Source organism: Zea mays, chromosome 1 (genome assembly GCF_902167145.1).
Source record: "Zea mays cultivar B73 chromosome 1, Zm-B73-REFERENCE-NAM-5.0, whole genome shotgun sequence".
In the NCBI taxonomy this organism is placed as follows: Eukaryota; Viridiplantae; Streptophyta; class Magnoliopsida; order Poales; family Poaceae; genus Zea; species Zea mays.
Genome location: NC_050096.1, coordinates 197,350,257 through 197,421,489, shown reverse-complemented (window position 1 = coordinate 197,421,489; position 71,233 = coordinate 197,350,257). Strand labels below are relative to the sequence as shown.

Genomic DNA, 71,233 nt, shown 5'->3' with positions numbered 1-71,233 from the left:
GCAAAGCGGGGCCACGCCTGATCGAAACTGGCAGACCCCGTACCTGCAATATCTCCAACAAGGAGAGCTACCCCTCGATCGGGCCGAGGCTCGCCGGGTGGCACGGCGTGCCAAGTCGTTCGTCTTGCTGGGCGATGAGAAGGAGCTCTACCACCGCAGCCCCTCAGGCATCCTCCAGCGATGCATCTCCGTCGCCGAAGGTCAGGAACTCCTACGGGAGATACACTCGGGGGCTTGCGGCCATCACGCAGCACCTCGAGCCCTTGTCGGGAATGCTTTCCGACAAGGATTCTACTGGCCGACGGCGGTGGCCGACGCCACTAGAATCATCCGCACCTGCGAAGGGTGTCAATTCTATGAGAAGCAGACCCACCTGCCCGCTTAGGCTCTACAAACGATACCCATCACCTGGCCCTTTGCTGTGTGGGGTCTGGACCTCGTCGGCCCCTTGCAGAAGGCGCCCGGGGGCTACACGCACCTGCTGGTCGCCATCGACAAATTCTCCAAGTGGATCGAGGTCCGACCTTTGAACAGCATCAGGTCCGAGCAGGCGGTGGCGTTCTTCACCAACATCATCCATCGCTTCGGGGTCCCGAACTCCATCATCACCGACAACGACACCCAGTTCACCGGCAGAAAGTTCTTGGACTTCTGCGAGGATCACCACATCCGGGTGGACTGGGCCGCCGTGGCTCATCCCATGTCAAATGGGCAAGTAGAGCGTGCCAACAGCATGATTCTACAAGGGCTCAAGCCTCAGATTTACAAAGACCTCAACAAGTTCGGCAAGCGATGGATGAAGGAACTCCCCTCGGTGGTCTGGAGCCTGAGGACCACGCCGAGCCGAGCCACGGGTTTCACACCGTTCTTCCTAGTCTACGGGGCCGAGGCCGTCTTGCCCACAGACCTGGAATACGGCTCCCCGAGGACGAGGGCCTGCAGCGATCAAAGCAACCAAGCCAGCCGAGAAGACTCGCTGGACCAGCTGGAAGAGGCTCGGGACAAGGCCTTACTACACTCGGCGCGGTACCAGCAGTCCCTGTGACGCTACCACGCCCGAGGGGTCCGGTCCCGAGACCTCCAGGTAGGCGACCTGGTGCTTCGGCTGCGACAAGACCCCCGAGGGAGGCACAAGCTCACGCCCCCCTGGGAGGGACCGTTCGTCATCACCAAGGTTCTGAAGCCCGGAACGTACAAGCTGGCCAACAGCCAAGGTGAGGTCTACGGCAACGCTTGGAACATCCAACAACTACGTCGCTTCTACCCTTAAAATATTTTCAAGTCGTTCATATACCTCGCACCCACGCAAAGTTTAGTCATCAAGGAAGGGTCGGCCTCGCCTCGGCAAAGCCCGACCCTCCCTCGGGGGCTAAAAGGGGGGCAACCCCCTCTGCGTCGAAATTTTCCTCGAAAAAATATCTCTTCTGCCAGAATATCTTTCGTGCTTTTTGACTACTTCGAAAAGTGGATCCTGAAAACGACAGAGTACACGTAAGCAGCCAAGGCTGACCGAGCCGAGGGACTCCTACGCCTCCGGGATACGGATACCTCACTCATCACCTTCTGTGATAAGTAACTCGCGTTCGGATAAGTGATTCCGCGGACCGAACAAGTCTTCACGTTTGGAAGCTCTTCTGCCGAAGCGATCCTTCGAGCCTTCTCGACTGAGTCGGTGACAGAGCCTCATGGACGGGTGAAAGTGCGCGTAAGCGGTAAGGCCGACCGAGCCGAGGGACTCCCACGCCTCCGGGATACGGATACCTCACTCATCACCTTCAGTGAGAAGCAACTCTCGCTCGCACAAACATCCCTGTTGCCGACAAAAAAGTCCAGATACTTGAAACAAGAGGAAAAGAGACGCAGCTTTACAACGCAGCGAGGGTGTGTGTTCTGGCCTCGGCGGCCGCAGAAGGCACACGCTACAAGACAATCTGATCCTGCAGGCTCGGGTCTTGACACTGGAAGGGGGCAGCAACACCCTCGGCATCGACGACACCTTCGGCGAGGTCCGACCTAGCCTCGGACGGCGACGCGGTCCAAGGATCTCCACTCTAAGGGACGACGTCATCGCCACGCCCGGGCAATTGCCGCCTGGGTCTTCTCCGGAAACCTGGCCCGAGCAGGCGGCTCGGCCGGTCACTCCGGGGCCTCGGCCAACCATCTTCCAAGGGCGCCGGCCCGACCCGAGGCCTCGGCTGGTCAACTCCGGCGTCGGTCCCGCCAGCGGACAACCCGGCTAGGCTCCGGCCAACCAGGTTTCATTTTTGAGCCAACTCTGCCCCTGTCCGTGCTGATATCGCTACCCCTGGCCTCGGCTCGTCGAGGAGTGGCCAAGGGGTCCATTTAACTAAGCTAGAGAAGCCTCAGACAACAAGGCCGACCGAGCCGAGGGACTCCTACGCCTCCGGGATACGGATACCTCACTCGTCACCTTGACACGAGGCGACTCACGCTTGGTGAAGCGGTTCAGACAACCAACAGGCAAGTCTTAGTGCTCGAAAATGAGGAAAAAACACGGCTCCGTGCCAAAATTACATACATGTTCAGGCCTCGACAGCCACAATGAACAAAAACACTGGCATTCGAAGTGCCACTACAAACGGGACTCTGGTTCCGTCCCCGCGGGTATGAGCAACCTCGAGCCTGCGGGGCGACGAACATCGGGAGGCCCGCCAGTGACCTCTGCAGCAGCAGCCATGGTCCCGGGTGGACGCGGCCGCCGGAGGGCGCTCGTTCGCGTTCCCGCTCAAGGGACGCGAACCAGCTATTAAAGCCAAAGAGCGAGCCGCTCCCAAGCGCGCTGGCAGATCCTCGCTGTCGTCCCCGCCGCGAATGCGAGGAAGAGGGCGGAATGTTGCATCCTAGCTGGGTAGCAACAGTTCGCCTTCCCCGGCATGGCTGGAGGACGTCTCCGCCGCAGGGCTGGAGGGCGATTGCCACCACCAGAAGCTGGAAGAAGAGGTGGCCCGCTGACCCGCGCAGGAGGTAGAGCCCCGGCTCACCTCGCTCCCCGCCCCAGCAAGGATGACGAACACCCTCGACGCTGAGGGCGGGATCGAGATCACAGCCCGGCTTGCCTCTCCCCATCCAGGAGCTGGAGGTCACCGTCTTGGGTGACCACCAGCGGAGGGGTGCAACCGGGCTGTGTGATGAAAATCCTTGAAGTCGAACGATGGCTGAAAGGTACCAACTCCCACGGAGTTGCGTTCCTCCAACGATGAGGCGAAAAGACGGCGGGTATCCCCCATCCGGGGGCTTGGAAGGTGGAAAGACACGATGCATAAGGGAGCGCGAAGACATGGTCGCCTTCCAAGGGGGTCACCCTCCTTTTAAAGACGACTATCCCTACTCGCGTCCTCAGCCGTCACGGGCTGAGTCTTCTCCAACACGCTCCAAGGCCCTCCCCTGCGGCGCGGGGGCCGGGTCCCACATGTCATGCAAGCCGGCTCAAAGCAGAAGAAGCCAAACCGCCGCGCGCGGTACACACGACCGCCCAGCGGTTATAAGTGACCCTCCACTTTTGCCCAGACCAACGGGCGAAAGGAGCGGGCAGCCATGCGGGCGGCATGCAACCGCGCTACGTGGGCACGCTTCTCCGACTCCCGACACGCCTAGCATGGAGGCCCAGGCCCACGCGTCACGCAACCGGCGCGCCGGATGCTTCATGCAAGAAACTGCACCGCCACTTGCGCCACCGCCACGCCTCTTCGATTGCGGAACCAATACCGCGACTCGAGGCGACCCAGCGCACGACCCAGCAGCGCCAGCCTGGCGCGGCGGTCAATGCGGTCAAAAATGGGCCGGTAGTAATGACGCTGGCAGGCGGGCGGGAGCAGCGGTCACGTTGTCAGCCAAGCTCACGTCCCATCCGGGGGCAGCAAGAGAACCCCCTCTCACGGCGTGAAGACAACGCGCCCGTGACCCGTTCCTCGAACGGCTCGCGCACGCGCAACGGCCGCCCCGCCAACCACTCGCCCCGTCGCATTAACTCCGCGGCGGGACAGGCGGCGCCTCTGGCAGGAGAAGCGGGCGACGCTTCGCCGTAATAACCGCGCCAAAAAAGGTACGCCGCGTCGTTCGGTTTCGTATCCTTTTCCTTTTTTCCTCTTTCTCTCTCTCTCTTGCAACAGGGACCGGGAAAGGGGGATATCCCGAAAAGGATCCTTCCCCGTGAAGGAACCGGGCTCCGAGCCTCCCTACTGATCAGAGGTTCGAAGGCTAGCCCCCCGAAGGGTTCGACAGCTGCCTCAGATCGTGTGGGCCCTACACCCACTACTGGTCAGAGGTTCGAAGGCTGGCCCCCCGAAGGGTTCCACGGCCGCCTCAGGCTACTCGGGCTCCGCGCCCATTACTGATCAGGGGTTCGAAGGCTGGCCCCCGAAGGGTTCACAGCCGCCTCAGACGTCGAGCGAGGGATGACCAGGGGTACGTTCGATACATAACCAAGGCTCGGGCTGCGCTCCCGAGGTACCCTAGGACATTTCCGAGACCAGCGGGAGCGATCTTGTAACGGAATCCCATCGGAGGGAGGCATCGAGCCCTCGGACCCCGTCACCAGGGGACCGGGTCCGGCAGATCACCCGCAGGTACTTTTGGGCGTGCCTCTGGGCCCCTAGCCGACCCCTAATGAACGGGGCACGGACGTCCACTCGGATTACCCGCTTGCAGCTCACCGGAGACACCATGTTCGGCGCCCATCGAGGGCAACATGGCGCTTTCCCCCCCTCCTCCTTGCGAAAAGGCGACGCAGGGGCGTATGTAAAATAGCCGAGTCTGTCCCTGATCGCCCTCTCGCCCTGTGCAGAGGCTCGGGGGCTGCTCTCGCAAACCCGGCTCTGGCCGAACCGTTGACAGCGTCAACATACCAGCCCGAGAACTTGGGACCCGACCGTACACCCGGGCTACGGCCAGCTCGCATGAGGGAACAACCAGACTAGCCGAAGCATTACGTGAGGCATTAAGACCTCGAAGGAGTGAAACCACTCCTCTGAGGCCTCGGGGGCTACACCCGGTGGGTGCGCTCGCGCGCACCCACCGGAACAAAATGCAACCGAGAAAGGCTGGTCCCCTTGCAAAAAAGTGCGACGGAAGCCTCCAAGCGAGTGCTAACACTCCCTTCGAGGCTCGGGGGCTACTGTCGGGGACCATAATTAGGGGTACCCTCAAGGCTCCTAATTCTCAGCTGGTAACCCCCATCAGCATAAAGCTGCTAAGGCCTGATGGGTGCGATTAAGTCAGGGATCAGTCCGTTCGAGCGACTCGATCACGTCTCGCCCGAGCCTAGCCTCGGACAAGGGCAGCCGACCCCGGAGGATTTCCGTCTCGCCCGAGGCCCCCCTCCGACGGCAAACATATTTCCGGCTTGCCCGAGGCCCTGCCTTCGCTAAGAAGCAACCCTGACTAAATCGCCGCACCGACCGGCCAAATCGCAGGAGCATTTAATGCAAAGGTGGCCTGACACCCTTATCCTGGCATGCGCCCCCCGGCAGAGCCGAAGTGACCGCCGTCACTTCGCCGCTCCACTGACCGGCCTGACAGAAGGACAGCGCCGCTGCGCCGCGCCGACTGCAGTGCCACTTGACAGAGTGAGGCTGACAGGCAGTTAGGTCCTGCAGAAGGCACCATAGGAAACTCCGCTCCGCCCGACCCAGGGCTCGGACTCGGGCTAAGTCCCGGAAGACGGCGAACTCCGCTCCGCCCGACCCAGGGCTCGGACTCGGGCTAAGTCCCGGAAGACGGCGAACTCCGCTCCGCCCGACCCAGGGCTCGGACTCGGGCTAAGTCCTGGAAGACGGTGAACTCCGCTCCGCCCGACCCAGGGCTCGGACTCGGGCTAAGTCCCGGAAGACGGCGAACTCCGCTCCGCCCGACCCAGGGCTCGGACTCGGGCTAAGTCCCGGAAGACGGCGAACTCCGCTCCGCCCGACCCCAGGGCTCGGACTCCGCCCTGGCCTCAGACGACGACCTCCGCCTCGCCCGACCAGGGGCTCGGACTCGGCCACGGCCACGGAAGACAGACTCGACCTCAGCTTCGGAGGAGCTTCCACCTCGCCCAACCTAGGGCGCAGACCAGCCACGTCAACGGGAGGCGCCATCATCACCCTACCCTGAGCTGACTCGGGCCGCAGGAAACAAGACCGGCGTCCCATCTGGCTAGCTCCGCCGGATAGGCAATGATGGCGTCCCGCATGCTCTGTGACGACGGCGGCTCTCAGCCACCTTACGAAAGCAAGAGGACGTCAACAAGGACCCAACCGCTCCGACAGCTGTCCCTCCGCCAGGCTCCATCGCTCCTCCGACGGCCATGACATCACACCAGCTGGGTGCCAAAATCTCTCTGGCTGCCACGACGACATGTACTTAGGGCGCTAGCTCTCCCCCGCTAGACACGTAGCACTCTGCTACACTGCCATTGTACGCCTGGATCCTCTCCTTACGCCTATAAAAGGAAGGACCAGGGCCCTCTTAGAGAGGGTTGGCCACGCGGGGACGAGGACGAGACAGGCGCTCTCTTGGGGCCGCTCGCTTCCCTCTCCTGCGTGGACGCTTGTAACCCCCTACTGCAAGCGCACCCGACCTGGGCGCGGGACGAACACGAAGGCCGCGGGATTCCCACCTCTCTCACGCCGGTCTCCGGCCGCCTCGCTCCTCCCCCTTCGCGCTCGCCCTCGCGCTCGACCCATCTGGGCTGGGGCACGCGGCGACACTCACTCGTCGGCCCAAGGGACCCCAGGTCTCGGAACGCCGACACTTAGCTCCCAATTAATCAACACACCATATTTCCTTTGACGCAATAGGTAGAGCACGACTACTTGTTTCTAACAATCTTTGGGTATCAACAATTAATTGCCTATGGTATTTATCCGACTCGAAAACATAAAGAAGGCGACGACTACTACGGCATGTCGTCACCTCATCTTAATCGCATAATCAACTTTAGCTTTACTGATCGAGTCTGCCGACTAACCGTTTAAAAATACTAAACTTCTCGCTTGCCATTACATCACTCCTCAATCACACGATCATCATGAGCATCCTTCACACGATTATATACTAGCGACCTAAGCGTCGTGTTACACAATACATACACCTTTCCTCGTTGCGAGTATAACCATATCATGGCATATACCCGCACACCTCAATCAAATATCTTACGCCACCATCACTATAATACACCACAGCACACACGCACATACGTGTACTAATTAAATCCTCGCATCCCATGTATTTCCAATTTACTCATCACATTAAGCAACACAACACGTTTGTTTACCTAAACGTTAAGACAACCTTGCTACGGCATATAACCAAAACATTTTTATACCCACACACATTCCAACACCAATGTACACCACATCGACCCAAAATATAATTGTACAAACTACCAATCACACACATCAAACAACCTCTTGTTCTCCAACCGCAAACACGATCCTACCAATGCGTATAACCGAAACGCTTTACACACATCCACACATATACATGCAATGCCTGACATCAACCAAATCATACATAATGTAAACTATAAATCATTCAACCTGAACGGGATCGGCTTTGAGTTGTGCAAGCATGTGGTTCACCCGACTGGTCTTGTATCGAACACGCGTGCGCCACGGTTGGCATTGACGGCTAGCTGCGATTAGACACACACAATAGTTCAACATTCCACCGAGCACAAAAATAAAAAATGAAAATATAATGGCAGCAAGGGCAGCGGGGGTTTCTCACCACGGGTTTCGATGGCGTCGCGGATGGGGCTGCAACGAGCACGAGAGCGACGGCACGCGACGAGGGGAGTGGAGAACGAACGGGAGGGCTGCTGCAGCGCGTGGCTTGCTGCACATTTGCCGAACAGCCGGCGGGCACCACGGAGAACAGCGAGGAGGGGGGCTCGCTGTTTTGTGGGGGAAGAGAGGAGGATGGGCTGTTGCATCCCAGGGAGAAGAGGGCAGGGCTGCTGCTCGGCCACACCATTGGAGCCAAGGAGGAAAGGCGCCATGGGGGCTCTACGCGTCCTGCTGCAAGGGCGCCGGACAGAGGGAGCTGGAAATTAGGATGCCATCCATGGGAGCTGCTGTGGGGAGGGGCGCCGAGCACAAGGGGTAGGGGTCCGGCCATGGGAGGAAGAAGGTGTGGGCTGCAGATAGGGGCGCCGAGCTCCCTGCTGCTGCCCTGGGGAGAACAGAGAGGAGGACAGCTGGGGAAATGGCGGCCAGGGGGGAGCTCGCAGCCATTGGAGGGCCGAGGTTCCCTGCGCTTGAGGGGCTTCCTGCGCACGAGCAGAGAGGGAGGGAGGTGCCATGGCTGCCACAGAGGGCGTCGACCAAGGGAACTGCTCCCTACTGCTGTCGTGGGGAAGAGGGGGCGCTGGGCAGAGGAAGAAGAAGGGGGAGGGGATGAGGAGCCGGACTGCTCTCCTGCAGGGAGCGAGCGCCAGGGAGGAGGGCGCCATAGTGGCCGAGGGGAGGAGCTGAGCTCCCTGCACTTGCTGCTCGCTAGAGGAAGAAGAACCGCTGGCTGTCGATGCCGTGAAGGAGAAGACAGGGAAGGAGAAGGTGGCGGCTAGGAGAATTAGAGGGGTGGGAATGGAAAATTTCCAAATTTGCAGGGGAGAGGGCTCCTATTTATAGGCATGTGCTAGGGTTAGGGTTTGTTAGTGGGCCAATTGGGCTGGAATGGGCTTGGCCCAATACACTAAATTGGGTCGCGCTAATTTATTTCCATTTTATTTTATGTTGTTTTGATTAAACACGGATTATTGGAACGCTAATTATTTCCCGGAATAAAAATGCTTCCACGGATTTCGTCTCTACGAAGAACAGAGCGAAATAGATTTCGGAAGATCGGGCGATTAACTCAGCCAAGTGTTCGATTTGACTTCGCTCGACAATAAGTCCCTACGCATGATTCGAAAATAAATTGCCTCGGGATATGACCGGCTTTCGGATTTATAGAGACAAATCGCGACGTTTAAAAATCATCGCCGATGTTGATCTTTAAAATTGGATTGGATACAGAGGTATCTAGCCGAATCGGATAAGAATTTATTTGAGGACGACATATTGAGTATTCCGTTTGAGAGTACGGACTCGGATTAAGATAGTTGGGCATCGATCGAGGTTCGAGGAATTAGACTCGGGCTCAGATCAAATAACAGTCGTCGAGAGTTTGATTGAACGAGCTTTAGATGAGATTTATAAGTAGAGAATGATTTTCGAGTTTGCATTTGTTCTGAGAAATAAAAGTTTTAATAGACTCCAAATTCGGCCTTCTGTGAGACTGAATAACTCCGAATTCGGTGAATTGTGAATGGATAGTCTGGATAATCAGAGACATACGCGAGCGAGAAATAGAAATTTTCACTGAGCATTCAAGTTAGGGACAAATCTCTCGACATAATCCGAAACTGACACCTGGGGTGTCACAGTTTGTGCATCCGCTGTTGATAATCCTGCTTGAGCCCCCGGATGCATAAACCTGCAAGACAATTTACACTTGGGTTTTAGGTACCCAACTCTTGTTGGGTCCTATAAGGTTAGTCACAATAGCCTTTGGAACCCATGTACAAGTCTTGTCTCCCTTGCATTTGGATCCCAATTTCCTAGCAACTACTTTTGCATTCTTACATAAGAGAACAAATGAAGTATTGCAAGCATGGTAAATGGTAGAAGGTTCATTGCACATTTTTCTAGGAGCATGAGACACAACATTATTTTTCCTAGGCCTACCATTCACAAAAATAGAACTTGATGCAAACATAGCATGTGAATCATTATAAGTAGTATGAGCATAATTTCTATTATAATGTGAACGACTGGCAACTTTTTCATTATAGATAAAGGCATGATTCCTTTGAGGACTACTAGCCATAGGAGCCTTTTCTTTCTCCTTGTTGAGAATGGAAGCCCTATGGCTTGTTAAGTTTTTGGCTTCCTTTTGAAAACCAAGCCCATCCTTAATTGAGGGGTGTCTACCAACAGTGTAGGCATCCCTAGCAAATTTTAATTTATCAAAATCAATTTTGCAAGTCTTAAGTTGAGCATTAAGACTTGCCACCTCATTATTTAGTTTAGCAATAGAAATAAGGTGTTCATCACAAGAATTAACATCAAAGTCCTTGCATCTAGTGCAAATAACAACATGCTCTACACACGAACTAGATTTATTAGCTTCCTCTAGCTTAGCATTTAAATCATCATTCAAAATCTTTAAACTAGAGACAGATTCATGGCAAGCAGATAACTCAGAAGATAACATTTCATTTCTTTTAGTTTCTAAAGCAAGAGATTTTTGTACACTAACAAATTTGTCATGTTCTTCATATAAAATGTCCTCTTGCTTCTCTAGCAATCTATCTTTTTCATTTAGAGCATCAATTAACTCATTGATTTTATCTACTTTAGCTCTATCTAAACCCTTAAATAAATCAGTATAATCTACTTCATCATCACTAGAATCATCATCGCTAGAAGTAGTGTACTTGGGGGTATCTCGAACACTTACCTTCTTCTCCTTGGCCATGAGGCAAGTGTGGCATTCGTTGGGGAAGAGAGAAGACTTGTTGAAGGTCGAGGCAGCGAGTCCTTCGTCGTCGAAGTCGGAAGAAGAGCAGTCTGAGTCCCATTCCTTTTCGAGGTGTGCCTCGCCCTTTGCCTTCCTGTAGCTCTTTTTCTTCTCCTTCTTCCCGCTCTTTTCTTGTCCCTGGTCACTATCATTATCGGGACAATTTGCTATAAAGTGACCAGTCTTACTGCATTTGAAGCAGGAACGCTTTCCCCTTGTTTTATTCTTGTTGGGGTACTCCTTGCGTCCTTTCAGTGCGGTCTTGAAACGCTTGATGATTAGGGCCATCTCATCTTCGTTAAGCCCAGTAGCCTCAACTTGTGCTACCTTGATTGGTAGCGCCTCCTTGCTACTTGTTGCTTTGAGAGCAATAGGCTGAGGCTCGTAGATGGGTAGTGGACCGTTCAAGGCGTCGTCCACATATCGTGCCTCCTTTACCATCATACGCCCGCTCACGAATTTTCCGAGGATCTCCTCGGGCGTCATCTTGGTGTACCTGGGGTTTTCACGAATGAGGTTGACATGATGAGGGTCAATTACAGTAAATGACCTTAGCATGAGTCGGACGACATCATGATCCGTCCATCTTGTGCTTCCATAGCTTCGTATTTTTGAAAGGGAAATAGGCTTACACCTTTTCCTAATTGATTTTGGTGGTTGAATTGCCCAACACAAATAATTAGACTAACTAGTTTGCTCTAGATTATAAGTGTTACAGGTGCCAAAGGTTCACAATAAACCAATACAAGTCAAAAGAAAGGGTTCAAACAAAGGGAGCATAAGATAACCGAAGGCAGCCCTGGTCTAGCGCACTGGACTGTCCGGTGTGCCACCGGACAGTGTCCGGTGCACCAGGGAACACCAACTCCGAACTCGCCAGTCTTGGGAATTCTGGGAGCCACTCCGCTAAAATTCACCGGACTGTCCGGTGTAGCACCGGACTGTCTGGTGTGCCAGTGGAGCAACGGCTACTTTAGTGCCAACGGTCGACTGCAACCGCATTCAATGCGCTACAGTGCGCGACAGAGTCAGAGCAGCGCCAGAAGGCGCACCGGACAGTGCACAGTGACTGTCAGGTACACCACCAGACTGTCCAGTGACCCAGAAGACAGAAGCTCCAACGGTCGAACCCTAACGGTCGGGTGACGTGGCTGGCGCACCAGACAGTATCCGGTGGTGCACCGGACTGTCCGGTGGCGCACCGGAGAGATAGCCTCCCAACGGCCACTTTTGGTGGTTGGGGCTATAAATACCCCAACCACCCCACCGTTCATTGCATCCAAGTTTTCCACCTTCCAACACATTACAAGAGCTATAGCATTCAATTCTAGACAAAACCAAAGAGATCAAATCCTCTCCCAAGTCCGAAATCACTCCAAATCAAATAGTGACTAGAGAAAGTGACATTTGTGTTCATTTGAGCTCTTGCGCTTGGATTGCTTCTTTTCTTTCTCATTCTTTCTTGTGATCAACTCAATTGTAACCAAGGCAAGAGACACCAATTGTGTGGTGGTCCTTGCGGGGACTTAGTGTCCCGTGTGATTGAGAAGAGAAGCTCACTCGGTCTAAGTGACCGTTTGAGAGAGGGAAAGGGTTGAAAGAGACCCGGTCTTTGTGACCACCTCAACGGGGAGTAGGTTTGCAAGAACCGAACCTCGGTAAAACAAATCACCGTGTCACATTCTTTATTTGCTTGTGATTTATTTTCGCCCTCTCTCTTGGACTCGATCGGGAGAGTCCCACAACAAGGGGAAGGATAAGGAATCCTCCTCACAAAAGTTGCATCGGAGTGGCGACAAGAAAAAGAAGATGAGGAAAGTGGTCTACTATGAGACCGATTCTTAATCGCCATCCACCTCCAGCTCCAACGCGCCGTCCATAACTTCTAAGCGTCATGAGCGCAAGAAGTTTAGTAAGATTCCCCTATGCTACCCTCGTATTTCAAAGCGTACTCCTTTACTTTCCGTTCCATTAGGCAAACCACCGGTTTTTGACGGTGAAGATTATAATATGTGGAGTGACAAAATGAGGCATCATCTAACCTCACTCCACACTAGCATTTGGAACGTTGTTGAGTTTGGTGTACAGGTACCATCCGTAGGGGATGAAGACTATGATTCGGACGAAGTGGCCCAAATCTAACACATCAACTCCCAAGCCACTACTATACTCCTCGCCTCTCTAAGTCGAGAGGAGCATAATAAGGTGCAAGGGTTGAAGAGCACAAAGGAAATTTAGGACGTGCTCAAGACCGCGCACGAAGGAGACGAGGTGACCAAGATCACCAAGCGGGAGACGATCGAGGGGGAGCTCGGTCGCTTCATGCTTCACCAAGGAGAGGATTCGCAAACCATGTACAACCGCTTGAAGACCTTGGTGAACCAAGTGCGCAACCTCGGGAGCACCAAGTGGGATGACCACGAGATGGTCAAGGTTATTCTAAGATTCCTCGTTTTTCTTAACCCCACACAAGTTCAATTAATTCGAGGTGATCCTAGATACACGCTAATGTCTCCCGAGGAAGTGATAGGCAAATTTGTGAGCTTTGAACTAATGATCAATGGCTCCAAAAAGATCATCGAGCAAGGCGCATCCTCCTCCGTGCCCGAAGCACAACTCGTTGCATTCAAAGCAACGGAGGAGAAGAAAGAAGATTCTACTCCAAGTAGAATCCCCATCGACGCCTCCAAGCTCGACAACGAGGAAATGACGCTCATCATCAAGAGCTTTCGCCAAATCCTCAAGCAAAGGAGGGGGAAGGATTACAAGCCCCGCTCCAAGAAGGTTTGCTACAAATGTGGTAAGCCCGGTCACTTTATTGCAAAATGTCCTATTTCTAGTGACAGTGACAGGGGCGACGACAAGAAGGGGAGAAGAAAGGAAAAGAAGAAGTACTACAAGAAGAAGGGCGGCGATGCCCATGTTTGCCAGGAGTGGGACTCCAACGAGAGCTCCACCGACTCCTCCGATGAGGACGCCGCCAACATCGCCGTCAACAAGGGACTCCTCTTCCCCAACGTCGGCCACAAGTGCCTCATGGCAAAGGACGGCAAAAAGAAGAAGGTTAAATCTAAATCCTCCACTAAATATGCAACCTCTAGTGATGAGAATAATTCTAGTGATGAGGAGGAAAACTTGCTTACCCTTTTTGCCGATCTTAACATGCAACAAAAGAAAAAATTGAATGAATTAATTAGTGTTATTCATGAGAAGGATGAACTCTTGGACACCCAAGAGGACTTCCTAATTAAGGAAAACAAGAAGCATGTTAAGGTTAAAAATGCTTATGCTCTAGAAGTAGAAAAATGTGAAAAATTGTCTAGTGAGCTAAGCACTTGCTATGATTTGATTGCCAACCTTAGGAATGAGAATGCTAGATTAATTGCTAAGGTTGATTCAAATATATGTGATGATTCATATGCCAATCTTAGAAATGATCATGCTATTTCTATTGCTAAGATTGAAAAATTAAATGACTCTCTTGCTAGCCTTAGAAATGAAAATGAAAAACTAATTGCTAAGGCCAATGAATTAAATGTTTGCAATGCTTCCATTTCCGATCTTAGAAGTGAAAATGACATTTTACATGCTAAGATTGTTGAACTAAAAACATGCAAACCCTCTACATCTACCATTGAGCAGGTTTCTATTTGCACTAGATGTAGAGATGTTAACATTGATGCTATTCATGATCACATGGCTTTAATTAAACAACAAAATGATCATATAGCAAAATTAGATGCTAAAATTGCCGAGCATGAGCTAGATAATGAAAATTTTAAATTTGCTCGTAGTATGCTTTATAGTGGGAGACGCCCTGGCATCAAGGATGGCATTGGCTTCCAAAGGGGAGACAATGTCAAACTTAATGCCCCTCCTAAAAGATTATCTAACTTTGTTAAGGGCAAGGCTCCCATGCCTCAGGATAACGAGGGTTACATTTTGTACCCTGCCGGTTATCCCGAACATAAGATTAGGAGAATTCACTCTAGGAAGTCTCACTCTGGCCCTAATCATGCTTTTATGTATAAGGGTGAGGCATCTAGCTCTAGGCAATCAACTCGTACTAAATTGCCTAAGAAGAAAACTCCTAGTGCATCAAATGAACCTAGCATTTCATTTAAAACTCTTGATGCATCTTATGTTTTGACTAACAAATCCGGCAAAGTAGTTGCCAAGTATGTTAGGGACAAACACAAGGGATCAAAGACTTGTGTTTGGGTACCCAAAGTTCTTGTATCTAATGTCAAAGGACCCAAAACTGTTTGGGTACCTAAAATCAAGAACTAAATTTGATTTGTAGGTTTATGCATCCGGGGGCTCAAGTTGGATCATTGACAGCGGATGCACAAACCACATGACTGGGAAGAAAAGGATGTTCTCCTCCTACGATAAGAATCAAGATCCCCAACGAGCTATCACATTCGGGGATGGAAATCAAGGTTTGGTCAAAGGATTGGGTAAAATTGCTATATCACCTGACCATTCTATTTCCAATATTTTTCTTGTAGATTCTTTAGATTACAACTTGCTTTCTGTTTCCCAATTGTGTAAAATGGGTTACAACTGTCTTTTCACGGATACAGGTGTTACTGTCTTTAGAAGAAGTGATGATTCAGTAGCTTTTAAGGGAGTATTAGAGGGTCAGCTATACTTAGTTGATTTCAATAAAGCTGAACTCGATACTTGCTTAATCGCTAAGACTAACATGGGTTGGCTCTAGCATCGCCGACTAGCCCATGTTGGGATGAAGAATCTTCACAAGCTTCTAAAGGGAGAACACATTTTGGGACTAACAAATGTGCATTTTGAGAAAGACAGGATTTGTAGCGCATGCCAAGCAGGAAAGCAAGTTGGTGTTCATCATCCACATAAGAACATCTTAACGACTGACAGGCCACTCGAGCTCCTCCACATGGACCTATTCGGCCCGATCGCTTACATAAGCATCGACGGGAGTAAGTACTGTCTAGTTATTGTGGATGACTATTCTCGCTTCACTTGGGTATTCTTTTACAGGAAAAATCTCAAACCCAAGAGACCTTAAAGGGATTCTTGAGACGGGCTCAAAATGAGTTCGGCTTGAGGATCAAGAAAATTAGAAGCGATAATGGGACGAAGTTCAAGAATTCACAAATTGAAGGCTTCCTTGAGGAGGAGGGCATCAAGCATGAGTTCTCTTCTCCCTACACGCCACAACAAAATGGTGTAGTGGAGAGGAAGAATAGAACTCTATTGTACATAGCAAGAACCATGCTTGATGAGTACAAGACTTCGGATCGGTTTTGGAACGAGGCGGTCAACACCGCTTGCTACGCCATCAACCGGTTGTATCTACACCGAATCCTCAAGAAGACATCTTACGAACTCCTCACCGGTAAAAAGTCAAATGTTTCATATTTTAGAGTCTTTGGTAGCAAATATTTTATTCTTGTTAAAAGAGGTAGAAAGTCCAAATTTGCTCCTAAGGCTGTAGAAGGCTTTTTACTAGGATATGATTCAAACACAAGGGCATATAGAGTCTTTAACAAGTCCACTGGACTAGTTGAAGTTTCTTGTGACATTGTGTTTGATGAGACTAACGGCTCCCAAGTGGAGCAAGTTGATCTTGATGAATTAGATGATGAAGAGGCTCCATGCGTCGCGCTAAGGAACATGTCCATTGGGGATGTGTGTCCTAAGGAATCCGAAGAGCCCATTCAAGCACAAGATCAACCATCCTCCTCCATGCAAACATCTCCACCAACTCAAGATGAAGATGAGACTCAAGATGATGAAGAAGAAGATCAAGAAGATGAGCCACCTCAAGACGACGGCAATGATCAAGGGGGAGATGCAAATGATCAAGACAAGGAGGATGAGCAAGTTCCAAGGCCGCCACACCCAAGAGTCCATCAAGAAATCCAACGAGATCACCCCGTGAACACCATCCTCGACGACATTCATAAGGGGGTAACCACTAGATCTCGTGTTGCACATTTTTGTGAGCATTACTCTTTTGTTTCCTCTATTGAGCCACACAAGGTAGAGGAAGCACTTCAAGATTCGGATTGGGTGATGGCGATGCAAGAGGAGCTCAACAACTTCACGAGGAATGAGGTATGACATTTAGTTCCACGTCCTAACCAAAATGTTGTAGGAACCAAGTGGGTCTTCCGCAACAAACAAGACGAGCATGGTGTGGTGACAAGGAACAAAGCCCGACTTGTGGCCAAGGGATACTCACAAGTCGAAGGTTTGGATTTCGGTGAAACCTATGCACCCGTAGCTAGGCTTGAATCAATTCGTATATTACTTGCCTATGCTACTTACCATGGCTTTAAGCTTTACCAAATGGACGTGAAAAGTGCCTTCCTCAACGGACGTATCAAGGAAGAGGTCTATGTTGAGCAACCTCCCGGCTTTGAAGACAGTGAGTATCCTAACCATGTTTATAGACTCTCTAAGGCGCTTTATGGGCACAAGCAAGCCCCAAGAGCATGGTATGAATGCCTAAGAGATTTTCATATCGCTAATGGCTTCAAAGTCGTAAAAGCCGATCCTACACTCTTTACTAAAACACTTGCAAATGATTTGTTTGTATGCCAAATTTATGTTGATGATATCATATTTGGGTCTACTAATGAATCTACATGTGAAGAGTTTAGTAGGATCATGACTCAAAAAATCGAGATGTCTATGATGGGGGAGTTGAAGTATTTCTTAGGATTTCAAGTGAAGCAACTCCAAGAGGGCACCTTCATTAGCCAAATGAAGTACATTTAAGACATTCTAACCAAGTTTGGGATGAAGGACGCCAAGCCCATCAAGACACCCATGGGAACTAATGGGCATCTCGACCTCGACCCGGGAGGTAAATCCGTAGATCAAAAGGTATACCGGTCGATGATAGGTTCCTTACTCTATTTATGTGCTTCACGACCAGATATTATGCTTTCCGTATGCATGTGTGCAAGATTCCAAGCCGATCCTAAGGAAGTTCACCTTAGGGCCGTAAAACGAATCTAGAGATATTTGGTTTATACTCCTAAGTTTGGCCTTTGGTACCCCAGGGGATCCACATTTGATTTAATTGGTTATTCCGATGTTGATTGGGCAGGGTGCAAAATTAATAGAAAGAGCACATCAGGGACTTGCCAGTTCTTGGGAAGATCTCTGGTGTCTTGGGCTTCAAAGAAGCAAAATTTTGTGGCTCTTTCAACCGCCGAAGCCGAGTATATTGCCGCAGGCCATTGTTGCGTGCAATTGCTTTGGATTAGGCAAACCCTCAGGGACTATGTGAAAGGGAATTAGGCTTACACCTATTTCCTAAACTAATTTTGGTGGTTGAATTGCCCAACACAAATATTTGGACTAACTAGTTTGCCCAAGTTTATAAGTTCTACAGGTACCAAAGGTTCACCATAAGCCAATAAAAAGATCAAGAGAAAGGGTTCAAACAAAGGAGCAAGGGACAACCGAAGGCACCTTGGTCGGGCGCACCAGACTGTCCGGTGCACCACCGGACAGTGTCCGGTGCACCAGGGGAGATCGACTTCAAACTCTTCACCTTCGGGAATTCTCAGGGCCGGCGCGCTATAATTCACCGGACTGTCCGGTGTACACCGGACAGTGTCCGGTGCTCCAAGAGCACGCGGCTCTGAACTCGGCAGCCTCGGGAATTCGCATCGGCTGCTTCGCTATAATTCACCGGACATGTCTGGTGTACACCGGACTGTCCGGCGTAACTGTGGGGCAACGGCTACTTCAGGCGCCAACGGCTACCTACAGCGCATTAAATGCGCGCCAGCGCGCGCAGAGGCCAGGCACACCCATGCTGGCGCACCGGACACCCTACAGTTCATGTCCGGTGCGCCACCGGACATCAAGGAGGGCCCAGCGTCAGAGCTCCAACGGTCGGAACCCTAACGGCCGGGTGACGTGGCTGTCGCACCGGACATGTCTGGTGTGCACCGGACTGTCCGGTGCGCCATACGACAGACAGCTTCCACCAAACGGCTAGTTTGGTGGTTGGGGCTATAAATACCCCCAACCACCCCACATTCAAGTCATCCAAGTTTTCCACTTCTCAACCACTTACAAGAGCTAGGCATTCAATTCTAGACACACTCAAGTGATCAAATCCTCTCCAATTCCACACAAGGGTTTAGTGATTAGCGAGAGAGATTTGCCGTGTTCTTTTGAGCTCTTGCGCTTGGATTGCTTCTTTCTTTCTCACTTGTTCTTGTGATCAAAGCTCACTCGTAATCGAAGCAAGAGACACCAATTGTGTGGTGGTCCTTGCGGGGAAGCTTTGTTCCCGATTTGATTTGAGAAGAGAAGCTCACTCGGTCCGAGGGACCGTTTGAGAGAGGGTAAGGGTTGAAAGAGACCCGGCCTTTGTGGCCTCCTCAACGGGGAGTAGGTTTGCGAGAACCGAACCTCGGTAAAACAAATCCGCGTGTCACACTCTTCATTCGCTTGCGATTTGTTTTGCGCCCTCTCTCTCAGACTCATTCTTATTTCTAACGCTAACCCGTCTCGTAGTTGTGATTATATTTGTAAATTTCAGTTTCGCCCTATTCACCCCCCCCCCCTCTAGGCGACTTTCAATTGGTATCAGAGCCCGGTGCTTCATTAGAGCCTAACCGCTCGAAGTGATGTCGGGAGATCACACCAAGAGGGAGATGGAGACCGGCGACAAGCCCACTACGAGTCACGGGAGCACTTCATCGGAAGAGTCCCGCACCAAGAGGAAGGAGAAGAAGAAGAGCTCCTCCAACAAAGGGAAGGGGAAGGAGAAGAAAACCTCTTCCCACAAGTCGCATCGGAGAGGCGACAAGCACAAGAGGATGAGAAAAGTGGTCTACTACGAGACCGACTCTTCATCACCATCGACCTCCGACTCCGATGCGCCGTCTGTAACTTCTAAGCGCCAAGAGCGCAAGAAGTATAGTAAGATCCCCCTACGCTACCCCCACATTTCAAAGCGTACTCCTTTACTCTCTGTACCATTAGGCAAACCACCAGTTTTTGACAGTGAAGATTATAATATGTGGAGTGACAAAATGAGGCACCATCTAACCTCACTCCACACAAGCATATGGAATGTTGTTGAGTTTGGTGTACAGGTACCATCCGTAGGGGATGAAGACTATGACTCGGACGAGGTGGCCCAAATTCACCACTTTAACTCCCAAGCAACCACTATACTCCTCGCCTCTCTAAGTCGAGAGGAGTATAACAAGGTGCAAGGGTTAAAAAGTGCGAAGGAAATTTGGTACGTACTCAAGACCGCGCACGAAGGAGACGAGGTGACAAAGATCACCAAGCGGGAGACGATCGAGGGGGAGCTCGGTCGCTTCATGCTTCACCAAGGGGAGGATCCACAAGCTATGTACAACCGCTTGAAGACCTTGGTGAACCAAGTGCGCAACCTCGGGAGCGAAAAATGGGATGACCATGAAATGGTCAAGGTTATTCTTAGATCCCTCGTATTTCTTAACCCTACACAAGTTCAATTAATTCGAGGTGATCCTAGATATAAGCTAATGTCTCCCGAGGAAGTTATAGGAAAATTTGTAAGCTTTGAGCTAATGATTAAAGGCTCAAATAAAATCATCGAGCAAGGCACCTCCTCCACGCCCGAAGCACAACCCGTCGCATTCAAGGCAACGGAAGAAAAGAAGGAGGAGGCTACTCCAAGTCGAACACCCATCGACGCCTCCAAGCTCGACAACGAGGAAATGGCGCTCATCATCAAGAGCTTTCGCCAAATCCTCAAGTAAAGGAGGGGGAAAGACTACAAAACCCGCTCCAAGAAAGTTTGCTACAAGTGTGGTAAGCCCGGTCATTTTATTGCTAAATGTCCATTATCTAGTGATAGTGACAGGGGCGACGACAAGAAGGGGAGAAGAAAGGAGAAGAAGAGACATTACAAGAAGAAGGGCGGCGATGCCCACGTATGCCGTGAGTGGGACTCCGACGAGAGCTCCACCGACTCCTCCTCCGACGAGGACGCCACCAACATTGCCGTCACCAAGGGACTTCTCTTCCCCAACGTCGGCCACAAGTGCCTCATGGCCAAGGATGGCAAAAAAAGAAGGTTAAATCTAAATCTTCCATTAAATATGAGTCCTCTAGTGATGATAATGCTAGTGATGAGGAGGATAATTTGCGTACTCTTTTTGCCGACCTAAACATGCAACAAAAAGAAAAACTAAATGAGCTAATTAGTGTCATCCATGAAAAGGATGATCTCTTGGACTCCCAAGAGGACTTCCTAATCAAGGAAAATAAAAAGCATGTTAAGGTTAAGAATGCTTATGCTCTAGAGGTAGAAAAATGTGAGAAATTATCTAGTGAGCTAAGCACATGCCATGACACTATTGCCAACCTTAGAAATGAAAATGCCAAATTAATTGCTAAGGTTGATTCTCATGTTTGCAATGTTTCAACTTCCAATCCTAGAGATGATAATGTTGATTTACTTGCTAGGATTAATGAGTTGAATGTTTCTCTTGCTAGACTTAGGATTGAAAATGAAAAATTAATTGCTAAGGCTAAAGATTTTGATGTTTGCAATGTTACTATTTCTAACCTTAGAAATGAGAATGATATACTACATGCTAAGGTTGTAGAATTAAAATCTTGCAAACCCCGTACATCTACCGTCGAGCATATTTCTATTTGTACTAGATGTAGAGATATTGATGTTGATACTATTCATGATCACATGGCTTTAATTAAACGACAAAATGATCATATAGCATTATTAGATGCTAAAATTGCCGAGCATAACTTAGAAAATGAAAAATTTAAATTTGCTAGAAGTATGCTCTATAATGGGAGACGCCCTGGCATTAAGGATGACATTGGCTTCCAAAGGGGAGACAATGTCAAACTTAATGCCCCTCCTAAAAATTTGTCTAACTTTGTTAAGGGCAAGACTCCCATGCCTCAGGATAACGAGGGTTACATTTTGTACCCTGCCGGTTATCCCGAGAGCAAAATTAGGAGAATTCATTCTAGGAAGTCTCACTCTGGCCCTAACCATGCTTTTATGTATAAGGGTGAGACATCTAGCTCTAGGCAACCAACCCGTGCTAAGTTGCCTAGAAAGAAAACTCATAGTGCATCAAATGATCATAGCATTTCATTTAAAACTTTTGATGCACCTTATGTTTTGACTAACAAATCCGGCAAGGTAGTTGCCAAGTTTGTTGGGGGCAAACACAAGGGCTCCAAGACTTGTGTTTGGGTACCCAAAGTTCTTGTTTCTAATGCCAAAGGACCCAAAACCGTTTGGGTACCTAAAGTCAAGAACTAAACTTGTTTTGTAGGTTTATGCATCCGGGGGCTCTAGTTGGATCATCGATAGCGGGTGCACAAACCACATGACAGGGGAGAAGAAGATGTTCTCCTCCTACGAGAAAAAACAAGATCCCCAACGAGCTATCACATTCGGGAATGGAAACCAAGGTTTGGTCAAAGGTTTGGGTAAAATAGCTATATCTCCTAACCATTCCATTTCCAATGTTTTTCTTGTTGATTCATTAGATTACAATTTGCTTTCCGTATCCCAATTATGTCAAATGGGCTACAACTGTCTATTTACTGATGTAGGTGTCACCGTCTTTAGAAGAAGTGATGATTCAATAGCATTTAAGGGAGTGTTAGAGGGTCAGCTATACTTGGTAGATTTTGATAGAGCTGAACTCGACACTTGCTTAATTGCTAAGACTAACATGGGTTGGCTCTAGCACCGCCGACTAGCCCATGTTGGAATGAAGAATCTTCACAAGCTTCTAAAGGGTGAACATATTTTAGTACTAACAAATGTTCATTTTGAGAAAGATAGGGTTTGTAGCGCATGTCAAGCCGGGAAGCAAGTTGGCACTCATCATCCACACAAGAACATCATGACAAGTGACAGGCCACTGGAGCTCCTACACATGGACCTATTCGGCCCGATCGCTTACATAAGCATCGGCGGGAGTAAGTACTGTCTAGTTATTGTGGATGATTATTCTCGCTTCACTTGGGTGTTCTTTTTGCAGGAAAAATCTCATACCCAAGAGACCTTAAAGGGATTCTTGAGACGGGCTCAAAATGAGTTCGGCTTAAGGATCAAGAAAATTAGAAGCGACAACAGGACGGAGTTCAAGAACTCACAAATAGAAGGCTTCCTTGAGGAGGAGGGCATCAAGCATGAGTTCTCTTCTCCCTACACCCCACAACAAAATGGTGTAGTGGAGAGGAAGAATCGAACTCTATTGGACATGGCAAGAACCATGCTTGATGAGTACAAGACACCGGATCGGTTTTGGGTCGAGGCGGTCAACACCGCTTGCTACGCCATCAACCGGTTATATCTACACCGAATCCTCAAGAAGACATCCTATGAACTCCTAACCGGTAAAAAGCCCAATATTTCATATTTTAGAGTTTTTGGTAGCAAATGCTTTATTCTTGTTAAAAGAGGTAGAAAATCTAAATTTGCTCCTAAAACTGTAGAAGGCTTTTTACTAGGATATGACTCAAACACAAGGGCATATAGAGTCTTTAACAAGTCCTCAGGACTTGTTGAAGTTTCTTGTGACGTTGTGTTTGATGAAACTAACGGCTCTCAAGTAGAGCAAATTGATCTTGATGAGATAGGTGAAGAACAGGCTCCGTGCATCGCGCTAAGGAACATGTCCATTGGGGATGTGTGTCCTAAGGAATCCGAAGAGCCTCCAAATGCACAAGATCAACCATCCTCCTCCACACAAGCATCTCCACCAACCCAAAATGAGGACGAGGCTCAAATTGATGAAGCAGAAGATCAAAGAGATGAGCCACCTCAAGATGACAGCAATGATCAAGGGGGAGATGCAAATGATCAAGACAAGGAGGATGAAGAAACAAGGTCGCCACACCCAAGAGTCCACCAAGCAATCCAACGAGATCACCCCGTCGACACCATCCTCGGCGACATTCATAAGGGGGTAACTACTCGATCTCGTGTTGCATTTTTTGTGAGCATTACTCTTTTGTTTCCTCTATTGAGCCACACAGGTTTGAGGAAGCACTACAAGTTTCGGATTGGGTGATGGCGATGCAAGAGGAGCTCAACAATTTCACGAGGAACGAGGTATGGCATTTAGTTCCACGTCCTAACCAAAATGTTGTAGGAACCAAATGGGTCTTCCGCAACAAGCAAGATGAGCATGGTATGGTGACAAGGAACAAAGCCCGACTTGTGGCCAAGGGATACTCTCAAGTCGAAGGTTTGGATTTTGGTGAAACCTATGCACCCGTAGCTAGGCTTGAGTCAATTCGCATATTATTAGCCTATGCTACTTACCATGGCTTCAAGCTTTATCAAATGGACGTGAAGAGTGCCTTCCTCAATGGACCAATCAAGGAAGAGGTCTATGTTGAGCAACCTCCCGGCTTTGAAGACAGTGAGTACCCTAACCATGTCTATAGGCTCTCTAAGGCGCTTTATGGGCTCAAGCAAGCCCCAAGAGCATGGTATGAATGCCTAAGAGATTTCCTTATAGCTAATGGCTTCAAAGTCGGCAAGGCCGATCCTACTTTATTCACTAAAGCTCTTGACAATGATTTGTTTGTATGCCAAATTTATGTTGATGATATTATATTTGGGTCTACTAACGAATCTACATGTGAAGAATTTAATAGGATCATGACACAAAAATTCGAGATGTCTATGATGGGGGAGTTAAAGTATTTTCTAGGATTCCAAGTCAAGCAACTCCAAGAGGGCACTTTCATTAGCCAAACAAAGTATACTCAAGACATTCTAACCAAGTTTGGAATGAAGGATGCCAAGCCCATCAAGACACCCATGGGAACCAATGGGCATCTCGACCTCGACACGGGAGGTAAGTCCGTGGATCAAAAGGTATATCGGTCGATGATAGGTTCATTACTCTATTTATGTGCATCTCGACCGGACATTATGCTTTCCGTTTGCATGTGTGCAAGATTCCAATCCGACCCTAAGGAATCCCACCTTACGGCCGTAAAACAAATCTTGAGATATTTGGCTTATACTCCTAAGTTTGGGCTTTGGTACCCTCGGGGATCCACATTTGATTTGATTGGTTATTCGGATGCCGATTGGGCGGGGTGCAAAATCAATAGGAAGAGCACATCGGGGACTTGCCAGTTCTTGGGAAGATCCTTGGTGTCTTGGGCTTCAAAGAAGCAAAATTCGGTCGCTCTTTCTACCGCCGAAGCCGAGTACATTGCCGCAGGCCATTGTTGCGCGCAATTGCTTTGGATGAGGCAAACCCTACGGGACTATGGTTACAAATTAACCAAAGTTCCTCTTCTATGTGATAATGAGAGTGCAATCCGCATGGCAGATAATCCCGTTGAGCATAGCCGCACTAAACACATAGCCATTCGGTATCATTTTCTTAGGGATCATCAACAAAAGGGGGATATCGAGATTGCATATATTAATACTAAAGATCAATTAGCCGATATCTTTACCAAGCCACTAGATGAACAAACTTTTACCAAACTTAGGCATGAGCTCAATGTTCTTGATTCTAGGAATTTCTTTTGCTAATTTGCACACATAGCTCATAAGTATACCTTTGATCATATCTCTTTTATATATGCTATGACTAATGTGTTTTCAAGTGTATTTCAAACCAAGTCATAGGTATATTGAAAGGGAATTGGAGTCTTCGGCGAAGACAAAGGCTTCCACTTCACTCTACTACTCATCCTTCGTCGTCGCTCCGCATCATTCTCCGTCTTTGGTATAATCTTCGCTCATATGTTTTATTTGCCAAAGGGGAGAAAGTAGGTAGGAAAGGGCTTATATCTCACTCAAAGTATCCGTTTTTGGCGATTCATGCCAAAGGGGGAGAAAGTATGAGCCCAAAGCAAAAGGACCGCACCACCACCCTAATTTTAAAAATTAATGATTTTCAATTGGTACATTTCAAATTAGTATCTCTTTATGTTCTAAAGGGGGAGAAAGTAGTATTTTCAAAATTGATATCTTAAAACCCTCTTGAACACTAAGAGGAAAATTTATTTGAGGGAGAGTTTTGTTTTAGTCAAGGAAAAGCATTTTAAGACAAAGGGAGAAAATTTCAAATCTTGAAAATGCTTCTCAAAATCTTATTCATTTACCTTTGACTATCTTGCAAAAGGACTTTGAAAAAAATTTACAAAAAAAAATTTGCAAAAACAAAACTTGAGGTGCAAGTGTGGTCCAAAATGTTAAAAAAATAAAGAAACAATCCATGCATACCTAGTAAGTAATATTTATTGGTTCAATTCTAAGTAACATTTGCACTTACACTTTGCAAACTAGTTCAATCATGCACTTCTATACTTGCTTTGGTTTGTGTTGGCATCAATCACCAAAAAGGGGGAGATTGAAAGGGAATTAGGCTTACACCTATTTCCTAAACTAATTTTGGTGGTTGAATTGCCCAACACAAATATTTGGACTAACTAGTTTGCCCAAGTTTATAAGTTCTACAGGTACCAAAGGTTCACCATAAGCCAATAAAAAGATCAAGAGAAAGGGTTCAAACAAAGGAGCAAGGGACAACCGAAGGCACCCTAGTCGGGCGCACCGGACTGTCTGGTGCACCACCGGACAGTGTCCGGTGCACCATGGGAGATCGACTTCAAACTCTTCACCTTCGGGAATTCTCAGGGCCGGCGCGCTATAATTCACCGGACTGTCCGGTGCTCCAAGAGGACGCGGCTCTGAACTCGGCAGCCTCGGGAATTCGCATCGGCTGCTTCGCTATAATTCACCGGACATGTCCGGTGTACACCGGACTGTCCGGTGTAACTGCGGGGCAACGGCTACTTCAGGCGCCAACGGCTACCTGCAGCGCATTAAATGCGCGCCAGCGCGCGCAGAGGCCAGGCACGCCCATGCTGGCGCACCGGACACCCTACAGTTCATGTCCGGTGCGCCACCGGACATCAAGGAGGGCCCAGCATCAGAGCTCCAACGGTCGGAACCCTAACGGCCGGGTGACGTGGCTGTCGCACCAGACATGTCCGGTGTGCACCGGACTGTCCGGTGTGCACCGGACTGTCCGGTGCGCCATACGACAGACAGCTTCCACCAAACGGCTAGTTTGGTGGTTGGGGCTATAAATACCCCCAACCACCCCACATTCAAGTCATCCAAGTTTTCCACTTCTCAACCACTTACAAGAGCTAGGCATTCAATTCTAGACACACTCAAGTGATCAAATCCTCTCCAATTCCACACAAGGCTTTAGTGATTAGCGAGAGAGATTTGCCGTGTTCTTTTGAGCTCTTGCGCTTGGATTGCTTCTTTCTTTCTCACTTGTTCTTGTGATCAAAGCTCACTTGTAATCGAAGCAAGAGACACCAATTGTGTGGTGGTCCTTGCGGGGAAGCTTTGTTCCCGATTTGATTTGAGAAGAGAAGCTCACTCGGTCCGGGGGACCGTTTGAGAGAGGGTAAGGGTTGAAAGAGACCGGGCCTTTGTGGCCTCCTCAACGGGGAGTAGGTTTGCGAGAACCGAAACTCGGTAAAACAAATCCGCGTGTCACACTCTTCATTCGCTTACGATTTGTTTTGCGCCCTCTCTCTCGGACTCATTCTTATTTCTAACGCTAACCCGTCTCGTAGTTGTGATTATATTTGTAAATTTCAGTTTCGCCCTATTCACCCCCCTCTAGGCGACTTTCACTATGGTTACAAATTAACCAAAGTTCCTCTTCTATGTGATAATGAGAGTGCAATTCGCATGTCGGATAATCCCGTTGAGCATAGCCGCACTAAACACATAGTCATTCGGTATCACTTTTTAAGGGATCACCAACAAAAGAGGGATATCGAGATTGCATATGTTAGCACCAAAGAACAATTAGCCGATATCTTTACCAAGCCATTAGATGAACAAACTTTTACCAAACTTAGGCATGAGCTAAATATTCTTGATTCTAGGAATTTTGAATGATATTTTGCACACATAGCTCATATATATACCTTTGATCATCTCTTTCATGTGCTATGACTAATGTGTTCTTTCAAGTCCATTTCATGCTAAGTCATAGATTGAAAGGGAAAAGGAGTCTTCGGCGAAGACAAGGCTTCCACTCCACTCCATCGAATCATTCATCCTTCGCCGTCGCTTTGCACATCTCTCCAACTTTGGTATAATCTTCACTCATGTATTATTTACCATAGGGGGAGAAGGTAGTTCAAAGGGCTTATATTTCACTCAAGTATCCATTTTGGCGATTCATGCCAAAGGGGGAGAGAGTATTAGCCCAAAGCAAAAAGGATCGCCACCACCAATTTCAAAAATGTAGTCTTTCAAATTTGAGTTAAGAAAAGAATTTTCAGTTGGTATCTTATTTTTGATATAATTTCAAATTGGTAGACCCTCTTCAAAATTAAATCTAAAACCCTCTTGAACACTAAGAGGAGGATTTCATTAAGGGGGAGTTTTGTTTAGTCAAAGGAAAAGCATTTGAGACAGGGGGAGAAAATTTCAAATCTTGAAAATGCTTTCTTCAATTTTTACTCATGTACCTTTGACTATTTGCAAAAGGTTTTTGAAATGATTTTTACAAAGAATTTGCAAAACAAAACCCATGGTGCAAATGTTTTCCAAAATGTTAAATATGAAAAGAAAGCCATCCATGCATATCTAGTAGAAATAGTTATTGGTTTCATTTCAAGCAACCTTTGCACTTACATTATGCAAACTAGTTCAATTCTGCACTTCTATATTTGCTTTGGTTTGTGTTGGCATCAATCACCAAAAAGGGGGAGATTGAAAGGGAAATAGGCTTACAACTTTTTCTAATTGATTTTGGTGGTTGAATTGCCCAACACAAATAATTGGACTAACTAGTTTGCTCTAGATTATAAGTGTTACAGGTGCCAAAGGTTCACAATAAACCAATACAAGTCAAAAGAAAGGGTTCAAACAAAGGGAGCATAAGATAACCGAAGGCAGCCCTGGTCTGGCGCACCGGACTGTCCGGTGTGCCACCGGACAGTGTCCGGTGCACCAGGGAACACCAACTCTGAACTCGTCAATCTCGGGAATTCTGGGAGCCACTCCGCTAAAATTCACCGGACTGTCCGGTGTGCCAGCGGAGCAACGGCTACTTCAGCGCCAACGGTCGACTGCAATCGCATTGAATGCGCTACAGTGCGCGACAGAGTCAGAGCAGCGCCAGAAGGCGCACAGGACAGTGCACAGTGACTGTCCGGTGACCCAGAAGACAGAAGCTCCAACGGTCGAACCCTAACGGTCGGGTGACGTGGCTGGCGCACCGAACAGTGTCTGGTGGCGCACCGGACTGTCCGGTGCGCCATGCGACAGACAGCCTCCCAACGGCCACTTTTGGTGGTTGGGGCTATAAATACCCCAACAACCCCACCATTCATTGCATCCAAGTTTTCCACCTTCCAACACATTACAAGAGCTATAGCATTCAATTCTAGACACAACCAAAGAGATCAAATCCTCTCCCAAGTCTGGAATCACTCCAAATCAAATAGTGACTAGAGAAAGTGACATTTGTGTTCATTTGAGCTCTTGCGCTTGGATTGCTTCTTTTCTTTCTCATTCTTTCTTGTGATCAACTCAATTGTAACCAAGGCAAGAGACACCAATTGTGTGGTGGTCCTTGTGGGGACTTAGTGTCCCATGTGATTGAGAAGAGAAGCTCACTCGGTCTAAGTGACCGTTTGAGAGAGGGAAAGGGTTGAAAGAGACCCGGTCTTTGTGACCACCTCAACGGGGAGTAGGTTTGCAAGAACCGAACCTCAGTAAAACAAATCACCGTGTCACATTCTTTATTTGCTTGTGATTTGTTTTCGCCCTCTCTCTCGGACTCGATTTTAATTCTAACGCTAACCCTGGCTTGTAGTTGTGCTTAAACTTTGTAAATTTCAGATTCGCCCTATTCACCCCCCCCCCTCTAGGCGACTTTCAATTTTGTTGACCAGGGTCTTGAGCTTGTTGTAGGTTTGCGTTGGCTCCTCTCCCCTGATCATCACAAATCTCCCCAGCTCGCCTTCCACCAACTCCATTTTGGTGATCATGGTGGTGTCGTTTCCCTCATGAGATATCTTGAGGGTGTCTCAGATTTGCTTGGCATTGTCCAAGTCGCTCACCTTGTTGTATTCATCCCTGCACAAAGATGCTAGCAAAACAGTGGTAGCTTGTGCATTCTTATGAACTTGTTCATTTATCATCACAGGGTTATCCGTACTATCGAAATGCATTCCATTTTCTACTATTTTCCAAATGCTAGGATGGAGAGAAAATAGATGACTATGCATTTTATGACTCCAAAATGAGTAGTCCTCTCCATCAAGGTGTGGAGGTTTTCCTAGTGGAATAGAAAGTAAATGTGCATTCGAATTGTACGACATGCGAGAATAGTCAAAAGAGTAATTTTGATTAACAGTTTTTCTCTTTGATGAAGAATCGCCATCGTCGTCGTCTCTTGGTGAAGAAGAAGATTCATCGCCGTCGTAGTAGACGATCTTTTTGATACGCCTCTTCTTCTTCCCGTCCTTCTTCTTGTGACTCGAGCCAGAGTTAGTGGGCTTGTCATCTCTTGGCTCGTTGAAGATGGACTCCTTCTCCTTGTCGTTGACCACCATCCCCTTTCCCTTAGGATCCATCTCTTCGGGTGATTAGTCCCTTATGTGAAAAGAACGGCTCCGATACCAATCGAGAGCACCTAGAGGGGATCCTATAAAATTCAACTCTAAATAGACACAAAACTTGGTTATAGGAATGTTAGTGCGACTAAGTAGTTGAGAAGCGAATTCTTGTGGACAAGACAATCACAGAAAGATCAACACAAGACACGCGATTTTTATCCCATGGTTCGGCCAAGTAGCACTTGCCTACTTCCATGTTGTGGCGTCCCAATGGACGAGGGTTGCACTCAACCCCTTTCAAGTGATCCGATGATCAACTTGAATACCACGGTTTTTCCTTTAGATGATTATTCCTGTTTGCGAGGAATCTCCACAAGATTGGAGTCTCTCGCCCTTACAACAAAGATCACAATGAAAGCACGGAGTAAGGTTGGGATGAGCAACACACACAAGACACAAATCGCAGCACAACTACGCACACAAGTCACAACTTGAGCTCAAAACACAACACACAGAGTTCACAACTCAAATGGAGCTCAAGTCACTATCTCAAAGAATCGAATGCGTGAAGTTGGAGTCTTGGAGTCTTAGAATGTTTCTTGTAAGCTTGTGTATCTCCTCCATGTGCCTAGGGGTCCCTTTTATAGCCCCAAGGCAGCTAGGAGTCGTTGAAGGCCAACAAGGAAGGCCATCCTTGCCTTCTGTCGAGTGGCGCCACTGGACAGTCTGGTGCGCCACCGGATAGTCACTGTAGACGGTCCGGTGCCGATCTCCTTCCTTTTCTGGCGCAGACGACCGTTGCACCTCCGGGCCAGTTAGCGCACCGGACACTGTCCGGTGTACACCAGACAGTCCGATGCCCCCTGCCGACTGTTGGTGCGGGCCACGCGTCGCCCGCGGATTGCGCAGCCGACCATTGCGCTGGCGACCGTTGGCTCACCGGACTGTCCGGTGCACCATCGGACAGTCCAGTGAATTATAGCCGTACGCCACCAAACTTTTCCCGATAGCGGCCTGTTCACCGGAAACCAGCCTGACGCACCGGACACTGTCCGGTGCACCACCGGACAGTCCGGTGTGCCAGACTGAGCTGAGATTTGGCTGCACGAAGCCAAGTCTTTTTCTAATTCTTTTCTCTCTGTTTCTAGCACTTAGACAAAATTTGTTAGTACTCAAAAGAATGTACTAGTTCTAGAAACATACCTTGTTACATGATTTGTACTTCTTGCTTGTTTGGCACATAACAACTCAAAGATTATGTGTTGGGCACTTAATCACCAAAACATTATAGAAATAGCCCAAAGGCACATTTCCCTTTCAGAGCGGAGAACTCATACTTGATACCTTCCTCCTCAAGAAACTCTTCAACTTGTAGATTCTTGAACTCGGACTCATTGTCGCTCCTTATCTTCTTCACCTTTAGCTCAAATTCGTTTTGAGCTCTCCTTAAGAAGCGCTTTAGGGTCCCTTGGGTTTCTGACTTATCCTGCAGAAAGAATACCCAAGTGAAGCGGGAAAAATCATCAACAATTACCAGACCATACTTACTTCCCCCGATGCTAAGGTAGGCAACGGGTCCGAAGAGGTCCATGTGAAGAAGCTCCAGTGGTCTTGATGTTGTCATCACATTCTTGATGTGATGGGTGCTTCCCACCTGTTTCCCTGCCTGACATGCTGCACAAGGTCTGTCTTTCTCAAAACAGACATCGGTTAGTCCTAACACATGATCTCCCTTTAGAAGCTTATGAACACAAATTCTTGACAAGCAGACAACTCGGAGGATAGCATTTCATTTCTTTTAATTTCTAAAGCAAGGGATTTTTGAACACTAACAAACTTGTCATGCTCCTCATATAAATTATCCTCTTGCTTTTCTAGCAGTCTATCCTTTTCATTAAGAGCATCGATTAATTCATTAATTTTCTCTATCTTAGCTCTATCTAAACCCTTAAATAATTCAGAGTAATCTACTTCATCATTAGAAGATTCCTCATCACTAGAAGAAGAGTACTTAGGAGTATTTCGAATACGTACCTTCTTCTCCTTGGCCATAAGACATGTATGACGTTCGTTGGGGAAGAGCGAAGACTTGTCGAAGGCCGAGGCAGCCAATCCTTCATCGTCGGAGTTAGATGAAGAGCAGTCAGAATCTCATTCCTTTCCAAGATGCGCCTCGCTTTTCGCCTTCCTGTAATTCTTCTTCTTTTCCCTCTTCCCGCTCTTTTCTTGTCTCTAGTCATTATCATTATCGGGGCATTGAGCTATGAAATGACTAGTCTTACCGCATTTGAAGCAGGAGCGCTTTCCCCTTGTTTTATTCTTGTTGGGGTACCCTTTTCGTCCTTTGAGTGCGATCTTGAAACGCTTGATGATAAGCGCCATTTCTTCCTCATTGAGCCCGGCAGCCTCCACTTGTGCTACCTTGCTTGGTAGCGCCTCCTTGCTGCTTGTTGCTTTGAGAGCAATGGGTTGCGGCTCGTAGACAGGTAGTGGACCATTTAGCGCGTCGTCCACGTATCGTGCCTCCTTCACCATCATGCGCCTGCTCACAAATTTTCCAAGGATCTCCTCGAGCGTCATCTTGGTGTACCTGGGGTTTTCACGAATAAGATTGACAAGATGGGGGTCAATAACGGTAAATGACCTGAGCATGAGTTGGACGACATCATGATCCATCCATCTTATGCTTCCGTAGCTTCGGATCTTGTTAACCAGGGTCTTGAGCCTGATGTAGGTCTGAGTTGGCTCCTCTCCCCTGATCATCGCGAACCTCCCTAGCTCGCCCTCCACCAGTTCCATCTTGGTGATCATGGTGGCATCATTTCCCTCATGTGATATTTTGAGGGTATCCCAGATCTGTTTGGTGTTGTCCAAGCCACTCACTTTATTGTACTCATCCCTGCAAAGAGATGCTAGCAAAACAGTAGTAGCTTGGGCATTTTTATGAATTTGCTCATTTATAAAAACAGGATTATCAGTGCTATCAAAATGCATCCCATTTTCTACAATTTCCCATAAGCTAGGATGGAGAGAGAATAGATGATTACGCATTTTATGGCTCTAAAACGAATAGTCCTCTCCATCAAAGTGTGGAGGTTTTCCGATGGGAATTGAAAGTGGATGTGCATTTGAATTATAGGGAATACGGGAATAATCAAAGGAATAGTTTTGATTAACCGTCTTTTTCTTGGACGAGGAGTTGTGGTCGTCGTCGTCCCTTGGTGAAGAAGAAGATGCATCGCTGTCGTAGTAGATAATCTTCTTGATGCGTCTCTTCTTCTTCCCGTCCCTCTTTTTGTGACTCGAGCCTGAGTCAGTAGGCTTGTCGTCTCTTGGCTCGTTTAAGAGGGACTCCTCATTGTTGTTGATCACCATCCCCTTTCCCTTAGGATCCATCTCTTTGGGCGGTTAGTCTCTTAGATGAAGAGTACGGCTCTGATACCAATTGAGAGCTCCTAGAGGAGGGTCAATAGGTGATCCTGTAAAATCAAACACTAAATAGCCACAAACTTGATTATTAAAGAGTTAGTGTGACTAAGCAGCTTTGAAGCGAGTTCTTGTTAACAAAACAATCACAGAAAAAGCAACACAAGAGACACGCGATTTTTATCCCGTGGTTCGGCCAAGTAACACTTGTCTACTTCTATGTTGTGGTGTCCCAATGGATGACAGTTGCACTCAACCCCTTTCAAGTGATCTAATGATCAACTTGAATACCACGGTCTTTTCTCTTTTGAGTATTCTCCCGTTTGCGAGGAATCTCCACAAGTTGGAGCCTCTTGCCCTTACAATATAGATCACAAAGAAAGCACGAGAGTAAGGTTGGAAGAGTAACACACGCAAGACTCAAATACGCAGCACAATCACGCACACAAGTGAAGACGTGAGCACACAGACACAACGCAAGGAGTTTACAACTCGAACGGTGCTCAAATCTCAAAAACGATAATCCGAATTCGTGAATGCAGAGTCTAGGTGTCTTAGGATGTTTCTTGTAAGCTTGTTGTTGTGCTCCATGCGCCTAGGGGGTCCCTTTTATAGCCCCAAGGCAGCTAGGAGCCGTTGGAGGCCAACTTGGAAAGCCAATCTTGCCTTCTGTCGAGTGGTGCACCGGACAGTCCAGTGCACCACCGGACAGCCACTGTTCATGTCCGGTGCGCGATCTCCTTCCATATCGGGTGCAGCCGACCGTTGCTCCTCGGGGCTGGTTGATGCACCGGACAGTCCGGTGCACCCAGCCGACCGTTGGAGCTGGCCACGTGTCGCGCGTTGATCGCGCGGACGACCGTTGGCCGCTGGCGCAGTTGGCTCACCGGACAGTCCGGTGAATTTTAGCCGTACACCTCTGTTGTTTCCCGAGAGCAACCGGTTCACCGTCGGCCAGCCTGGCGCACCTGACACTGTCTGGTGCACCATCGGACAGTCTGGTATGCCAGGCCCGAGCTGATGTTGGCTGCTCACAGCCAATCCTTTTCCAAATTCGTTTCTCTTTTCTCTGCACTATTTCTAGCACTTGGACAAACATGTTAGTACTTAAAAACAATTCACTAGGTCTAGAAACATACCTTGTCTTTGATTTGCACTTCTTGCTCACTTAGCACATACAAGTTCAAAATATTTGTGTTGGGCATCTAATCACCAAAACAATTATAGAAATGGCCCAAGGGCACATTTCCCTTTCACATGCTCAATCTTAGCTTTACAATGTTGTTGGTGCCTAAGCAAATGTCCAGTACCAGTGGAAGATTTAGCAGACAAGGTAGTTTTGCAGTGTTTGCAAATGGCAGAGACCCTTACCTTCTTACCTTTGTCGTCTACACCAGTTACCTCATCAAAGTCAGACCATACTCTGGACATGGGTAGCCTCTTCCTCGTTCGGGTGTCACGAGCAGTGCTACCACTACCAGTGGCAGTGGGGCTCGTAGACCCGTCACCGTCCCGGCCATGGTCGGTGTTGGTTGTGGCTCCACCGCGTTGATGTTGACAACAACATCCACATTATGGCCAAACAACGCCATCTCATCCATCTGCTCATTGTAATCCTCAAGTGCATGCTCCGCCGCCTCGACGGCCGGATCAAGATCCATCTAGGGATTTTGACCGGCTCCTCACGGCGCCATCGGCTCCTCAACGGCCTTCAATACATAGAAAAAGGAAGAACAAATTAAAATAAAAACAAGCAGGAGCACCACACAAGTATGAGCACAAGTAGGTGTTCATGGTTCACCTGACCGACCGGAGCACCAGATCGCCAACGAGGGGCCACCAGAGGGGATGTGGCTTGAGCTTGAGAGAGGAAAAGAGGAGCAGAATATGGATCTTGGCCGAGACAGAGGGGAACGAAGTAGTTAGGGTTTCAGAGTGAAGGTAGAATGGTAGATCTAGGGGAACAACCGAATCAAACCTCACAAGAACAGCTGGATCAGGACTTAGGAGCACCGAGCAGCACACAAGCAAGCACCAAAAAAGTCGCCGTCGACGGACACCAATTTAGGGTTACGAGTTAAGCCAGATTCGACTTACGGTTTCGGCGATGGAGCGAGAGGGAAGATCATCGGAGTCGGAGTTGGAGCCAGAGTCGTTCGAACACCGAGCGGATCAAGAGGAGAGGGACGAGCGACGGTGCCAGAGAGAGCGACGGTGAAGAGAGGAGAGAGTTGGAGAGGGACGAGCGACGGTGTTGGTGTGTGAGAGATCGGAGGAGATATTTTTCTTCCTTCCGGATAGGCCTTGAACGGGCCGGCGGCTACCATGGGCCATGCTCGGGTCAGGCACGGCGTACCCCACATGTGGCCCAAGCACGGCACGGCTGCTGTGCCGGACCGGTATGAGCCCGTTAACCACCATGCCGGGTCGGGTTCGTGCCGGGCTCCGGGCCGCTCGCCTGGTGGACATGTTTAACCACAATCATTTGGTCACTCGGCCACTGCCCGTTGGCTCGCTGCTGGCCTGCTGTGCTCCTCCTGTCGTCCCCAGACCCCAGGAGCAGTTGCAGTGCAGACGTGCCGTCCCATCTCATTCCCATCCGTGCCTGCCTTTGTCACAGCCTAGCTAGCTACCGTTGTGCATGCTCGTGCCAGGCCGACGTCGACTATCATGACTATTGTTGATCCATCATCAAACGGCTCGCTGCTACTGCACTAGTAGACAGTAGTGGTACGTGGCGTTCATCGTCGGGTCATGCACGCGTGCAAACAAACAGAAACAGCCCGTACTGTACAAGACGCCGCGTGCAGGACAGGACGTGCTCACACACGTACGTGAGCGAGATGCGGAAGCAGATCCCTTGCCTGCCTTTAAAGGCAGCAGCCAGCAGCGGTACTCTAGAGTACTCGTACTGTATCTTTGGAGTTTGAGCGAGTCCGTCCATCCTTGTAGCAGGACAATAATGCAAGAACTAGTGGACAGATGATGAGATTACATCCCATATGAGCCAGGAGGAGCGACCAGAAGCAGAAACAGAAGCAGCTAGTGTCGGCGTTTCGAGACTTGGGGGTCCCTAAGCCGACGAGTGAGTGTGCTGCGTGCCCCAGCCCAGATGGGTCGAGCGCGTGGGCGAGCGCGAAGGGGGGAGAGGCGAGGTGGCCGGAGACGGGCGTGAGAGAGGTGGAAGTCTCGCGGCCTTCGTGTTCGTCCCGCGCCCAGGTCGGGTGCGCTTGCAGTAGGGGGGTTACAAGCGTCCACGCGGGTGAGGGAAGCGAGCGGCCCCAAGAGAGCGCCTGTCCCGTCCTCGGTCCCGCGCGACCAACCTTCTCTAATAAGGCCCTGGTCCTTCCTTTTATAGTCGTAAGGAGAGGATCCAGGTGTACAATGAGGGGTGTAGCAGAGTGCTACGTGTCTAGCGGAGGGAGAGCTAGCGCCCTAAGTACATGCCAATGTGGCAGCCAGAGAGATCTTGGCACCCTGCTGGCGTGATGTCGTGGCTGTCGGAGGAGCAACGGAGCTTGGCGGAAGACAACTGTCGGAGCGGTCGAGTCCTTGCTGACGTCCACCTGCTTCCGTAAGAGAGCTGAGAGCCGCCGCCGTCATGGAGCTTGGGAGGCGCCATCATTGCCTATCTGGCGGAGCTGGTCAGATGGGACACCGGTCTTGTTCTCTTCGGCCCGAGTCGGCTAAGGGTAGAGTGGGGATGGCGCTTCCTGTTGACGTGGCGGGCCCGCGCCCGAGGCCGGGCGACGTGGGGGCTCCTTCGAAGCTGGGGTCGAATCTGTCTTCCGTTGCCGAGGCCGAGTCCGAGCCCCTGGGTCGGGCGAGGCGGAAGTCGTTCGGCAGAGGCCAGGGCGGAGTCCGAGCCCTAGGGTCAGGCGAGGCGGAGTTCGTCGTCTTCCGGGGCCGAGCCCGAGTCCGAGCCCTGGGGTCGGGCGGAGCGGAGTTCGCCGTCTTCCGGGTCTTAGCCCGAGTCCGAGCCCTGGGGTCGGGCGGAGCGGAGTTCGCCGTCTTCCGGGTCTTAGCCCGAGTCCGAGCCCTGGGGTCGGGCGGAGCGGAGTTCGCCGTCTTCCGGGTCTTAGCCCGAGTCCGAGCCCTGGGGTCAGGCGGAGCGGAGTTCCCTATGGCGCCCCTGGCGAGGCCTGACTGCCTGTCAGACTCACTCTATCGAGCGGCACTGCAGTCGGAGTGGCGCAGGCGGCGCTGTCTTTCTGTCAGACCGGTCAGTGGAGCAGCGGAGTGACGGCGGTCACTTCGGCTCTGCCGGGGGGCGCGCGTCAGGATAGAGGTGTCAGGCCACCTTTGCGTTAAATGCCCCTGCAACTCGGTCAGTCGGTGCGGCGATTTAGTCAGGGTTGCTTCTTAGCGAAGCCAAGGCCTCGGGCGAGCCGGAGATGTGTCCGCCGTTAAAAGGGGGGCCTCGGGTGAGACGGAAGTCCCTCGAGGTCGGCTGCCCGAGTCCGAGGCTAGGCTCGGGTGAAGCGTGATCGAGTCACTCGTATGGACTGATCTCTGACTTAATCGTACCCATCAGGCCTCTGCAGCTTTATGCTGATGGGGTTACCAGCTGAAAATTAGACGTCTTGAGAGTACCCCTAATTATGGTCCCCGACAGCTAGCGTCGTCGAGCTGCCGGCAGCTAGAGTTCGATTCGATTCCGACGGCCGTGGCGTGGTCCTCACATGCTATAGACACGTAGGAGTACGTGGTGGCTGGCACCTCCTCCCAATCCCAGCCAGTCCCATCCACTCCGCCAGCACAGAATTGAAGCTCCCAAGAGCAAGCAAGTACTATGCCCCCGTACTACGTCGCACAAAGCATGTCATGTGCCGGGCAGCAGGCACAGCACGGGGTCTTCTCTTCCCCCATCCATCCCTCTCCCTGCTCTGCTCCACGAGAATAAAAGCCATTCAATGCTTTGCACCCCACGCCCCCATCGCCATCGGCAACACAGCAGTCAGTGACAGTGAGCAGTCGCTGCCTCCCTTCCCAGCTTCTACCACAATACTACTACTACACCGTCACCATGTAAACTATAAAAGATATAGGCTGCGATTTTTCATGCATCTGACTCTGGAAACATCGAGTGACGGTTTTTTTTTCGATGTAGAAATCCAAGACAATAAAAATGTCACAAAAAAAAGTTACAGTAAAAAGTACTACATGATTATTTGTGTAATTAAGCAGGATTATTACCAGCATGCCGCAACAGACCTTAGCGTCTGCTATATGCCGCCGTATTCTCTCTCTTGACCTTTTTCTCCTCTTCATCTGCTATCCCACTTTCCATCATCCTGCAAGTAAACAAAACCATCACTTCTTCAAGAAGCAATTTGGAGATGGAAATAGTGCATGTGAGACACGCATATGGAACATACCGCTTCCTTTGATTTTCCTCAAGAGTCCGCTTTGCTTCCATAAGATCTTTAGCCAGACAAACATTTTCAAATTTCAGATTGCAGCTTCAGCAGAAAAAAAAAACTCTACATGATTTGAACTTCTGTTTGGTGTAATTTGTGATGTACAGCAGAAATTTGTGCGTACAAGCTAAGGTCAGGGATCAGCGAGGAGTGAACAGCCCAGGGGAAAACAGAAAGTAAATGAACGACTAAAGCAGCAACTCTATGTCTCCGTTTGGGGCATCCAAAATGCAGACACTGTCAGGTAACACGCCCATTGGACAATGCATGCACAAGACAGAAAATAAAGCATCGGTTCAGAGCTCAGGCGACAGCAGGAGTTAACTGCACATAAAACACAGTGGTGTTAGTGCATGGCCATTTAAGAGATGAAACGTTTGACAAAAACATAACCTCCAGAATCTGGCACCGATAATCATGAAACTAGTATTTTATTGTTGGAGAGTAGTTCAACAATCCAGCCAAAGGAAACACAGGTTAGAACACATCAAAACAGAAGGTTCCTACAAATCAAAGCTCAAACAGCAAAAGGCTAATAAACAGACAGAGCCCCAGATCTGAAATCAGTGCCTCTATTGGTCCATCTTTCACATTCTTGTAATCAGGTGTCAAACTTTTCGCCTGTTGCATATCATATCATCACTGATCCAGTCACAAGGGGTATCTTCTCAAATGTGATAACTTTTGCTACATATAACGATACCCAGATTTAATGTGTAAACACGCTGAGTCTGTGATAAATATTCAATAAGTTTCAACCAAAGCAGCATAAATCAAGCAAATCGCTGATAAATTCATCATCAGTTGGCATCCAGTTTAAAAGGGAAAAGATATTCCTTATAAGTCTTCCAAATTTAAGAGAAAACTATACATGTATCACTGCGCTGCCATTATCCCAGTCTTTGCATTGAAAGAACACCTTAATATATACACTACAGTAACATTACATCAAAGACCTGCAAGACATGATGAAAAATCACCAGCGGCGCTTACTCAGGCGCCACGAGTTGGGTTCATTGTATCTATCATAGAGAGGTTCAATCCTTTCTTGGCGCTTCCGCTTACTGATCTTCGTTGGGTCCACCGACTTGTACGACCTCGGTGCCAACTCTAGTAGCCATCTTGGGTCCACCGCTGTGACATCCCTCATATACTCTTTTGTTGTCATCACAATTTCATGGTAGATCACCCACTGTGGCTGCTGGTGAAAGAGGGCACTGCTCGGGTGGATGTAAACTTGCTGATGATCAGCTAGGGTCCGGTACCCGTCACTGGGGTCCTTCCTTGCAGCATGGAAGAAGAATCCAGCAGTGAGGGCTTTCCCTATCTTGGTGGAATTGTTCCCGGCAGAGATGACATTGAGCTTGAACTTGTCCATAATCTCAAGAAGCTGTTTCCGCACGTCCTGTGCCCTCCTTAGTGAGTTTACCTGAATGAAATTCTCAACACACCATGGTCCTGAAAACCCCTTTGCCTTCCATGCCTCATACACAGTGAGTAGGGTGAGATGATCACCTTCTGGCTGGAAAAAGTTGGATCTTTTCCGATCTGCTTGTGCTTGCTTCTCCCTTGGTCGATAGAATATGTTCCCAGTTTGAATCATTGCAATGATTGTCAGTATTTCATCACTGCATCCAAGGTCTACACTAGCAAGGAGCATCTTAGAAAGAGGTGGTTCTTGTGGAAATTCAGCCATTTTTCTCCCTAGCCTAGTAAGAAGACCCTCTTCATCTAAGGCACCAAGACTGTACAGTTGTTCCATAGCCGATATGAGTGCTTGAGATGCTGGAGGGTCCATGAAGTCAAATGACAAAAGGTCATTTATTCCCATTGCCTTCATATTCAGAACCGTCCACCCCAAGTTGGCCCTCTGGATTTCTGGAATCGTTGTTGGTGGCATTTCATTGCGAAAGGCACTCTCAGTGTACAGGCGGTAACATTTACCTGGACCTGTGCGTCCAGCACGCCCTGCTCTTTGCTTAGCTGACGCCTGAGAGATCGGAGTGATAACCAGTGAATCTAACCCTAGTTTTGGGTTATAGACATTTAGCTTTGCGAAGCCAGGGTCAACAACATAGTAAATCCCATCTATGGTAATAGATGCTTCTGCTATGTTGGTGGCCACGACCACCTTCCTCTTACAAGGAGGAGCCGGTTCGAATATCTTTGACTGAACTTCAGTAGGAAGAGCACTGTACACAGGACAAATTATAAGCTCTGGTATGTCCCCACCGAATGCCTTCATCCTCTCATGGAGACGCTCGCAAGCATGATCAATCTCTTCCTGGCCAGTCAGGAACAATAGGATATCTCCTTCGGGCTCGGTCAGATGGATCTGCAATACCGTGATCAGTGCAGCATCCATGTAGTCACTCTCTGCCTGTTTTGTATGTAGTATCTCAACTGGAAACGTTCTTCCAGGAATCGTGAAGATATTGCAATCAAAAAAATAACCAGAGAACTTCTCCGCATCAAGAGTGGCTGAAGTGACTATTAACTTGAGATCATTTCTCCGCTTAATTAGCTGCTTTAGCAAGCTGAAGAGAATGTCTGTGTAGATGGTTCTCTCATGTGCCTCATCAAGCATGACCACTGAATAAGAAGACAGGTCTCCATCCACCAAAATCTCTCGGAGGAGCATGCCGTCTGTCATGTACTTGATGACGGTTTCAGGCCCTGTGCAGTCATCAAAGCGTATAGAATAACCAACTTCCTCACCCACTCGACAGCCAACCTCCTCTGCTACTCGCTTTGCAATTGACTCTGCAGCAACCCTGCGAGGTTGAGTACATGCAATCTTTCCCCTTGTAGTATACCCTGCCTCAGCAAGGTATTGTGTAACCTGGGTTGTTTTCCCAGAGCCAGTCTCACCGATAACCACCAAAACTTGGTTGTCATTAACAGCACTGATCAGCTCCTTTTTCAGCCTGAATATTGGAAGGCTTTGTCTCTGCTCCTGGATCGAAAGCCTCGACTTCTGCCCATATGTTCCGGCCTTCCCATATGTCATCTTCCATTCCGGCACACTCTGCGCTGATAGTCCTGTGCCCATCAGCTCCTGCATCAGATACCGTCCACTTGAAATGGGATCCTCCCATGACCGGTTAAGGTCCTTGGGGATCGCATCAACCATTCCTCTTTGCTCTTGTGTGCGAATATCACGCCTCTCCTTAGTAAGTGCGGATTGTAGCGCTGCCGCACGGCTCATCGACCCCTCAGGATTCATGGAAATCCTCACTGGAGACATGTCAGATGAGGATCGCCCTTTTCCCCACAAGAAAGGGGGCTCATCCTGATTGAGTTCAATCTCAAGCTCCTCCACTTCTTCCTCCTGATAAAGCATCCCCTCCTCATCCTCATCCAACACCGGGTAGTTCTTGGCATCTAACACCCCCGCCGCGATCAGCTGCTTTACCTCCCACCTCTCCGGCGAGGTCATCCGCCTAGTTGGTCTGCGCGTCGGAGGACCAGCCTTGTCGTCGTCGTCCTCATCGGAAACGAAAATCCCAGAAACCCCCTTCTTCCTCCCGGCGGGTCTGGGGCGATCAGCTGGCGGATTTGCCCTCGGCGCGTCCTCCTCCGCAGGGTGCGGACGCCGCATCGGATGGAGACCCCTCTCGGTATCCTGATCGATGTCTAGCATCGACAGCCCCAGCTTGGCGCCGTCCACCGAGACGACCTTGACGAAAACTTCCTGGCCGAGCGTGACGGTAGCGCCGGCGCGGCCGCGGCCGCGGGCGGGCATCTGGGAGACGTGCACGAGCCCCTCGCGTCCGCCGTCGAGGCGAACGAAGCATCCGGCGTTGGCCACCCGGGTGACCCTCCCCCGGCGCACCTGGTGCAGCCCCGGCTCCTGGTCCTCGTCCTCTCCCGCCGCCTTGTCCACGCGCCCCCGGGCACCAGCGCCACGTGAGGCGGGGGGAGCGGGGGCGCTGTCCGGGATGGCGGTGATGACGGCGTGGAGGGAGCGGACGAGGTAGTCCGGCAGCTCGGCGCCGTGGTCCCTGAGCGCGGCGGCGAAGGCGGCGGCGGAGGCGGAGGCGCGGCCTAGTTCGACGACGAACTCGGCGAGGACGCGGTCCGCGACGCCGAGGTGGGACTCCAGCTCCGAGCAGACCTTGGAGACAAGCGAGAGCTGCGTGAGCCGACGCATCCCCTCGCCCACCGCGCCTGCGCCGGTCGCCGCCGCCATAGCCATGCGCGGCGCACGGGGTTGGGCGCACGGCAGGGTCGGTGCTTGTGCTGCACAGGAACGGGGAAGGACGGGACGGACGGAACGGTGGAAGGAAGGCGGTGCGGTGCTCGGCCTGCAGGTGTCAAAAGGCGGCCCACAGGCCAGAGATATATGTGGTGGATCTGTCCGTGTTGCGCGTCGGCGTCCGAGACGGGCCGCTGCAAAACGATCCAAAACGAAACACCCTCGCTCGTACGCACGCACGTGACTACAACGTGAGAGAGACATAAGAAACAGGGACGAGAGAGGCACAGCCGCACAGGAAGCCGACCAGTCCGCCGGCGATGGACCAGCTGCCTTCCTCGAGTTATCCCCAAATCAAAGGAAAATTATCTCCTCTTTTGGAGACGACTCTATCCCGTTGTCATTATCACGTTTTAGTTCAACAATAAAATAGCCGACAACAAATACATTTTATAAAATAAAACAAAGAGAAGATGAAAATAATCATATACTATATTTTCATATTAAACCTGTTTGGAGACATAAATGTTGCCTGTTATTTTTCTGTGAACTTAGTTAAACTCAAGCATTTCTCTGTGAACTCAATTCTTTTTGGATGGATATGCAGACGGTGAGACGCAAGAAGCAAGAATTGGGTTTGCCGGACAAGGGGAAACAATCCCCAAGGCATCATCATGAATTAACACCCAATGATCAACAAATATTCCGGAGATCACAGAATAGGAGGGACATCAACAATCAGTTGGTTGCCTTCAACTACCAACATCACGGAGTTCTCTACTTATACACCGCATCAGCCTTGATGGATAGGAATCTTGCTCGTCAGTGGAGTTAACTCTGCAGGTCGATGATGCACTTGCACATATCCAAGATCAACAAGTTGTCTAGCTACCACACAAGCTTAAAGATGCCTCAACTGGTACTGGTAGGCAATGACTTCGAAGACTTGTTCTTTCTGTGAGCCAATGCTGATAGTATCTTTTTCCTGGGACCCTGTAAACATGAAACAAATGAAAGAATATCCACAATAATCCATCAATCCTAAGTAGATTGGAATCAAATGATCGCTGGGTAATAATGCAATCAGAGATGGAACCAGAACATAATGGACATTGCTTCCATTTTTCAGCTGTGCAAATAAGGGATGCATATCACAAAGAGAAATCAATATTTTCCATTGACGCGGCAATAGCTGGATGTACTATGAATGTGGGGCTTAGCTGAAACACTGACTGGACATATCTTTAGTGCCTACTTCCTACATTCCAAATTATAGCTCACTTTGGTTTTGTTCTAAGATAAACTTCTCTAACTTTGACCCAAGGCTTTAAAAAAGTGCACCAGTATCTACAACACCAAGGTAGTTTCATTCAATCCTTCATGAAATATGTTATCATAGTGCATTAATTTTGAAATTGTGGGTAATAATATATTTTTCAAAAAAACTTGGCCAAAGTTAAATAAGTTTGACTTAGCCCAAAGCCAAAGTGAACTAATAATTTCAACCGAAGGGAATATGTTTTCTCTTTAGAGCATCTGGTTTAAATTTATGACAACCGCAGAGAAAACGCACAGCGCCAACTAATCAGGTCATTCTAATCCCGTTTGCCAATCAAAGTTACTTCTCGTTAGCCAAACTGGGACTAAAAGTATGGATAAGTGGCGGTCTGATCAAATTCTACCACCTTAAATATATACATATTGCTTCAACCCAGAGGTCTCTTGTTTAAGCAGAGATAAGCATGCTAACCAACTTGGGGAAAGAAAAAGGCAAAGTCCTTGCAGTACCATTGGAATTCCTAAAGACTTCATATCTTCTTCATTCATGTAAACCAATGCTTTCATATCAACCTGAAAGATGAATATCCATTAACAATATTTAAGGTCACCACTCACCAGTCACACCCACAATACAAAATTGCAACATATATCGAACGTGCCTCTTCAGCCTGGAAATTTATCAAATACTTCTCTAGATCAAGAGACTTCAGTAAACTGTCAAGCGAAGCATCAATCTGCACATATCGAAGAAAGGGAACAATTTATTACAGCATTGAATTGAATGTTTATGAAGACCAAATTCCATTCAGGAATTTAGACACAACAGTGCCAGCAAGGGACTAGACAAATGAAACTTTGGAATTCAAACATGCTAAAGAGCTAGAAGATTAATCATGCACTAGATCGAAATTTCCTTAGGAATTCGAACATGCTAAAGGTCTAGAAGATTAACCATGCACTAGATCAAATTTAGAACCAAAGGTTGTACAAACATCAAAGGGACTCCAACATCAAATGGTCATGTAGTCCATTATATTCACAGGACAGCACCACAGCAAATGGAAAATAAGAAAAATGATGGTACAATGTTTCCCATTCCAGAAGAACAAATAGTGGAACCACAATAACCGATCAGGATACAATCTTGTAGGAAAACACAACATAGATCCTCAACCATCTCACCTTGTTCTGGGATTGCTTTGGTAATGCAGATGGTGCTGGTACAGGTGCAGGTGCACTGGGTTTCTTGATGTCAGGAGGGGCAGTAGTTGGAGCGGGGTCTCTCTTTTGAACAGGTTTGTTGCTCTTAATAACCTCTTTTACAGGTTTTGGGACCTGAACAGTACTGCTAAGTTGAGGGCGCTGGCTCGCGACACCAGATAACTTTCCACGAAGATCTGAAACTGGTAATTTCTTCACAACCTTTTGCTGCACTTGGGATTTTTTGTTCGATTCCAGATTTCTGGAAGTAGGTTCAGCTAAAACATACACAGTAGAAGCAACAACCTAATGGTAAATTATCAGAAGGAAAGCAGGAATAAAGGCATGTTCAGAATTATTCGAACAATGGCCCTTACATGAAGTCTGAGTTCCTCTAGAATCCTTATAAAGCTCACGTCTCCATGTCCCATCATCCTGGCAAAACCTGAAAAATCCCGGCAGAGATGATATATATAAACAATAACAATAAGATTATTCTCCTTCTTAATAACATGAGATATCTGACTTAAACGATCACATCAGCATTCGTAATTCTCGGAAAGTAAAACGCAACAGTCAGTCAAAGCATTGCATGGTTAAGGCTGCAATAAGAAGTTACAGTCGGTGTACAAGAGCCTGTTTGGACCATGCATGTACATACTGTTCCGGTACCAGCCAGAATGGCTGGAATGCTACGTAACAGTGAAGAGACTGACACGGCCAAAGCAGTATCCTGTACCGGCCAGAACTCTGGCCATTTTCCCGATTGTTCCAGCTGTTCTGGGTGGAATCTTCCGGTTCTTGGTTTAACCTGGCAGTCTGCCACAACATCTCTTGTAATGTGTAGTGACTCCTGAAAGCCATCCTCTACTCTTGCAACAAACTCACCCTAGGATAGGGTTGGGTGATGATATATTAATAGACTTGGGATAGTTGGGCCAGGCCCATTACAAGGGGGCGAGAGGGGAATTACAAAGGGGAAGCCCCAAACCCTAATAGGTATTCTAACACCCCCCCCGGCAGTCGCAACTCTAACCTGTACAGATGTTGAGACTGGACCGAAAGTCTAGGAATACACTCGTCGGTAACCTCTTGGTGAAGATGTCGGCGAACTGCAGCGTGGTGGGGACGCTGAGAACCCGAACGTCACCTACAGCGACACGCTCGCGGACAAAGTGCAGGTCGATCTCCACATGTTTCGTGCGCTGATGCTACACGGGATTGGTGGAGAGGTAGACGACGCTGGCGAGGGTGGCGCGCTGAAGGGGGCTGTGGAGCTCGTGGAGGAGCTGGCGCATCCACGAGGCCTCCGCCACGTCGTTGGCCACAGCGCGGCACTCGGCCTCTGCGCTGGAGCGGGAGATGACGAGCTGCCGCTTAGCGGCCCATGAGACGAGGTTGGCACCCAGGAATACGGCATAGCCGGAAGTGGACCGGCGCGTGTCGGGGCAGCCGGCCCAGTCAGCGTCGGTGTAGACCACGAGCTCCGACGTCGGGAATAGTCGGAGGAGCAGACCGTAGTCGAGGTAGCCGCGGAGGTAGTGCAGGATCCGCTTGAGAGTGGTGAGGTGGGGCTCCCTTGGGGTGTGCATATGAAGGCACACCTGCTGAACGACGTAGGCGATGTCGGGCCGGGAGAAAGTGGGGTACTGAAGCGCGCCGGTCAAGCTCCGGTAAGACGTCGCGTCGGCGACCGGGGGCCCGTCGTCCTCAGAGAGCTTGCCTGAGTATCGACAGGCGTGGAGCAGGGCTTGCAGTCGTACATGCCAGCCCGCTCCAGGATGTCGATGGCGTACTGGCGCTGGTGCAGAAATAGACCCTGGGGCCGACGTTCGGCGGTAATGCCGAGGAAGTGATGCAGGGGCCCCAAGTCCTTCATCGCAAACTCCCGTTGGAGGGCGATGATCGTGCGTTGTAGGAGATCGGCGGTGGATGTCGTGAGGACAATATCGTCGACATAGAGGAGGAGGTAGACGGTGTCCTCGCCCCGTCGGTAGATGAAGAGTGACGTATCCGACTTGGCCTCGACGAAGCCGATGGAGGCTAAGTAGGAGGCGAAGCGGCTGTACCAGGCTCGCAGCGCCTGCTTGAGGCCGTAGAGGGAGCGATTCAGCCGACAGACCAGATCCGGGTGAGCGGCGTCGACGAAGCCGGTGGGCGCCAGCAGTAGACAGTCTCCAACAAAGTGCCATGGAGGAAGGCGTTCTTGACGTCGAGCTGATGGATCGCCCAGTTCCAGGAGAGGGCGAGGGAGAGGGCGAGGGACGGTGGCGAACTTGACGACGGGGCTGTAGGTTTCGTCATAGTCCACTCCGGGGCGCTGGGTGAAGCCCCGAAAGACCCAACGGGCCTTGTAGCGGTCGAGGGAGCCATCCAAAATCAGCTTGTGGCGAAAGAGGCACTTGACGGTGACCACATGGGTGCCAGGAGGACACGGCACCAGGTCCCAGGTGTGGTTGGCCAGCAGGGCCGCGTACTCCTCCTCCATAGCCCAACGCCAGTGTGGGTCAGCCAGGGCGGTGCGTACCGTGGAGGGAACCGTGGAGGCGTCCGATGGAGTAGTGGTCGTATCGGTGACCAAAATAAGCCGGTCGACAGGCCGAAGGGCCCCGGCAACGCGACGAGTCACCATCGGGTGGACGTGCACGGGGTCGTGGTGAATGGCGACCGGGTGGTAAACTAACGGCTCAGAACGGGCCGCCAGGACGTTGGGGGCCGCGTGCGTGGCCGGCTCGCGACGGTGATAGACGATGGCGGGGTCGGCGAATCGGGCCGCACTCGTCGAGGGGCCCGGGTCCGTGGGCGCCGAGGGAGGGGCGCTCCTGCGGCGGTGGTAGACGAAGGCAGGATCGACAAAGCGAGTGGCGCTCATCGACAGGGGCACACAAGGCGCGGGAGGAGTCGACGTGGCCGCGTGTGGCGCAGGCGAAGTCGACGGGGCCGCGCGTGTTGCAGGCGTGGTTGACGGAGCCACCCGTGTCGCGGGAAGAGGCGCGCGCGGTAGCGTCGAGGCCACGCATGGCACATGTGGGGTCGACGAGGCCGCGCGTGGCGCAGGTGGGGTCGACAAGGTCGCGCGAGGCACAAGAAGAGGCGCGCACGGAGGTCTCGGAGCCATGCGTGGCGCGAGTGACGGCGCAAGGCGGGGCGCCTAGGGTCGAGGGGGAACCTGATCGGACTCAAGGAGGGAGTCAAGATCGGTGGGTGGGGAGGAGCCAGCAAGGGGAAACACATCTTCGTCAAAAGCGACGTAACGAGAAATGAGTATGTGGTGGGTGACGAGGTCAAGACAGCGATACCCCTTGTGGTCCGGGGAGTAGCCGAGGAAGAGGCGGCGAGTGGAGCGAGGAGATAGTTTATGGAGAGCGGTGGCAGAAGTGTTGGGATAGCAAGCACAGCCGAACACGCGAAGGTGGTCGTAGGAGGGGGTTGTGCCATACAAAGCAAAATGGGGAGTGGGGTGGCTCACCGCCTTCGAAGGGAGGCGGTTGAGGAGATGTGTGGACGTGTGAAGGGCCTCCGCCCAGTACTCCCTCCGTTTCTTTTTAGTTGTCGCTGGATAGTTCAATTTTGCACTATCCAGCGACAACTAAAACGAAACGGAGGGAGTAGCTAGCAGGGAGAGACGCTTGGAAGAGAAGGCAGCAGATCATGTTGGTGGTGGTGCTAATGATGCGTTCGGCCCGACCGTTCTGGGGAGAGGTGTAGGGGCACAAGAGACGCAACTGGACGCCATGGGTGAGGAAGAAGGCGCGAGAGGTGTTGTTGTCAAACTCGCGGCCATTATTACACTGGAGGGCACGGACTGGGCGACAGAACTGGGTGGAGACCCAAGCGAAGAAGTGGGTGAGGGTGGTGAATGTGTCGGACTTCAACCGAAGCGGAAAAGTCCATAGGAAGTGGGAGAAGTCGTATAGAATGACCAGGTAGTATTTGTAACCATAGAGGCCGAGGACAGGGGAAGTCTAGAGATCACAGTGGACAAGATCAAAGGCCTGAGCAGCTCGGGACGTGGAGGTGGAAAAAGGAAGACGAGTGTGACGGCCGAGCTGACAAGCATGACATAGGTGCTCAGAGGAGCCTCGAGTATAGGAGATGCCTGAGCGGATGGAAAGTTGGGACATCACATCAGGTCCAGGGTGCCCGAGACGACGATGCCAAACGGCAGAGGTGGTGGTAGTAGCAAGAGCATGGGATGAGGTTACGCTGGTGGGGGGGTGGAGGTCAAGTGAAGAGAGTAGAGGGGCCTGGAGCTGTCACAGCGAGCGAGCACAGCACGCGTCGGGAGGTGGCGTATGGTGAGCCCCCAGGGATCGAACTCCATAGAACAGTGGTTGTCACTAGTGATGCGACGAACCAAGAGATGGGGATGAGTCAGACCGAGGGAAACGAGGACGTCATTGAGGGAAAACGGTCCCGAAAGAACCGATGCACCTACTGAGGTGACCGGGAGGGTGGAGCCGTTGCCGACAACGATAGAGGGAGGATGGGAGGGGTGTGGAGGGTGGGAGTAAGATAACGAGCTAGCAGTAGGAGTAGTGTGGAAGGAGGCGCCAGAGTAGATCACCCAATCGGTGGTGGGAGAGGGAGGTGGTGGCGACGAAAGTACGGTGTGTGCGGAGAGGACTAGAGGAGGTGCCCCGTTAGAGGCACGAGGAGGGGAGGGAGATGACACAGGCTCGACCGCTAGGGAGACGGTCACAACGCGTGGGAAGACAAGCGGTCCAGGCACGTGACGGCCCGCCTGAGGGTGGAGCTCGACGCAGTCCTGGAGAATAGGGTTCCAGACCAGATCGAAGGAAACGAATGTGCCCCGGATGAGCTGGTCGTCGTGCAGGAGGGCACGCACAGCGAGTTCGGTGGAAATGGGCGAAGCCAGGAAGGAGTCGTGGAAGCCAGGAGTCACGAGAGCAGCAGGCGAGGCAAAGCTCATGTATGGCGGGGGTGAAGACATGGAACCGACGAGGGTGGAGACAGCACTGGTAGGAGTGGCGCAACCACGCGAGTAGCGAGGAGGGATGGCACGGCGTCCAGGCGAGGGGACAGGGTGCGTCGAGAAGGGGGGGCCCGGACGACGAGGCGATGGTAGCAGCCGCGATGGCCGCGGGGCGGCACGAGGAAGGGTCGCGGGATGGAGGGAGGCCAAGCAGGGGCAGTGCGCTGGCGGGGAGAGCAGGGACCTCGCAGGAGCTCGCACGACAGGCGCTTGAGGCCGAGCGGCGCTGCTGCTGGGAGAAGACCGGCGGTAGAGTGTGTGGCAGACGTGGTTGTGCGCCCAGGCGGCGGCGGCGCAGCCCTGGGAGCAGTCGGGCGGCCAAAGGGAGCAGCCGACCGGCCGAAGGGAGCAGCTGAGGCAGGGGCGTCCGTGGCGGTCCGGCCAAAGGGAGCAGCCGGTCGGCCAAAGGGAGCAGCCGACCGGCCGAAGGGAGCAGCAGGGACAGGGGCGTCCGCGGCGGTCCAGCCTCGGGGGCAGCGCGGAGCCCGACGACCAGGTGGCTGCTCCGGGCGTGGCCTGGTGGCGACGCCTAGGGGGAGGCGCGTCCCGGCCGTCGATGGGGGGCAAGCGGCGTCGGCGCACAGGCGAATTCGGGGCAGGGCACGACTGGCCTCACACGGAGGAGGCAGGCGGGTGGATCCCATGGACCCGCGGGTGGATCCCATGGACCCGGACGGCGGCCGGCCGGAGGGGCGAAGGTGGGGAAGGAGAGGAGAGAGAGTGAGGCGGAGGGGTGGCCGACGGCGGGACTGGGTGTCAACGGCTGGAAGGGAGGTGGGAGGGAGAGAAAGAAAAGCCTCTGGTACCAAGTTGGAGAATGGAAAACCCTAACCCTAGGATAGAGTTGGGTGATGTATTAATAGACTTGGGATAGTTGGGCCAGGCCCATTACAAGGGGCCGAGAGAGGAATTACAAAGGGGAAGCCCCAAACCCTAATAGGTATTCTAACACCTCCAATGAGCAAAGGCAGCAAGGACCTACTTTTTCTCTCCCTGTGTCCCTGCTCCAAGATCTATACTGCAGGACGTAGGGTGTGTTTCGGCAATCTACAACCGGAACCTCCTATTAGTTTCATTAGTTTTTTTTTTTGTTTTAGGCTTGTTGCATGCAATACGCAGCCACCATGCTTGTACCAGAATACATGCTTATATCAGGTACATGTTATTGTCACTTGGCTAGTTGTTAGTCAATTAGCCAAACACAACTGTATAATAGTTCATTGCTAGAATGTAAGCACCTATTAGCCAAACACAACAGCAACAGTACTACAAGCATCTATATCCGCCGATTCACACAATCAACCACAAGCATTGCATACACTAACTACCGACCGGATCCCGTATACAAACAACACAACTGGCGACGGACGACGGTAATAAGCCTTTGCAAGCAAGCCTTAAAAGCACCGGCAACACGAACCGTTCGATTCGAAGCCCCTAAACAACATTTCCGCGGCCGCCACGCTCTGGCTATCGATCCATCCCAGAACCCGCGACCATGTAGCACCAACAAGCGCGGGAGCGGCGAGAGCGGGCAACGATTTTGAACCGAAACGAGCTCGAAGGCGTACCTTTTTGCGTCGTCGGACCGCGAGCGCGAGCCGCCGCCCGACCCGAGGCGGTCCATTACAGAGCGTTTCCTGCCCGAGGACCTGTCGGCGTACATCACTACTGCGGCGTCGGAGTCGGAGTAGGCGTCGGCGGCGAGGGCTTGGCAGCGCGCGCGCGTAGGGTTTCGTCGGCCAGAAGGGGAGGAGAGATACAAGGAGGTGGTGGGGAGAGGACAGAGGAGCGGTGGAGTCGTGGAGTCTGGAGAGAGAGAGAGAGAGAGAGAGCGAGAGCGATGGCACCGTAGTATGGGCCCTGTGCTTGAGCAGAATCAGCCCAATACTTAGATTTCTAGGCCTGGGCATTGGAAGTTTCGAAGACGTCAGGCCCATGCTTTGGCGTGATCCATGAACGTGATCCATTGGTATAGATGGCCAACAGGCCGGCCCGGCACGACCCGGCACGGGCACGAGCAAGCACGACCCATCAGCCAACGGGCCGACCTAGGTCTATGGGCCGTGTCTGGAGAGCCCACGTGCCTGGTCGTTGGTCCAGGCACGGTTCTCTGGGCCACTTTTCGTGCCGGACCAGCCCGCTAGGCACGTTCAAACAAACGGATTGTGCCAGCACCAGCCTGCCAAAGTTTCCAAACAGCAGAAAATATAGACAAATATAACCAAAGTTAAAAAAACAGTAGAAAATATAGACAAATATAATAAATGAGCTGTTTTGTGCAATGTTGCCTCATTAAAAACCTTTCTAGGTAAAACTCACCCTTGTGAGAAACCCTAGAAAGAAAAAAAAGTGCAGCCAGCTCAAAGTTTAGTCATTAAGTTTGTATCTGTTACAAATGTATATTACAATACAAAATGACTCTCCCACAATCACTCAATGACAAAGCAGTGAAAGCACTGATCAGATGACCACATCACAGTCTAAAAGACTAGAACTAAGTAGTGTCGGCGTTTCGACCCCGGGGGGTCCCTGGAACGATGAGTGAATTGTCGTCGCGTGTCCCAGCCCAGATGGGTCGGCGCGAGACGGAGCACGAAGGGGGGAAGAGAACAGGCAAAGGGGAAACCTGCGGCCTTCGTGTTGCCCTGCGCCCAGGTCGGGTGCGCTTGCAGTAGGGGGTTACAAGCGTCCGCGTGGGAGAGAGCGAGAGCCTTAGGCGTCAGTCCGTTCCCCCGCGCGGCCAACCTTCTCGTATGAGAGCCCTGGACCTTCCTTTTATAGGCGTAAGGAGAGGGTCCAGGTGTACAATGGGGGGTGTAGCAGTGTGCTAACGTGTCTAGCAGAGAGGAGATAGAGCCCTAAGTACATGCCGTTGTGGTAGTCGGAGAGGTTTTGACACCCTGTTCATGTGATGTCGTGGTCGTCGGAGGAGAGCTGGAGCCCTGCGGAAGGACAGCTGTCGGGGCTGTCGAGTCCTTGCTGACGTCTCCTTGCTTCCGTAAGGGGCTGAGAGCCACCGTCGTCATGGAGCACGCGGGGCGCCATCATTATTTGTTTTCCGGGGCGAGCCAGATGGGACGCCGGTCTTGTTCCCCGTAGCCTGAGCTAGCTAGGGGTAGGGTAATGATGGCCTTCCTTGCGACATGGCGAGTCCGAGCCCGAGGTCGGGCGAGGCGGAGGCTCCTCCGAGGTCGAGGCTGAGTCCGAGCCCTGGGGTCGGACGAGGCGGAGTCCATCGTCTTCCGGAGCTGAGGCTGAGTCCGAGCCCTAGGGTCGGGCGAGGCGGAGTCCATCGTCTTCTGGAGCCGAGGCTGAGTCCGAGCCCTAGGGTCGGGCGAGGCGGAGTTCGTCGTCTTTCGGAGCCGAGGCTGAGTCCGAGCCCTAGGGTCGGGCGAGGCGGAGTTCGTCGTCTTCCGGAGCCGAGGCTGAGTCCGAGCCCCAGGGTCGGGTGAGGTGGAGTTCGTCGTCTTCCAGAGCCGAGGCTGAGTCCGAGCTCTGGGGTCGGGCGAGGCGAAGTCCATCTTCCGAGGCCGAGACGGGGGCCGAACCCTAGGGTCGGGCGAGGCGGAGCTTCCTATGCCGCTCGAGGCTGGACTTAGCCGCTGTCAGCCTCACTCTGTCAAGTGGCACAGCAGTCGGAGTGACGCAGGCGGCGCTGTTTTCTTGTCAGGCCGGTCAGTGGAGCGGCGAAGTGACTGCGGTCACTTCGGCTCTGTCGACTGAAGAGCGCTCGTCAGGATAAGGTGTCAGGTCATCCTTGCATTAAATGCTCCTGTGATATGGTCGCTTGGCGTGGCGAGCTGGCCAGGGTTGCTTCTCTGCGAAGGCTGGGCCTCGGGCGAGCCGAAGGTGTGTCCGTTGCTTGAGGGGGCCCTCGGGCGAGACGTGAATCCTCCGGGGTCGGCTGCCCTTGCCCGAGGCTGGGCTCGGGCGAGGCGAGATCGTGTCCCTTGAGAGGACTGAGCCTTGACCTTAATCGCGCCCATCAGGCCTTTGCAGCTTTGTGCTGATGGGGGTTACCAGCTGAGATTAGGAGTCTTGGGGGTACCCCTAATTATGGTCCCCGACAGTAGCCCCCGAGCCTCGAAGGGAGTGTTGATACTCGCTTGGAGGCTTTTGTCGCACTTTTTTGCAAGGGGACCGGCCTTTTCTCGGTTGTGTTTCGTTCCGGTGGGTGCGCGCGAGCGCACCCGCCAGGTGTAGCCCCCGAGGCCTCGGAGGAGTGGTTTGACTCCTTCGAGGTCTTAGCGCGTTTCATGATGCTTCAGCTGGTCTGGTCGTTCCCTCATGCGAACTGGCTGTAGCTCGGGTGCATAGTCGAGTCCCAAGTTCTCGGGCTGGTATGTTGACGCTGTCAACGGTTTGGCCGGAGCCAGGTTCGCGAGAGCAGCCCCCGAGCCTCCGCACAGAGCGAGAGGACGGTCAAGGACAGACTCGGCTTTTTACATATGCCCCTGCGTCGCCTTTCCGCAAGGAGGACGGGGGGAAAGCGCCATGTTGCCCTCGGAGGGCGCCGAACATGGTGTCTCCAGTGAGTTGCTAATGGGTAATCCGAGTGGACGCCCGTGCCCCATTCGTTAGGGGTCGGCTAGTGGCCCGGAGGCGCGCTCCAAAAGTACCTGAGGGTGATTCGCCGGACCCGGTCCCCTTTTGACGGGGTCCGAGGGCTCGATGCCTCCCTCTGGTGGGATTCCGTTACAAAATCATTCCCATCGGTCTCGGAAATGTCCTAGGGTACCTCAGGAGCGTAGCGCGAGCCTTGGTTATGTATCGAACGTACCCAGGGTCATCCCTCGCTCTGCGTGCTCTGAGGCGGCTGTCAGAACCCTTCGGGGGCTAGCCTACGAACCCCTTATCAGTAGTGGGCGCGGAGCCCGAGTGGCTTGAGGCGGCCGTTGAACCCTTCCGAGGGGCCAGCCTTCGAACCTCTGACCAGTAGTGGGCGCGGAGCCCGAGTGCTCTGAGGCGGCTGTTGAACCCTTCCGAGGGGCCAGCCTTCGAACCTCTGATCAGTAGGGGGGCTCGGGGCCCGCTTCCTTCGCGGAGAAGGATCTGAGAGCACCTAGAGGGGGGGGGGTGAATAGGTGATCCTGTAAAACTTGAAAACTTAAGCCACAAAAACTTGGTTAAGTGTTAGCACAGTAAATGCCAAGTGGCTAGAGAGGAGTCAAAACACAATAACCACAAGAGATCAATCACAGAGATGGCACGGTGGTTATCCCGTGGTTCGGCCAAGACCAATGCTTGCCTACTCCACGTTGTGGCGTCCCAACGGACGAGGGTTGCAATCAACCCCTCTCAAGCGGTCCAAAGACCCACTTGAATACACGGTGTTTTGCTTGCTTTTCTCAATCCCGTTTGCGAGGAATCTCCACAACTTGGAGCCTCTCGCCCTTACACTTGAAGTTCACAAAGAAGCACAGAGCAAGGGAGGGATTAGCAATGCACACAAGACACAAGAATCAGAGTATCAACACGCACACAAGTCACAACAAGAGCTCGCAACACAACTCAATGAGTTCACAACTCCACTAGAGCTCTATATGCTATCACAATGAAACAACTGCGCGGAATCGAGGTCTTGGTGCTTAGGAATGTTGTAGGAATGCTTGGTGTACTCCTCCATGCGCCTAGGGGTCCCTTTTATAGCCCCAAGGCAGCTAGGAGCCGTTGAGAGCAATCTAGGAAGGCTGATCTTGCCTTCTGTCGACTGGCGCACCGGACAGTCCGGTGCACACCGGACACTGTCCGGTGCCCGATTTCTTTCCAAAAATGGCGCAGTCGACCGTTGGCAGCCTGAGAGCCGTTGGCGCACCGGACATGTCCGGTGCACACCGGACAGTCCGGTGCCCTCTTCTAGCCATTGGCTCGGCCACGTGTCCCGCGCAGATTGCGCGACCGACCGTTGGCCCGGCCGATCGTTGGCTCACCGGACAGTCCGGTGCACACCGGACAGTCCGGTGAATTATAGCCGTACGTCGCCGTGAATTCCCGAGAGCGGCCACTTCGCTCGAGCCAGCCTGGCGCACCGGCAGTCCGGTGCTCCCAGACTCAGCAGAGTCTTGGCTGGTCGAGCCAAGACATTTTCAATTGGATTTTTCCTGTTTCCAGCACTTAGACATAATACATTAGTCCATAAAACAATGTACTAAGTCTGAGAAACATACCTTTATCCTTGATTTGTACTTTGTCCACCTTTTTACACTAAGGTACTTGTGTTGGACACTAAATCACCAAAATACTTAGAAATGGCCCAAGGGCACATTTCCCTTTCAATCTCCCCCTTTTTGGTGATTTATGCCAACTCAACATAAAGCAAGTAGAACAAGTACAAAATCAATTCAAATAAGAACTCAAACTTGTTTTGATTCAATTTTGACATATATGGATCATCCTTTGCCACCAATTGGTTTGTTTTTGCAAATCAAACACAAATTTCTATCTCTAAGTCAAATCCACTTGTAGAGACATAAAGAAAGATATTCCAACGAAATTTGATCAAGGTTTTCAAAAACTCCCCCTTTTCCCATAATCAATACTTCTCCCCACAAGAAGCCAACTTTTGACAAGAGAGACAATAAACGAGTTTTGACAAACCAAAAGCTCTTATTCTACTATTTTCAAAATCTCTCAAGTGGTAGCTGATCCATCTATTGCTTTGGCATTTATTTTCTCCCCCTTTGGCATCAAGCACCAAAACGGGATCAATTTTGGCCCTAGAACCCCATTGCCTCACCAAAATCTTCAAATGAGAATACAAAGGCAATAAGAGTAAATGAGATGAACTTGGAATAAGTTACCCTCTCATCGGAGTGCAGTGGAAGTCTTTCATGGTCCAAGTCCACCTTTTCCCTTTCAAACTTCCTTTGAGACTAAATCACGCGAACTCAAGCAAACGATTAGTCTCAAAGGGTCAAGTTGTAGCACAACTCCCCCTAAATATGTGCATCACTTGCAAAAAGGACTTGTGAGGTCCAGGGAGTGTTTGTACAACTTGAGCACCATACATAAGCAACAAAATGCATAAGGAACATGATCAAAGGCATAAACACATGTATGCTATAAATCAATCCAAGTTCCGCGAATCTAGGACATTTAGCTCACTACGCAGCCTGCAAAAGGTCTTCTCATCTAGAGGCTTGGTAAAGATATCGGCTAGCTGGTTCTCGGTGCTAACATGAAACACTTCGATATCTCCCTTTTGATGGTGATCTCTCAAAAAGTGATGCCGGATGTCAATGTGCTTTGTGCGGCTATGCTCAACGGGATTTTCCGCTATTCGGATAGCACTCTCATTATCACATAGGAGTGGGACTTTGCTCAGATTGTAGCCAAAGTCCCTGAGGGTTTGCCTCATCCAAAGTAGTTGCGCACAACACTGTCCTGCGGCAACGTACTCGGCCTCAGCGGTGGATAGGGCAACAGAAGTTTGTTTCTTAGAGTTCCACGACACTAGGGACCTTCCTAAGAATTGGCACGTCCCCGATGTACTCTTCCTATCGACCTTACATCCAGCATAGTCAGAATCTGAGTACCCAATCAAGTCAAAGTTAGACCCCTTTGGATACCAGATCCCGAAGCAAGGCGTAGCTACTAAGTATCGAAGAATTCGCTTCACAGCCACTATGTGACACTCCTTAGGATCGGATTGAAATCTAGCACACATGCATACGCTAAGCATAATATCCGGTCTACTAGCACACAAATAAAGGAAAGACCCTATCATAGACCGGTATGCTTTTTGATCAACGGACTTACCTCCTTTGTTGAGATCGGTGTGTCCGTCGGTTCCCATCGGAGTCTTTGCGGGCTTGGCGTCCTTCATCCCAAACCGCTTTAGCAAGTCTTGCGTGTACTTCGTTTGGGAGATGAAAGTGCCGTCCTTGAGTTGCTTCACTTGGAACCTAAGGAAGTAGTTCAACTCGCCCATCATCGACATCTCGAATTTCTGCGTCATCACCCTGCTAAACTCTTCACAAGACTTTTGGTTAGTAGAACCAAATATTATGTCATCGACATAAATTTGGCACACAAAAAGATTGCCATCGCAAGTCTTAGTCAAAAGAGTTGGATCGGCTTTCCCAACCTTGAAAGCATTAGCAATTAAAAAGTCTCTAAGGCATTCATACCATGCTCTTGGGGCTTGCTTAAGTCCATAGAGCGCCTTAGAGAGCTTACACACATGGTCGGGGTACCGTTCATCCTCAAAGCCAGGGAGTTGCTCCACGTACACCTCCTCCTTGATCGGCCCGTTGAGGAAAGCGCTCTTCACATCCATTTGGTACAACCTGAAAGAATGGTGAGCGGCATATGCTAGCAAAATACGAATTGATTCTAGCCTAGCCACAGGAGCAAAAGTCTCCTCAAAGTCCAAACCTGCGACTTGGGCATAACCTTTTGCCACAAGTCGAGCCTTGTTCCTCGTCACCACCCCGTGCTCGTCCTGTTTGTTGCGGAACACCCACTTGGTTCCCACAACATTTTGCTTGGGACGAGGCACCAGTGTCCAAACTTTATTGCGCTTGAAGTTGTTGAGTTCCTCCTGCATGGCCAACACCTAGTCCGGATCTAGCAAGGCCTCTTCTACCCTGAAAGGCTCAATAGAAGAGACAAAAGAGTAATGCTCACAAAAATTAACTAATCTTGAACGAGTAGTTACTCCCTTGCTAATATCACCCAATATTTGGTCGACGGGATGATCCCTTTGGATCGTCGCTCGAACTTGGGTTGGAGGTGCCTGAGGTGCTTCTTCCTCTTCACTTTGAACATCCTGTGCTCCCCCTTGATCATGCGCCTCCACTTGAGGTACCTGTTCGTCATCTTGGGATGAGGGATGCACCATAGTTGAGGAAGAAGGTTGATCTTGCTCCAATTGTTCCTGAGGCCGCACATCTCCAATCGCCATGGTGCATATCGCGGCCGTTGGAACATCTTCTTCATCTACATCATCAAGATCAACAACTTGCTCTCTTGGAGAGCCATTAGTCTCATCAAATACAACGTCGCTAGAGACTTCAACCAAACCCGATGATTTGTTGAAGACCCTATACGCCTTTGTATTTGAGTCATAACCTAATAAAAACCCTTCTACAGCTTTGGGAGCAAATTTAGAGGTTCTACCTTTCTTCACAAGAATATAACACTTGCTCCCAAATACACGAAAATAAGACACATTGGAGATAGAGTGCTCATTTGATATTGCAATCTTGCCTAAACCTTTCACCTTGCCTTGGTTCCCATCACCGAATATGATTGAATCTTGGGAATCCTTATTCTTGACGTAGGAGGTGAACATCTTCTTCTCCCCCGTCATATGGTTTGTGCATCCGCTGTCGATAATCCAGCTTGAAACCCCCGGATGCATAAACCTGCAAGGCAAATTTAGGCTTGGGTCTTAGGTACCCAACTCTTGTTGGGTCCTACAAGGTTAGTCACAATTGTCTTAGGGACCCAAATGCAAGTTTTATCACCCTTGCATTTTGCCCCTAATTTCCTAGCAACTATCTTCCTATCCTTTCTACAAATAGCAAAGGAAGCATTTAAAGCATGATAAATTGTAGAGGGACCATTCATAACTTTTCTAGGAACATGAACAATATTCTTTCTAGGCACATGATGAATATTTTTCCTAGGCATATCTCTACCATGCATATAGGAAGAACTGGGAGCAAACATAGCATAAGAATCATAGGCATATGAATGAAAATCATTACAACTCCTATGAGACTGTCTTCTATCATTGTACATAAAAGCATGGTTCTTTTTAGAACTACTTGCCATAGGGGCCTTCCCTTTCTCCTTGGTAGAGATGGGAGCCTTATGGCTAGTTAAGTTCTTGGCTTCCCTCTTGAAGCCAAGCCCATCCTTAATTGAGGGGTGTCTACCAATCGTGTAGGCATCCCTAGCAAATTTTAGTTTATCAAAATCACTTTTGCTAGCCTTAAGTTGGGCATTAAGACTAGCCATTTCATCATTTAACTTTGCAATAGAAGCTATGTGTTCACTACAAGCATCAATATCAAAATCTTTACATCTATTGCAAATAACAACATTTTCTACACAAGTTGTTGGTTTACTAGTTATTTCTAACTTAGCATTCAAATCATCATTAATGCTCCTTAAGCTAGAAATCGTCTCATGGCAAGAAGATAATTCACAAGAAAGCATTTCATTTCTCTTAACTTCTAAGGCATGAGATTTTTGTGCTTCTACAAATTTGTCATGTTCTTCATATAACAAGTCCTCTTGTTTTTCTAAAAGCCTATTCTTATCATTCAAGGCATCAATCAATTCATTAATTTTATTTACCTTGGTTCTATCTAGGCCCTTAAATAAACATGAATAATCTATTTCATCCTCATCACTAGATTCGTCCTCACTTGAAGAAGCATAAGTAGAGTTTTGAGTACATACCTTCTTCTCCCTTGCCATAAGGCATGTGTGACGCTCGTTGGGGAAGAGGGATGACTTGTTGAAGGCGGTGGCGGCGAGTCCTTCATTGTCGGAGTCGGACGAGGAGCAATCCGAATCCCACTCCTTGCCAAGATGTGCCTCGCCCTTTGCCTTCTTATAGTTCTTCTTCTTCTCCCTCTTGTTCCCTTGATCCTGATCACTATCATTGTCGGGACAGTTAGCAATAAAATGACCAAGCTTACCACATTTGAAGCATGAGTGCTTCCCCTTTGTCTTGGTCTTGCTTGGCTGCCCCTTGCGACCCTTTAGCGTCGTCTTGAATCTCTTGATGATGAGGGCCATCTCTTCATCATTAAGTCCGACCGCCTTAATTTGTGCCACCTTGCTAGGTAGCGCCTCCTTGCTTCTTGTTGCCTTGAGAGCAAGAGGTTGAGGCTCATTGATTGGACCATTTAGCGCGTCGTCCACGTACCTCGCCTCCTTGATCATCATTCGTCCGCTTACAAATTTTCCAAGGACTTCTTCGGGTGACATTTTGGTGTACCTGGGATTCTCACGAATATTATTCACCAAATGAGGATCAAGAACGGTAAAGGACCTTAGCATCAGTCGGACGACGTCGTGGTCCGTCCATCGCGTGCTTCCGTAGCTCCTTATTTTGTTGATAAGGGTCTTGATCCGGTTGTATGTTTGGGTCGGCTCCTCGCCCCTTATCATCGCGAATCGTCCAAGCTCGCCCTCCACCAACTCCATCTTGGTGAGCAAGGTGGCGTCGTTCCCCTCATGAGAGATTTTGAGGGTATCCCATATTTGCTTGGCGTTATCCAAGCCGCTCACTTTGTGGTATTCATCCCTGCACAATGAAGCTAGAAGAACAGTAGTAGCTTGTGCATTCTTATGAATTTGCTCATTAATGAACATGGGACTATCCGTACTATCAAAGTGCATTCCACTCTCTACAATCTCCCATATACTAGGATGGAGAGAGAACAAGTGACTACGCATTTTGTGGCTCCAAAATCCGTAGTCCTCTCCATCAAAGTGAGGAGGTTTGCCAAGTGGAATGGAGAGCAAATGAGTATTTGTACTTTGCGGAATACGAGAGTAGTCAAAAGAAAAGTTCGAATTAACCGGTTTCCTTCTCTCGTAGTCGTTGTGGTCGTCGTCCTTTTGGGAAGAAGTAGACTCATCGCTGTCGTCGTAGTAGACGATCTCCTTGATGCGCCTCGTCTTCTTCTTCTTCCCATCTTTCCGTCTATGGCCCGAGCCCGAGTCGGTAGGCTTGTCATCCTTCGGCTCGTTGACGAAAGATTCCTTCTCTTTATCGTTGATCACGATACCCTTCCCCTTAGGATCCATCTCTTCGGGCGGTTAGTCCCTTTGTGAAGAGAACGGCTCCGATACCAATTGAGAGCACCTAGAGGGGGGGTGAATAGGTTGTGACAGAACCTCCCAAGTAATTAGGCCCACCTACAGTTGTCCTTGTCTAACAGACATCAGACACCCTGTATATGTTCCTAAGTCACTTGACAAGTTCGGTATCTTTCCTTACCTTACCAGGAACGTTTCACCCGTCTTGCAGACATTACAGAACATCGGAGATAAAGAAATGCGGAAGCAGTTACATAATCTTACATTTATTTCAAAAGCAAGCTTGAGTTATTTTATTACAGACCAGACTAAAAGTGAGTGCAGAGTAGTAATATTATACAAGCCGGGGAGGCACAAACTCCTCCCGATAAGTTTAATAAACAAAGGATCCTAAGTGGAGGACCGAGTCCTCCCGCACTTCAGTCTTCTTTTTCCTCGTTTGGTACCACCTTGGAGCAGAAGCAACAAAAGTTTGTCGCTTCCTCACCTAAAAACAACAAAGGGATAAACCCTGAGTATGGAATACTCAGCAAGTCTTACCCGACTAAGGAAAAGACTCTCAAGGGTATGCTGGATAAATAGGAGTCAAGGAGAGGCTTTAGCAAAAATCAACTTATACTTTTGCAGAAGTAGCTTACTAAAGTGAGTCCTTACTTTCAATCTTTTAACGCCACATTAAGTATTAATAGACTCTATTTGCATCTAGTCTAATTTCAACATCTCATCAATACAACATCATTTTTATCCATAGTGTTCACATCCTGACTTTAGGTTGCAGGGAAGTGACCAAGTCTTCATAACCGCGAAGGTACGGCGATCCGAATCGATTATACTCAGCTGAGGATCTCCAATCACACGACATATGTAGCACTTAACCCTTGCATATGTCAACCCGCCACCGGGGTTCTTAAGACCGGATCAGGTTCACGCAAACCGAGAGCACAGATACACCACCGTCCAGCCTCTTGCCACGGAGGGTACACGCTACTCTCGCCACCGCTCCACGCCCATTTCGTGTTATCTTATTCCGGCCTTAGACTGTCCGAGGCAAGGCTTACCCATGACGAGGCATGTGACCAGTTAAAGGGTCCTCGGTCAGCACGCCTACATACGCGTTAATCCTTAACCAACCTGGGTAGAACATCACCTGTTCCTACTCCCAAGTTTCAATTTAAGTATTTCCATCCTTAGGATTGTGTCTGTTCCTTAGGATGAAAGAGCATCACAGGGAACTTTGCAGTAAGATCCCACCATTGCTCCAAATGAAAATATTCTTGCAGGTAGAAGCCATCCTTTCTCGAGTTAAATTAAGGACAACCTCTATCCACAAGATCTAAGCAAGGCTACTGTCGGCGTTTCGAGACAGGGGGGTCCCTAAGCCGACGAGTGAGTGTGCTGCGTGCCCCAGCCCAGATGGGTCGAGCGCGTGGGCGAGCGCGAAGGGGGGAGAGGCGAGGTGGCCGGAGTCGAGCGTGAGAGAGGTGGAAGTCCCGCGGCCTTCGTGTTCGTCCCGCGCCCAGGTCAGGTGCGCTTGCAGTAGGGGGGTTACAAGCGTCCACGCGGGTGAGGGAAGCGAGCGGCCCCAAGAGAGCGCCTGTCCCGTCCTCGGTCCCGCGCGGCCAACCTTCTCTAAGAAGGCCCTGGTCCTCCCTTTTATAGTCGTAAGGAGAGGATCCAGGTGTACAATGGGGGGTGTAGCAGAGTGCTACGTGTCTAGCGGAGAGAGAGCTAGTGCCCTAGGTACATGCCAATGTGGCAGCCGGAGAGATCTTGGCACCTTGCTGGCGTGATGTCGTGGCTGTCGGAGGTGCGACGGAGCCTGGCGGAGGGACAGCTGTTGGAGCGGTCAAGTCCCTGCTGACGTCGTCCTGCTTCCGTAAGAGAGCTGGGGGCCGCCGTCGTCACAGAGCTGGTGGAGCGCCATCATTGCCCATCCGGCGGAGCTGGCCGGATGGGATGCCGGTCTTGTTCTCCGTGACCCGAGTCGATTCGGGGTGGGATGATGATGGCGCTCCCTGTTGACGTGGCGGGTCTGTGTCCTAGGCAGGGTGACGTGGGGGCTCCTCCGAAGCCGAGGTTGAGTCTGTCTTCTGTTGCCGAGGCCGAGCCCGAGCCAGGGGGTCGGGCGAGGCGGAAGTCGTTCGGCTGAGGCCAGGGCGGAGTCCGAGCCCTGGGGTCGGGCGAGGCGGAGTTTCGTCGTCTTCCGGGTCTTAGCCAGAGTCCGAGCCCTGGGGTCGGGCGGAGCGGAGTTCGCCGTCTTCCGGGTCTTAGCCCGAGTCCGAGCCCTGGGGTCGGGCGGAGCGGAGTTCGCCGTCTTCCGGGTCTTAGCCCGAGTCCGAGCCCTAGGGTCGGGCGGAGCGGAGTTCGCCGTCTTCCGGGTCTTAGCCCGAGTCCGAGCCCTGGGGTCGGGCGGAGCGGAGTTCGCCGTGGCGTCTTTGGCAAGGCCTGACTGCCTGTCAGACTCACTCTGTCGAGCGGCACCGCAGTCGGAGTGGCGCAGGCGACGCTGTCCTTCTGTCAGACTGGTCAGAGGAGCGGTGGAGTGACGGCGGTCACTTCGGCTCTGCCGGGGGGCGCGTGTCAGGATAAAGGTGTCAGGCCACCTTTGCGTTAAATGCCCCTGCAATTTGGTCAGTCGGTGTGGCGATTTAGTCAAGGTTGCTTCTGAGCGAAGCCAAGGCCTTGGGCGAGCCGGTGATGTGTCCGCCGTAAAAAGGGGGGCCTCGGGCGAGACGGAAGTCTCTCGAGGTCGGCTGCCCTCGGCCGAGGCTAGGCTCGGGTGAAGCGTGATCAACTCACTCGTGTGGACTGATCCCTGACTTAATCGTACCCATCAGGCCTTTGCAGCTTTATGCTGATGGGGGTTACCAGCTGAGAATTAGGCGTCTTGAGGGTACCCCTAATTATGGTCCCCGACAGTAGCCCCCGAGCCTCGAAGGGAGTGTTAACACTCGCTTGGAGGCTTTCGTCGCACTTTTTTGCAAGGGGACCAGCCTTTCTCGGTGGCATTTTGTTCCGGTGGGTGCGCGCGAGCGCACCCGCCGGGTGTAGCCCCCGAGGCCTCGGAGGAGTGGTTACACTCCTTCGAGGTCTTAATACCTTGCGTAATGCTTCGGCTGGTCTGGTCGTTCCCTCATGCGAACTGGCCGTAGCCCGGGTGCACGGTCGGGGCCCAAGCTCTCGGGCTGGTATGTTGACGCTGTCAACGGGTTGGCCGGAGCCGGTTTTTGCGAGAGCAGCCCCCGAGCCTCTGCACAGGGCGAGAGGACGATCAGGGACAGACTCGACTTTTTACATACGCCCCTACGTCGCCTTTCCGCAAGGAGGAGGGGGGGAGTGCGCCATGTTACCCTCGATGGGCACCGAACATGGTGTCTCCGGTGAGCTGCAAGCGGGTAATCCGAGTGGACGTCCATGCCCCGTTCGTTGGGGGTCGGCTAGGGGCCCAGAGGCACGCCCAAAAGTACCTGCGGGTGATTTGCCGGACCCGGTCCCCTGGCGACGGGGTCCGAGGGCTCGATGCCTCCCTCCGATGGGATTCCGTTACAAGATCGTTCCCGCTGGTCTCGGAAATGTCCTAGGGTACCTCGGGAGCGCAGCCCGAGCCTCGGTTATGTATCGAACGTACCCCTGGTCATCCCCCGCTCGGTGTCTGAGGCGACTGTGAACCCTTCGGGGGCCAGCCTTCGAACCCCTGATCAGTAATGGGCGCGGAGCCCGAGTAGCCTGAGGCGGCCATGGAACCCTTCGGGGGGCTGGCCTTCGAACCCCTGACCAGTAGTGGGTGTCGGGCCCACACGATCTGAGGCGACTGTTGAACCCTTCGGAGGGCCAGCCTTCGAACCCCTGATCAGTAGGGGGGCTCGGAGCCCGGTTCCTTCGCGGAGAAGGATCTTTTTCGGGGTATCCCCCTTTCCCGGTCCCTGTTGCAAGAGATAGAGAAAGAGGAAAAAGGGAAAGGATACGAAATCGAACGACGTGGCGTACCTTTTCTGACGCAGTTATTACGGCGAAGGCGAAGCGTCGCGCGCTCCTCCCGTCAGAGGCGCCGCCTGTCCCGCCGCAGAGTTAATGCGATGGGGCGAGTGGTTGGCGGGGCGGCCGTTGCGCGTGTGCGATCCGTTCGAGGAACGGATCACGGGTGCACCGTCTTCACGCCGTGAGAGGAGGCTCTCTTGCTGTCCCAGGATGGGACGTGAGCCTGGCCGACGACGTGACTGCTGCGCCCGCCCGCCTGCCACCGCCATTACTGTCGGCCCACTTTTGGTCGCTTTGACCGACGCGCCAGGCTGGCGCCGTTGGGTCGTGCGCTGGGTCGTCTCAAGCCGCGGCATAGGCTCCACAACCGAAGAGGCGCGACGGTGGCACAAGTGGCGGTGCGGTTGCTTGCATGCAGCAACTGGCGCGCCGGTTGCTTGACGCGTGGGCCTGGGCTTCCAAGCTGGCGTGTTAGAAGTCGGAGAAGCGCGTCCACCTGGCGTGGTTGCATGCCGCCTACATGGCTGCCTGCCCCTTCCGCCCGTTGGTCTGGGCAAAAGTGGGGGGGTCGCTTGTAACCGCTGGGCGGTCGTGCGCACCACGCGCGGCGGTTTGGCTTCTTCTGCCCTGAGCCGGTTTGCATGACATGCGGGACCCAGCCCCCGAGTCGCAGGGGAGGGCCTTGGAGCGTGTTGGAGAAGACTCAGCCCACGGCGTCTGGGGGCGCACGTAGGGAGAGTTGCCTTTAAAAGGAGGGAGACTCCTTTCGGAGGGCAACCATGCCTTCTTCCTCCCTTATGCGTCGTGTCTTTCCATCTTCCAAGCCCCCGAATGGGGGGTATCCGCCGCCTTTCCGCCTCCTCGCTGGAGGGACGCAACTCCATGGGAGTTGGTACCTCTCAGCCATCGTTCGGCTTCAAGGATTTTCATCATGCAGCCCGGCTGCTCCCCTCCGCCGGCGGTCACCTGAGATGGCGACCTCCGGCTTGATGGTGGGGGAAAGCGAGCCGGGCTGCGGCCTCTGCCCCTCCCTCAGCCTCAAGGATTTTCATCACCAGGGCTGGGGAGGGGAGTGCGCCGAGTTGAGGTCGGCCCCTGCGTGGGCGGCGGCCCGCTCCTTCACTCAGTGATCGGAGGGAAAGGCGGCCGTCGTCCGTGGCGCTGGCAGCTGCAGCGTGCCTGGCTTTCAGGCGCGAGTGGCTTCGGAGCCGCTTGCGGTGCCGGCATCCGCCACGGCAGCTTGAAGAGGTTCTGCTGCCGGCGAGATAGCCGGGGCCGGCCACGGACTGACCTCCAACTCTACGGCCTGCTGCCCGTCCTTGCCTTACGAGTTTTGGCATGGGCGGGGGCCTCCTGGCAGCGGCATCTAGCCTGAGGTCAGCGTTGCCGCTGCTTGGCCCCTCGGAGCAGAAGTCGTCGTCGTCGCCGCTGCTGGAGCAGGTGACGGCGCACCATTCGTCGGCCTCCCGTTGCTCCGCAGGCCTTCCCCCTCGGAGGGGGGTTGTTCGTACCTGCGGAGGTGGAACCGGAGTTCCGTTTGTAATGGCACTTCGAATGCCAGTGTTTTTTGTTCATTGTGGCCGTCGGGGCCTGAACATGTACGTAATTTTGGCACGGAGCCGTGTTTTTTCCTCATTTTCGAGCACTAAGTCTCGCCTGTTGATTATCTGAACCGCTTTACCAAGCATGAGTCGCCCCGTGTCAAGGTGACGAGTGAGGTATCCGTATCTCGGAGGCGTAGGAATCCCTCGGCCCGATCGGCCTTGTTGTCTGGGGCTCCTCTAGCTTAGTTAAAGAGACCCCTCGGCCGCCCTTCGATGGGTCGAGGCCAGGGGTAGCGATATCAGTATGAACAGAGGCGGAGTCGGCTCGAGAATGGGAACCTGGTTGGCCGGAGCCTAGTCGTGTTGTCCGTCGGTGGAGCCGACGCCAAAGTCGATCAGCCGAGGCCTCGGGTCGGGCCGGCGCCCTTGGAAGCCGGTTGGCCGAGGCCCCAGGGGTAACCGGCCGAGCCGCCTGCTCGGGCCGGATTCCCGGAGGAGTCCTTGGACCGCGTCGCCGTCCGAGGCTGGGTCGGACTTTGCTGAAGACGTCGTCGATGCCGAGGGTGCTATGGCTCCCTTCGGCGTGAAGACCCGAGCCTGCAGGATCAGATCGTCTTGTAGCGTGTGCCTTCTGCGGCCGCCGAGGCCGGAAAAAACACACCCTCGCCGCGCTTGCGAAGCTGCGTCTTTTTTCCTCTTGTTTCGAGCATCTGGACTCTGTCGGTAACAGGGATGTTTGTGTGAGCGAGAGTTGCTTCTCGCGGAAGGGACGAGTGAGGTATCCGTATCCCAGAGGCGTGGGAATCCCTCGGCTCGGTCGGCCTTGCCGTTTACGCGTACTTTCACCCGTTCATGAGGCCCTGTTCCCGACTTAGTCGAGAAAGCTTGAAGGACTGCTTCGGGAGGAGAGCTTCCGAACGTGAAGACTTGTTCAGTCCACGGAGTCGCTTTATCCGAGCGCGAGTTACTTATCGCAGAAGGTGATGAGTGAGGTATCCGTATCCCGGAGGCGTAGGAGTCCCTCGGCTCGGTCAGCCTTGGCTGCTTACGTGTACTCCGTCGTTTCTAGGATCCGCTTTCCGAAGTAGTCAAGAAGCACGAAAGAAATCCTGCTAAAAAGAGATCCTTGTTCGAGGAAAAAATTCGACGCAGAGGGGGTCTCCCCCCTTTTAGCCCCCGAGGGAGGGTCGGGCTTTGCCGAGGCTAGGCCGACCCTTCCTTGACGACTAAACTTGCGTAGGTGCGAGGTATATGAACAACTTGAAAACATCTTAAGGGTAGAAGCGACGTAGCTGTTTGATGTTCCAAGCGTTGCCGTAGATCTCGCCTTGATTGTTGGCCAGCTTGTATGTTCCGGGCTTCAGAACTTTGGTGATGACGAATGGCCCTTCCCAGGGGGGCGTGAGCTTGTGCCTCCCTCGGGCGTCTTGCCGTAGCCGAAGCACCAGATCGCCCACCTGGAGGTCTCGGGACCGGACCCCTCGGGCGTGGTAGCGTCGCAGGGACTGCTGGTACCGCGCCGAGTGTAGTAAGGCCCTGTCCCGAGCCTCCTCCAGCTGGTCCAGCGATTCCTCTCAGCTAGCTTGGTTGCTTTGATCGGTGTAGGCCCTCGTCCTCGGGGAGCCGTATTCCAGGTCAGTGGGCAAGATGGCTTCAGCCCCGTAGACCAGGAAAAACGGCGTGAAACCTGTGGCGCGACTCGATGTCGTCCTTAGGCTCCAGACCACCGAGGGGAGTTCCTTCATCCATCGCTTGCCGAACTTGTTGAGGTCGTTGTAGATCCGAGGCTTGAGCCCTTGTAGAATCATGCCGTTGGTACGCTCTACTTGCCCATTCGACATGGGATGAGCCACGGCGGCCCAGTCCACCCGGATATGGTGATCCTCGCAAAAATCCAAGAATTTTTTGCCGGTGAACTGGGTGTTGTTGTCGGTGATGATGGAGTTCGGGACCCCGAAGCGATGGATGATGTTGGTGAAGAACGCCACCGCCTGCTCGGACCTAATGCTGTTCAGAGGTCGGACCTCGATCCACTTGGAGAATTTGTCGATGGCGACCAGCAGGTGCGTGTAGCCCCCGGGCGCCTTCTGCAAGGGACCGACGAGGTCCAGACCCCATACAGCAAAGGGCCAGGTGATGGGTATTGTCTGCAGAGCCTGAGCGGGCAGGTGGGTCCGCTTCGCATAGAATTGGCACCCTTCGCAGGTGCGGACAATTCTAGTGGCGTCAGCCACCGCCGTTGGCCAGTAGAAGCCTTGTCGGAAAGCATTCCCGACAAGGGCTCGGGGCGCTGTGTGGTGGCCGCAAGCCCCCGAGTGTATTTCTTGCAGCAATTCCCGACCTTCAGCGATGGAGATGCATCGCTGAAGGATGCCCGAGGGGCTGCGATGGTAGAGCTCCTCTTCATCGCCCAGCAAGACGAATGACTTGGCGCGTCGCGCTACCCGCCGAGCCTCGGCTTGGCCGAGGGGTAGCTCTCCTCGACGGAGATATTGCAGGTACGGGGCCTGCCAATCCCGATCTGGCATGGCCCCGCTGAGCTCTTTCTCGACGTCCAGTGCCTCGCCCTCGGGGGCCGAGGGTACCTCGGGCTGTGCCGAGGGTGCCTCGGGCTGAGCCGAGGGTGCCTCGGGCTGAGCCGAGGGTACCTCGGGCTCGGGCGCGTCGTCGATCTTGACGGAGGGTTGATGCAGATCCCGGGAGAAGACGTCCGGGGGGACCGTAGTTCGCCCCGAGGCTATTTTAGCCAGCTCGTCTGCAGTTTTGTTGTAGCGCCGAGCGATGTGGTTGAGCTCGAGCCCGAAGAACTTGTCTTCCAGGCGCCGAACCTCGTCGCAGTAGGCCTCCATCTTCGGGTCGCGGCAGTGGGAGTTCTTCATGACTTGGTCGATGACGAGCTGCGAATCACCGCGGGCGTCGAGGCGTCTGACCCCTAGCTCGATGGCGATCCGCAACCCGTTGACCAGAGCTTCGTACTCGGCCACATTGTTGGACGCCGAGAAATGGAGGCGCAGCACGTAGCTCAAGTGCTTTCCGAGGGGCGAGATGAAGAGCAGGCCCGCGCCGGCTCCTGTCTTCATCAGTGACCCGTCGAAAAACATGGTCCAGAGCTCCGGTTGGATCGGAGCCGTCGGCAACTGGGTGTCGACCCATTCGGCCACGAAGTCCGCCAACACCTGGGACTTGATGGCCTTCCGAGGGG

The 71,233-nt window shown here is 51.4% G+C and overlaps 2 protein-coding genes across 3 annotated transcripts; both read right to left on the bottom strand.

The window, feature by feature from the left end:
• Nucleotides 1–39,862: 39,862 nt before the first annotated feature.
• On the bottom strand, nt 39,863–43,615 carry LOC103642764 (uncharacterized). The gene has a single exon (NM_001368297.1). The coding sequence runs from the start codon at nt 43,507–43,509 to the stop codon at nt 40,024–40,026; it is 3,486 nt and encodes a 1,161-aa protein (NP_001355226.1). The 5' UTR covers nt 43,510–43,615; the 3' UTR covers nt 39,863–40,023.
• A 261-nt stretch (nt 43,616–43,876) lies between these two features.
• Nucleotides 43,877–52,588, bottom strand: LOC100194223 (uncharacterized). Of its 2 annotated transcripts, NM_001139264.1 has the most exon segments (6): nt 43,882–44,238; nt 45,034–45,096; nt 45,186–45,260; nt 45,709–46,004; nt 46,104–46,171; nt 52,294–52,524. In NM_001139264.1, coding segments are annotated over 6 exon segments (678 nt in total). In that variant the 5' UTR covers nt 52,389–52,524; the 3' UTR covers nt 43,882–44,157.
• Nucleotides 52,589–71,233: the final 18,645 nt, after the last annotated feature.

What these genes read in the sequence shown, in the direction of transcription:
- LOC103642764 (NM_001368297.1), bottom strand. Translation starts at nt 43,509, where the DNA reads ATGTCTCTCTCACGTTGTAGTCACGTGCGTGCGTACGAGCGAGGGTGT.
- LOC100194223 (XM_035964070.1), bottom strand. Translation starts at nt 46,160, where the DNA reads ATGATGGGACATGGAGACGTGAGCTTTATAAGGATTCTAGAGGAACTC. An exon ending in TAGAGGAACTCAGACTTCAT is followed by an intron (nt 46,033 to 46,103) that starts GTAAGGGCCATT and finishes ATTTACCATTAG; the next exon opens with GTTGTTGCTTCTACTGTGTA. An exon ending in CAAAGCAATCCCAGAACAAG is followed by an intron (nt 45,261 to 45,708) that starts GTGAGATGGTTG and finishes CGATATGTGCAG; the next exon opens with ATTGATGCTTCGCTTGACAG.